Source organism: Thermobia domestica, chromosome 6 (assembly GCF_964235325.1).
Source record: "Thermobia domestica chromosome 6, izTheDome1.hap1.1, whole genome shotgun sequence".
In the NCBI taxonomy this organism is placed as follows: domain Eukaryota; kingdom Metazoa; phylum Arthropoda; class Insecta; order Zygentoma; family Lepismatidae; genus Thermobia; species Thermobia domestica.
The window spans coordinates 37,032,258-37,104,346 of NC_137459.1; the positions used below are offsets into that span (position 1 = coordinate 37,032,258).

General features: G+C 35.4%; 1 protein-coding gene across 3 annotated transcripts; it reads right to left on the reverse strand.

Moving 5' to 3' along the window:
- Window positions 1-9,096: 9,096 nt before the first annotated feature.
- On the reverse strand, window positions 9,097-44,142 carry LOC145687941 (mitochondrial tRNA-specific 2-thiouridylase 1). 3 transcript variants are annotated; one of them, XM_081761518.1, is made up of 8 exons: window positions 44,010-44,142; window positions 37,550-37,688; window positions 36,919-37,084; window positions 33,027-33,211; window positions 25,774-26,000; window positions 23,413-23,580; window positions 20,059-20,283; window positions 9,097-9,330 (listed from the first exon to the last, which is right to left on the reverse strand). In XM_081761518.1, exons 2-8 carry the CDS (start codon window positions 37,626-37,628, stop codon window positions 9,208-9,210), a joined length of 1,173 nt encoding a protein of 390 aa, XP_081617644.1. In that variant the 5' UTR covers window positions 37,629-37,688; window positions 44,010-44,142; the 3' UTR covers window positions 9,097-9,207. The 3 variants fall into 3 exon arrangements, with proteins under 3 accessions (XP_081617644.1, XP_081617642.1, XP_081617643.1); XM_081761516.1 differs by having other exon boundaries at window positions 43,907-44,063; XM_081761517.1 differs by lacking the exon at window positions 44,010-44,142 and adding an exon at window positions 43,721-43,876.
- Between the last annotated feature and the right edge of the window lie 27,947 nt (window positions 44,143-72,089).

Consider the following 72,089-nt stretch of genomic DNA (forward strand, 5'->3'; position numbering starts at 1 on the left):
TCAGGAAAATAAATGTACACCTATTCTTCGAGTCTGGCATTCCTGCGCTCCATCCATGGAGAGTATGAGAATTAAATCAATCAAATGTTTACTCAGGAGCAAGAAGAAAAATCTAATCTGAATAAGACATTGCAGAGGGGCACAAGCTGTGAATACGAATAGTGCATAGTGTAAATACAGGACGACACCGAAAGGGAAAGCCAGAAACAGCTGCTAAACGGAGAAAAAAGAGTAAAAATTGTCGAAGTGGGAACATAAAACACAAATAGAACAAACACACCGACAACTAAGCGTTCACTAAGCCATGATCTTGGTGTAGTGATTAAGGTGCTGGCTTACAAATGCAGACAACAGTTCGAATCCCCTACAAGCACATTTTTTAAATTTTTTAACACATATAGCTCATGAGAGATGGTAAAAGAGGTCGTATTTAGTCTTTCGTAGCAATTATTATTGGTAATGTTTAGGACTGATAGTACTTTTTGTCTTTGCGTATTGCTTTTATTCTTGTCTTCATTTCGAAAGAGAATAATATCCGAACAAATGCCACCAAAATTCCTCATATTTTGAATATAAACGCCATTTTCAATTAGTAAAGAACAAAAATTGAACATTCCGACGTAGCTGCAAAAAGTAAAAAAAAAAAAAAAAAAAAAAAAAAACGGAAGTGGAGGGGTTCGAAAACCATACTCATGGTTATTAAAAATACAATTACGATATGCCTTAAACCTCTCGACCATGTTTCTACGTTAACTACTAAGAGGCTTGTGTTTAGGTTAGGCTGGTCAATACGTTTTGCAAAGAGGCGCGGTTTAGCTCTGACGCAGCACAGGTGCGAGAAGGGTGCAAGACACTTTTTCTCTCTCCCTCTGTGTGTCTATCTATCTATCTGTCTGTATATATATAACGCTACTTGTGAATGCCATAACCACCGTAATTTTCAGCGGATTGAGACGAAACTTGTCACAAACATTAATTGTTGAAATATCTTGACTGAGTTCGTTGACCAGAATAATCAGATGAAAATGTTCAAAATGGCGGCCCTTCAAACTCTTAAAAAGTTCCAAGGGAACCAAATTTCGTCCATAAATGGGTGTTCACAAACTTTGAGTAACTTTTCCTCTTTTACTGAAATATTTGTGTGCAGGGACCTATCCTCTTTTATTGAAATATTGGACCCTATTAATCGCCTGAAAAAGGTTCACGCCCTTTCGATACGGTCAGGCATTTTCTTTTGCAGGGGGGGATATTTTCCTATCGGAACAAGATGATTGTTAGTTAGGTTATGAAGTTACACATTGAAAGTGAAGTAATTTGTGAAACGTGTTATTTGAAAGAATAATATAATAAATGCGCTTTCCCCTAACACAGAGAACTGTAAATCATGTATTTCGAGTTCGGGAGCGTGAATGGCGAGGAGTGTTATTTGATTTGCTTTTTAGTAACACATTACATGAAAATGAAATGAAATTTTGAGTTTTACGTCCCACGCTTATGCCGGTTAGGCTAAAGGAGACGGTGATAATGAGTAATGAATGAAATTGTGGAATGAAGAAAGTGGGAGGAAACGGGAGAACCCCGAGAAAACCCACGCACACGGTGTTTGTCCACCACAAAGTTCACTTGGCGGGAGCAGGGTTTGAACCCGAGACCCCTAGCACCAGAGGTGAACGCTCTACCACTGAGCCACCGCGGCCCCTAACACATTGCATTGCAAATAGTGGTAGGCAACATTAGTGCTAAGTAAAACAATAATAATAATAATAATAATAATAATAATAATAGGTGTTGTTTGTGGCAAGGCAATATCTTCCTCAATTCTTCTTCAAACGTAATGATTGTAACGCCATATCTTCCTTACAAACAAAATATTAGCAATTTGTATCGAGAGAACGGTAAATGGTAGAGTGATGGGAGCAACGTTGGACAGTATGCACTCATAGTACTCAGAAAAATAAGCGATTTCAATGCAAAAAGAACGAAGAGTCATTGTCATGGGGCCACGGCAGAGCCCTCTTTAGGCAAAATGTTGATAACTTTTATCGAGAGAACAGGAGGTGATAGTGGGATGGGACCAACGTTGGACACTGTGGACCCATAAGGCGCATCAAAAAAATTTTGGGGGCGCCAGCCAGCCTTACTTATTTCCACATGATAATATAAAATTATATTGTGCGAAATACACACACGAGTTAGCTAGTAATATTTCATATTATTATTATCATTATTATCAACAGCGTCTTTTCATTACGTGTGCATGTTTGACATGAAACCAAAGAGAAGATCCATCATTCGTAGAAAGAATAAGGATAGCCAGTTACTTTAACTGTGAAGGATGGCGAAAAATACGAAAAGAGTGACTACCTGTAGCGAAAAGAAACAATATTTTCTCTCAAATGGATAAAAAAAATCAAGCCAAGATAGATTCGAATTCGCATGAACGGCGCGAAAAGCCAGTGCTTTGTCCACTTTTTGTTTTTCAACTAACTCATCAATCGTGTTTCAGTAACTTATTTATTACTAATTTTACTTGCTACACTCGTTTAACTTGCTTTTTCTAATAACTTATAAGGACAGGGACACGAACGCAGAAACATCGAGGACAGTTAAAAATCATAAAGGCTCTCCCGCCAGGAATCGAACCCGGGACACCGTACACCAAAGGCGCACGTGCTAGTCACTAGACCAGCGGGGAGGGCACCATTCAGCCTCTTTGTCGTTAGGGATTACGATCACTATTTTCTACGGTTTTCATTCCACGGTCAGTCTACGGTTTTCATTCTACCACTTGTGACGTGGAATTAACATATGATAGGTTATAATGGTGTTGTGAATGTTTGTCATGTGTCTGATTGTTTGAAACCAGTGTATACTTAGATAATCGATATTATGTGGGGTTAATTGCATTCATCTATTACTACTTAACTGTCTATGTATGGTATATCTATAAGTGTAGTGTTCTAAGTTTCCCTTCGTAGAACAAAGTTGTTTGAAAGCTCTGGATTAAATGTAATGGAACTGTATAATAGTCTAGGCATGTAACTTTGATGTAGAAATGGAAGCTAGAACTACTGCATGAAGCGTGGAAAGAGGGATCTTTCTTTTTTTCTCTTGAAATGTCTGTAATGCATTGCTTGTTCCGTTCACTGTATCGCTATATGTCCTCGCTGCTTCCTTCAGGCGTTATTCAGCGTGCATCAGTGGAGCCTCTGCATAGCAAAACTCACGAGTGTAATATGCATGATTCACTGTGTAACGCAGTGTTGCAATAACTTCACTTTGTCGTTAACAAATATAGTGCTTTTGCTGTCTTGAATATCAATAAAACTGGTTGTGGAAGAAAATAACAATACGGATCTGCTAAAAGTCTACTTATATAGTTTAATATTGTAGTCTCAATATGGTCCCTCATCCCAAAACTTGTGATTGTTTTCACAGTACACATTTGGGGAGAGAGGGAGTTGTGTAAGTCACAATATTTTGGCATTCGGGATATTAGTGATATGTTTTTCGGATCTTAGAACCTTAGGTGATAACGCTTGCAATTATTACTTTGCTGTTTTATGACTGTTTGTATTCGGCATTCTTATTATGTAAGCGTCTAATTGTCATCTCGTTGATTTGAATGGAAGCACCACACTCTCAGTTCCGGGAGCATCTCTCTCTTCCTCTTCCTTTCTTTCTCTCTCTCTCTGCAATACGCACATTTCTGAAGAAATTTGCCTATCGTAGAGACTCACATGGGCGAAATTCGGGAAAATTTCCAGTTTTTCCGGTCACCACCCTCTGATACAACCAACCCCTGATTAAATATACTTGCTTCCTCATTTTCATTGTCTCACTTTAATAAATTTCACCGAAATTTTTAACTCGTTTTCACTTAACATATTAAACAGGTAATACGTTCTCTTTTACTACCTTTCATGTGCTGTATGCATTATTTAAAAAATAAAAAATATACTACTTGGAGCAGATTTGGACCGCCGTTCTTTGGATTTGTAATCTAGCGCCTTAACTACTACACCAAGATCGTTGCTTGCTAATCCCTTAGTTGGCATATTTGCTGTATTTGTATTTTATTTTCCCACTTCGACAATTTTTTCTCCGTTTAGCAGATGTTTCTGTCTTTCTCTTTCGGTATCACCATTTATTTACACTATACACTATTCATATTCAGAGCTTGTGCCCCTCTGCAATGTCTTATACAGATTAGACTTTTCTTCTTGTCCCTCAGTAAACGTTTGATTGATTTAATTCTCATATTCTCCATGGATGGAGCGCAGGAATGCCAGACTCAAAAAACAGGTGTACATTTATTTTCCTGACAGATAATACAAGGCGTCATTTGGATAGAGAAGAATGGCGGCAATTGAGAAACACACGCTTTTTAATAAATTGTATACTAATACACTACTGAAAAACATGAAACTCATGTCGGTGGACAATCTTGCCCTCTGGCAAATCTTAAATTCATTATTCGATAGTCACATATTGCTGTCATACTATAACCTATTTTTGTTGGTTGTCATACAAGAAGAAATAAACATAAAATTATCATTCTCAATTGTCTTTCCGTTACAAATATGGAACAAATCTTAACCGTACAGTATAAAAATGAATGCATTGAAAAAGTGGAGTACGAGGGGAAAATAAGAAAAACCCATTCTTAACGATTTTTATTTTATGGTGTCAATAGGTAGATGGCAGCATGTTTTCCTGGATATTTATTCATTTGTCTCAGTCCCATGCAAAAACATGTTTTTAGAAGACACGAGAGATGGAAGAACGATGTATGTCCTAACGTTTGCTGAATAAGAACGGTAACAATTTGAATTTGGTAGTTGTGTTTTGATTCCAGTACTGATATGAAAATGTCTTATCAATATCTGCTTTTAAGTGGAAAGATCTGCAGGAAATCTGTACACTTCTAGCCTGGTAGCACTCCGTGATACCAAAACACCGCATCGGAAATGAACTAGGGATGACAGAAACTGGATCCTGAAATATCCGGGTATCCGATTTTCACTGGATGCAGAGCCGAGTAACCTGAATCCGAAATTTTCTGGTCATCTCTAGAATGAATGTAGATGTTTGAAACTTTAAAAGGCTGGTATCTCAGAAGGATGAAAATGTGACTTCCATCGTTATTTCGCCGCATTATTCGCGTGTAATTTTTTATAATGACAATACTACCAAGCTGTTATTTTGCTCCTTTCTCATCTGTGTCCAATACCCCGCCAAATTGTGATGTGATATGCTCGGCAACTTTTCTGTTAGTCGCTAGTGTGTCTGGGTACGGTGTTAAAACTTTTGTTTCCGTAAAGTTGCTGACTGTAAGAGACAAGAGAAGAAATAGTTGCACAACTGTTTTGTCGTCAGTGTGCAGATAAGAGAAAAAGCCTTAGGCTGCCTTTACACTAGGATCTTGTGAGCCGCTCATGTGAACCTGTAGTGTGAAGGCACTGAATACTTCCAAGCCGCTCAAACTATCTCGTGATACCAAAATGGTAGCCATGCTAGAGCCAGAAGAAGCTGCAGCCTCGAACATTTCTTTTCTATTTGTCCTAGTAGATGTTCGTGATTCAAACTACTGTTTTACAGCAGTGGACATTGTTGGATTTGGAAAAAGCTCGAATTAATCTATTTTCTGGGATTCCACTTCTTGGAAAAGATTGAACTGAGGCCAGGTAGACATTCCTGATAAAAACCCTTTACCTGGAAGCGTAGGCCCATCTTTGCCCCACCTGTTTGTAACAGACGAGGCATTTGGTCTTTCAAAATACCTAATGCGATATTATGCCAGTAAGAGCCTGACAATGCAATAAAAGTTTTCAATTACCGTCTTTCTACGACCCGACGATATGTTCAATGCACTTTCGGAATCCTTGGCAATAAGAATAATTCTAGGATCAGGCCACTAAATGTATCATTAGACTTTTGTGTAGATATTATGAAAGCATGTGTGATACTGCATAACTTTATCCGTGTTAGGGACGGTTTTACCTTCGAAGACACTCTCGGCTATGAAGGATTGTATGATGAAGACTTGAGTGTAACAAACACAGAAAATGCAGCCATCTCTGTAGCTAACATTTTTGCCGATTATCTTTCAGCTGTAAGTGAACTGGAATGGCAGTATTCAAGAATACAGACACCTGATAGACCATTTGAATCGATCTCAATCTCTCGAGACGAAACTTTTTCGCAACAGTTTTGATATTTTGTAGCATTAAATTATCACATTTTTCGCATTTATGTTGCATTTGTTTTTTTCAATGTAGCATAAGGTTTTTTTTTCTTTTAATATGGTACTTGTAAACAGGATATTTTCGGTAGTAAGGTGTATCTAATACAAAAATGAGGATATACCTTGATTAGGTGCGCATTCTATCTAATGTATTCACTGGAATAGAGAAATTAATGCAAAAATTGAAACGCTTCCTCTAACCTTACCCTTAATTGAATGATAACGTGCAGCAAGACATTAAATTCTTCTTTTAAGTTTGTTCTTCCGTCAGTAACAATCATCATATATTTGGAAAAATCTCTCGGCATCAACACTCGAGACTGACAACCATATTGAACGTAACAAGCTCACAACAAAAGACCTGTGGTTAACTCTTAAACTGTTTAACAATGATGTAATGTCAACTTCCTTATGCTCACTGTTGTGAACTTCAATAACCTTACTTTTAAATTCACGGTAGGCAACCAACAGCTCATGAACATTTTCACCACAAAACACAGTCAGCGACTTAACAGTTCAGTTTTGTTGATGTCTACATCTTTATGAAGTGAAACAGTTTCTGGATCAAATAACTCGCAGACCTTTTCGTAAACTCTCCACACACAATTGTCGTCACTTGCTTGCGTGTAATTTTGCAGCGTCATCAATACTTTTGATACGCAGATTTTCAACTTTACTTCAACTCCAATCTGGTGAGAAGCACTACGCTTTTTAACTAATTCTGCAGTAGCACACCCAAATTTTCCTGTTTGAGCTAACTCTAATTTATTTCGAAAGTTTTTTTCGTTTTCCCGACAATAAAGTGAGCATAATAGTCCTGGCTGGTCTTAGTAACGCAGAAAGAGACGTTGAAAATCCCAGACAGTGACATCACGTCATGCAATTTTACAGATTTTGTGGAGAACTTAATTTAGCGTCGTGCACGTTTCCGATAAAATACAAAGATTTTTAAGTTAAAATGCCCTTTTTAGTTATTATTAGCAATAATTCTACTTTTTCGCTTTCATTTGCATTTATCGCAAGTAATACCGAATTTCGCAAAAATTCGCGATAATGTAAACGTGATTTCTGGCTCCCAAATGAAAAGTTTGAGGTTTCCTGAAACATATACACTTTTTTTTTTTTTTTTTTTTTAACGTTTCGCACATATCGCATTAGCGAAAAAGTTTCGTCTCTACACATCTGGCCAGCAACTCAAACCATTAGTCACAAAGAACCACTTATGTTCGTATAAAGTATTTGTTGGTTGGTTTGAAGTTTAGTGTCCCGTTCAGCAGAGAGGCTATATGAAACGTGGATATACAGTTTAAGGTCAAATCCGAACCACATTAACTCCTACCTGGAATCGAACCCGGGTCTCACACATCAAAGGCACGTACGCTACCTACGAGTCGCATCCAGAAAGTAACTTTCCCACGCGTCCCATAGCTAGGAAACCGTACGTTGCGCGAAGCAACTGCATGCAGGTGAGAGAGTAAGATCCTAGCATGGCACACACGCCAGAGGATCTTCCCTGGTGCTCTCAGTATCGTCGTGGCAGTGGTTAAAGATGGACGTTTCTAGTCCAGCTCCCGCTGCATGTGAAGTGCGAGCAGTGATAAAGTTTTTGAATGCACAGGGCATAGTGCCGATTGAAATCCATCGTCAGCTGTGCTAGGTCTATGAGCTTAACGTCATGAGCAAGGAGATGGTGTATTGCTGGTGTAGACAATTTGTAGAAGAACGTCAAAATGTGGGTGATGAGGAGCGCAGTGTGGAGGCCAACCGTCATCACAGACGACCTTGTGGACCTTGTTCGGGAACGCATCATGCAGAATCGTCGCTTCACAATAACGGAACTCAGCGGTCAGTTTCCGCAGATTTCCCGCTTCTTATTGCACACCATTGTCACGGAGGTAGGTGCCGAAGCAACTGACTCCAGAACACAAAGCATGGTGCATGCAGTCAGCATTAACATTTTTGCAACGATACCACGGTGAAGTAGAACACTTCTGGACCGGATCTTCACAGAGGATGGAACGTGGATTGCTTCAGGACTCATCGTGCACATTTTGGCGTCCTGCTGCAAACTGTCTATACCAGCAACGCACCATCTGCTTGCTCATGACTTTAGGCCCGTAGACCTGGCACAGCTGACGATGGATTTCAATCGGCGATATGCCCTGTCCATTCAAAAACTACTGTTCGCACTTCACACGCGGCGGTAGCTGGAATAGGAACGTGCATCTTCAACCACTGCCACGACGCTACTGAGAGCACTAGAGAAGTTCCGCTGGCGCATGCGCCATTCTAGAACCTTACTCTCTCACCTGCATGCAGTTGCTTAGTCGCTTCGCGCAACATACGGTTTCCTAGCTATGGGACGCGTGGGAAAGTTACTTTCTGGATGCGCCTCGTATACAATCACAAGGGAGTTCTATAGTATGTTTATATGTTACAGGATTATAAACTTACCGTGTATTATAATCAATTACAACATTGAAGATAAAGTTACATGAAAAAATAAAGTTTTAGGGTGAAAGGAGGTAATTACATACCATGATTCAATTAAGAAAGTCGGGTGCAAAGATTCGTCAGCTTGATCGTAGCCTATAAGAGTCTAAGTAGTAACATATCCGTGAATTTCTCGGGACTATTTTTTTTTTTTTTCATTCTGTCTTCCATCATTCTTTACTTGCATTTATCCTTCCTTTTTTTAAGGGTAAAAATCATAAGAGTGAGACATTAAGTTTAAGATTTCATTTCAAAACTAACTTTATGCAAGTAAAGAAATAATACCATCTTTAAATATCTTTTACGCTCACATTTCAGCATTTCTCTTAGTATTAATGACAAGAAAACATGGAAAGTAATAAGTTAAAATTTTTATTAACAATTTATTTACAATTGATAGACAAAATATCACTGCGATTAAACTAGTTGATCAAGTTACCGGTGTAATTTTACAAATAATATGTTGTTCACAAATTTCTTGCAGTATTTTCTACATATGGATTAGTCTGTCCAAGTGCATATAATGACGGGCCTTGTCGAATTATACGAGCACTTCCGAGGCATTCTTCATTATTGTAAAAGACAGCAAACTGAAAAATTGAAGAAAAAAGTATTAATTTCTACAGTTTAGCAGAAAGAGCCAGTAAACTGACTATAATTTCCACATAGTTACAATATTTTCTCTCTTTGATTTTTAGTTTAGCGTCTCTTTCAGCAGCGAGGCTATATGAGACGTGAACCTACAGCTTAACGTGGGATGCAAACCACATGAGCTTCTTCCGGGAATCGAACCCGGGTCTGCCACGCCAAAGACGCGTACGCTAACCGCGTAGCCACAAGAGAGCTCAATGTCCTCTCTTGGATAATGAATGTTGCTTGGTTGGGCGATTTAAAGATAAATGACTAATATGATGACTTCTGTTTGTAACTGCAAATAACAATAGAACGACGAATATTCAACTAATTATAATTTCTACATTCAAATCTGTTTACTTTTATGTTAAGCTGCTTCTCTTATGAATACATGTTTCCTTATTTTATATTATTTTTTTTCTATTTCATCATATACTATGTAGTATTGTTCAAAAGTGGATTCTTCACAACAGTTTCCTTTAGCAGTAGTTTTTGGTTAAGAAGTCTTTTTAGATATAAAAGTAAGTGGTATACCATTAACAAAAAATACGGTGGTTTTGTCGAAAAAAAAAAACTACTTATGCATAACAAACAAAATTGAAGCTGTGAAGATACTTTCATCTCAGAATGTGAATTGCCAAAGATGTTCTAAAGTATGGACAATAAACTTTGAGGCACTCAAAAATTAATGAATATATAAACGTATTAGTTGGCAGAAGGAAATGCCGAAGCGGACGTGGGAAAAAGTACCGGATATAAAATGAACTACACAAATGATAAGAAAACCGCAAAATTTTTTTCAGCAGACAGAACAAAGAAGAAATGTTACAGAAAAGACCAGGTAACTGAAATGTTTGAGCAGCTGCTGATTTCTTCTTTTAATTATCTGATACCTGGACTACAGTTATACCATATCGAACGCTTAAAATTGCAAATTTTGTTCCAATCAAGTGTTTTGTCCATAATTATTAAGTAATTATCTCTTTATTTTATTTTCAATATACAATTCTGAGAAATTTCTCACTTTATATACACAGTGTATTCAGAAAGTAACTACGCACCTCACACTAATTGTTGGAAATGTTCACTGCAAGCCTCCACGCGTCTCTTCATGTTCTCAAAAACTCTGGCACGTTGTGCCTGTGGAATGTTCTTAGTGAAGTCACGAACAGGAGTTTGGAATGTTGGAAAAATATCTCACCGTATAATCGTGTTCATTTTGTAATTGTGCAGATACATAGCTATCTTCCGAACGAACTATATATAAAGTGAGAAATTTATACATTTATAATTATGTAAAATAAGGGAATAAAGAAAAAAATCCAGGAAGCTTAAACTAAAAGCAAAAGTTATGAAGAATAGTAAGAATTAAGGACAATAATGAGAGAGATTACGATATGGAAAGTAGGTACGAAAAATAAAAGGGAAAAAGAAAAAAAAGGAAAACAAAAGAGAGGAACAACAACGTGTATGGGAAACGGAGTGGCTGAAGTCTGGTGGAATCTTGATTGGTTAATGACATCAGCGTCAAGGCTATTTGTCCCAGACACAAAAAGACCAATGCTCTATGCACCTACTCACAAAAGAACTTACAAAATAAAAATAAGAATTCTAGAACGGGTAAATCGAATATAAGCTTTATGAAATCAGAATTTACTACATACATATATATAAATTAAAATGCAGGCCGTGAAAAAGCTAAAAGAATAAATAACAATAAAATATATCGGCCACCGCACTAAACGTTCTCACTCCAATTCCTTAAATTAAATTATGTTGTCTTGCACTTAATAATGAAACATTTTCTTGTGAAATACGAACAGAATTACAAGGCGTTTTGGAAAACTTCGCGTAAAGCAAACTCATTCCCCAAAGTAAACTACCACTTACAGATTTTTCCACAAGAAATGACTTAGGGATATTAATGAAGTCTTTGTTTTATAAAATAATAAAAAAAAAATCGCATGAGGGTCAATCCATACGAAGTGGTCCAGAGATGGTTGCTCGACCATCTCCAAAATTTATAAAACTTTGAGTGTAACGAACCTTTTGTATGAGAAGATCAATAACACTATTCACATTGTCGTATGTACAAGTGTTCCTGAATGGTGGCCATCTTTGTTGTCGGTGGAGTGCTATTTTTTGCACTTCCAAGCGTTTACGAAAACTACAGTTGCTCAGGACGTACGTATCACACAAACTCCAAACAAAAACGAATGTTTAGAGGAGAGACTGAGGTACACGGAGAATATATACTCTTGCTTTTAAATAAATATGCAGGGTTGCAAACCAATATACGAAATCATTAGAAAAAGTACAGAAAACTACATTTTTAAAGGTGCTGTATTTTGGAATGGCATAAAGTCGGGGGTTCCTAAATTTTGTACTGATTACTATTGCTTGTGAAGAGTCTGTAGAAATATCCACACAAATGATACTACTGGCATCGTAGATTTATGGGGGTCCGAAAGTTGAACTTTGATTTTTATGCCATGTTTGGGGCATAATATCTCAGGAGGGCAAAGGGTTAAAAATTGCTGCTTAGGCCACAAAGAAATTCTGTACGTGAATAAACTATTGCAAAAAAAAAAAAAAAAAAAAAAAAAAAAAAAAAAAAAAATCATGACTGATATTACATGGAGAAAAATATGAGGACATGGTAAAAGCGCGAAGAAAGTAGGTGCGTGACAATGGTCGTAGTCCGGAAAAATTTAAATGTTTTGATATGTCTCATGCTAAATCTCAAAACCTGTAGTGTAGTTTTTACCATGTCCTCACTCTTTTCTGCATGTATCATCAGTCATGATTTTTTTTTTGTTTTGTTTTGTTTTGTTTTGTTTATACAATAGTTTATTCACATACGTAATTTCTTTGTGGCCTAAGCAGCAATTTTTAACACTTTGCCCTCCTGAGATATTATGCACCAAACATGGCATAAAAATCATAAAGTTCAACTTTCGGACCCCCATAAATCTACGATGCCAGTAGTATCATTTGTGTGGATATTTCTACAGACTCTTCACAAGCAATAGTAATCAGTACAAAATTTATGAACCCCCGACTTTATGCCATTCCAAAATACAGCCCCTTTAAAAGTGTAGTTTTCTGTACTTTTTCTAATGATTTCATATATTGATTTGCAACCCTGCATATTTATTTAGAAGCAAGAGTATATATTCTCCGTGTACCTCAGTCTCTCCAATAAACATTCGTTTTTGTTTGGAGTTCGTCTGATACGTACGTCCTGAGCAACTGTAGTTTTCGTAAACGCTTGGAAGTGCAAAAAATAGCACTCCACCGACAACAAAGATGGCCGCCATTCAGGAACACTTGTATATACGACAATGTGAATAGTGTTATTGATCTTCTACCCCTCGTAGATTTTTTCAAGACAAATTACTTATACGACATGATGGGGCTGTTTTTGAGAAAATTGCAATTTTTTATTTTTATCCTTAAGTAAACTATCCTTATTTTTAAAGGTAGGAAGAAAATTCGAAAAGTTTTCTGGCGAATCAGATAAAAACCTTTAAGTTTAAAAGAAAATACATAACAAGACAAATATAACTAAAAGCATACTATTAATAATAATAACAGAATATAACAGATAAGTACTACAAAGAAATTCTTCAGAGTACGTTGACTATTGTAACCACACGAATACAAGTGAGAATACAGTCCCTATAAACAGCGTTATCCCCCCCAAATCTGACTAATGGTGTTAGACAGTCCAAATTGTTCTCTGGCTTTATAATCTTTCCGATATTTTTCGCAATATGGACGGATGATGTCACGCAGTAACTAGGAATGTGTGTGTGAAGTAAGGGTGTCTGAGATGTCAGCGCGTCAGGATTAATTTATCTACGCGACTAGTACTTTAGACGTCTACCACTTGCTCAAAGTTATACCGAATGGGGATTACTTTTGTTGCCCTGGTTCCGATCTACTTGCCATTGACAGCATTCGCTGAAGAAAACAGCTAAAGATATCTCAGCACCGGGCATAATACGCCAATGCAACGGCTGTGAATTCGGCGTTCTTGGCTGGTGTGTCAACATGCTCAATTTCTCCGGATGCCATGTCCCGGCACCCAAAAGATAATGCAGTCTTTTTTTGTTGTAGCTGATGGCATATTACAAGAATGGTTTGCGCGAGGGTGTGTTTACTAAAGATATTCTAGTCTTCCAAGGGCGCTTGCAAGTCAGTACAGATAACACACAGCATAGCAAAAGCTCAAACGCATGGTCGAGATCCTTTACTGTTAGTTCAGCAGACAATACTGACCCCAAAAAATTATGTAGAGTGAACTATGAGCTCTCCTGGCCCATAACAAAGGCACAGCCAACAGAATTGTCACTTTTCGAACTGTTCGTATACAACACATTAAAACTGGGATACTGATCTGGCAACAGTCCAAATTCTTGCTGTTATTTCTGGATAATTCTGTGCTGACTGGCGTGTGACAACCAAAGTCGAGCTTTCATAGAGCCAACAGCCGTGGTAGAACAGCACAATCGTGTAACAAAGACACGGCCATACAAATTCGTCTGCGACGAAATTCTCATAAGCACAAGTGTACCATGGGCATGTTGCGCGAGGACATGCTGCACACCGATCGTAAATCTTGCCCGACAGTGGGAAGTTTCTAGGGATTGTCAGAAATACAACGCCTATGGGCTGTATAAATTCTGAAAAATCTCTCACAACAACACTCTAATTACTCGTTTGTTTCAGTATCAAGGCTAGCAACACCACTGGTAAGAAAAGTATCAATACCTAGCCAAATTCCTAGGTGATGAAGAGAATCAGGTTGTTTCAGCAGAGAGGAATAAGCAGACGAGACGACCGTAGTCTGGTATTAGTTTTCCCCTCCAGTAGTCTTAAGCAGTGGTTCTCAACCGTGATGTGGAGCAGTACCGTAAGATGTGTCGCGAAATTTGAGAATTTAATGTACCAATTATAGTTAGAATCAATTTTCAGACAGACTGTGCCAGTCAGCGGCAGCGACAATGCCCAGTACTACACAAACTCACTACTCCATAGAAGCTTATCGTCTTACAATATTATTAGTGGCATACACCATGGGATTTCGGAGTTTTAGCATCCTTGGGCAATATATTATGGAAAATAAACATTGTTACACAAATATATAGGGTGTTTCAAAACAACACAAACAACGTTCGGGAGGTGATCCCTGACACCAAGATAAGATGAAAAGTATGGACCAACCTGGGTGCACAAATGCTTCCTTTCGGAGTTACAGGCTGCCAAAAACATGAAAAATTGGATTTTAAAAGACCATAGCTCCAATACTTTGGGATCTACCATAGTCGGGTCAAGACTTCATTTAGGAACTAGTATGTGTCCTATCAAAATATCTATATTTCAGAATACTGTGATACTTCCGCAATAATTTTTATAGAGTTAGTTGGTGAGTACTTCAAATTATATGTCCGTAGCCAAACTGCCTCTACAAAAATTGTTGTGTGAGTACCTTAGGGTTCTGAAACATGTATTTCTGGATAGCACACATATTAGTTCCTAAGTAAAGTCTTGACCCGACTACAGCAGGTCCCATGGTTTCGGAGCTATCAACCTTCAAAGTTCATATTTTCATGTTTTCCGCAGCCTATAACTCCGAAAGGAGGCATTTCTGCGCCCAATTTGGTCTATACTTTTCGTCTTATCTTGGTGTCAGGAATCACCTACCAAACGTTTTCGGTGTTGTTTGAAACATCCTGTATATATAAAACATGCGTGTCCTAAAATATGACATTGAGTGCGTGAATCCCTCCTTGAAAGTGCGCACGACACTGAATTTTATAATTTATATTATTTTAGTAGAAAATCAAACAAGTGTGTTGCGATGTCGTAGGCATACTGTAAAATGTGTCGTCAATCAAGAAAGGTTGGGAACCACTCACTGGTCTTAACGACCAGCCACTTCCATTGGCTTTCTCCCTTTCCACAAAATCTTGTCCACCTTTCATCTTGTAACAGTATCACGTGATTGAATTTGAATATGTCGTCCAACTGAATCGTCACAGCTACTTTTCTGTTACTCTATGAAAAATCAAGGAGTCAACCGTTTTTTCTTTACACCATATTCTCTATAGCCGTGGTTTCTAATCTGGGGAGGTGTGAAGAGTGAGCACGGGAGCGCAAGCTACTGACAGAAATAAACTTCATTCGTAAGTACAAATATTATGAATACTAAAACAAAGAGTCATTAAACTAAATACCATAAAAACACTAAATAACTATTGAGTAGGAACTGTGGTTCCATTAAGAATAAAGTAACACACAAAAAAAAAAAAAAAAAAAAAAAAAAAAAAAACTGCTGCATCACAATAACATGCAGAACTTTTGCTAGAAATAAAGTTAAATTGGTGAGAATTATTATTATTATTGATGATGATTTGAGAATTCAATGCTGCGTCGGAAATAGCAAACGAGATCCGATCAACAACTAACGGGGTTGTGTGTGTGGAGAGGGGGGACGTGAAGTATACAGGGTTCAAGAAGGGGGCGCCAGGTAAATAAGGTTGGGTATAATTGTTCTATAGGTTCGTGTTCAATTCAACTTTTACATATTTCTGTTCATTTCTAATCTATTTTTTTCCACTTCCTTGTCTGATGAAGCATTCAACGAAAAAAATGAAAATGAAATCTTTGAGTTTTACGTCCCACGGTTATGCCTGCTAGGCTAAAGGAGACGGTGAAGATGAAAAATGAATGAAATGGTGGAATGAAGAAAGTGGGAGGAAACGGGAGAACCCCGAGAAAACCCACGCACACGGTGTTTGTCCATCACAAAGTTCACTTGGCGGGGGCTGGGATCGAACCCGGAACCCCAAGAAGCGTTCAACGAAAGTGCGTATAATTTACTTGTTTAGTACGATGTTTTCACTATTTTGTGTTACGTGTTTTATGTATTATGAACTTGCTATAGTTAAGTGAATTTATAACTTCTTGGCCTGTATAAAATCTGTTGGGTCTGGGTGAATCAGTTTTTCTACGTCTTCCTTTTTTCTCCCTCTAAAAAGTGAGGGTTTTTTTAGTGTTACTTCGTATTTTTGCGTAACATTCCATCTAGTGCTGCTAATGGATTCTTCGAATATTCGTTACTCGAAAAATTCTTCGAATTATTTATTCGAATAATTATTCGGATAACAAACAATTATTCGAACAAAAAATAATTATTCCAAGATCGAACGAATACTCGAATACGAACAAAAATTATACGAATAACCAATATTTGAAGAATTATTCGACTAATTATAACAGAATTAATTTGAATAAAAGAGATTTAAATATACGGTTGTTTTGTTGAGAAGTATTCGTAGTTTTCTGATACATAATTCTAGTGATTTCTTAGTTGACAACACCTATACAGTTTGCGGCAAAACAGTACCGAAATTTGCGTACAGATGGCGCGCAGGGGCAATGTGGTATGATCTGCGAGGGCCACACGTGTGCTTAGTTTTGTGTGGACTAGCATAGTGTGCAGTTGGCGCAAAGATAATGTTACTCACAACAGAGGAAAAGATGTTTATTTTCGAGCACTATTTCCGCTCATACGTGTTGGACAGCGTCTCACTGCACGAGATGAGCGCGCACGTCTACTGTATTGCTATGGAGTCTTAGCTATGGCATATGGAGATGAAACTTTCATCAGCAGCATGTGAGTTAGTGATTAAAGTCATGTGTGCATTGATCGCTACATCATTCGGCAGTTGATTATTGACCCTTTTTGCGTGATTTGCACGGTTTTTACCGCACCAAAAATCTGTCGTTACAACAAAAGATGCAGCTATTTCCCGCACTATAAGTGAGTCACTTGCCGTTCTTCCCATAAATAGTTTGGACTTCACTTGATTTCCCTTGGAACGGATTTTCCACATCCTTCTCACTCCCCTGACCTCACGGCTCCAGATGTCCATATGGGGTATGCTGAATGAAGCAATTTTCGGAACAGATAACCCCTTACAAATATGCCGGAGTTCAGAGAGATTTTCTTTTTGTTGTTTCAGCACCTCGTGTCCACTAACAAGTTCATCGATGTATAGGACCGCTATGAAGAATGTGTGCGACGTAATGCTCAACAGTTTGAACACATTATGTACAGGCACGACTCCTCTTAATGTTGAGTAACATTTTGTTGACATCCTTTTAACAACATTTCTTATGTTTCATTATGTTGTAGAACAAATAAATAAATGTCAATGATGTTCTTTTAGTACTGTTTGTTTTGTTGCATACTATATAAAGTACAGCAAATATTTTTAGGAATATCCTTCAATTTGTTGCCGACACTGCACTACTATGATACAAACAATGCTAGCCTGTTGGTGCCAGGGCCTGTAATTTATCTCCCTTCACGGCGTAATAGTGTGATGAAGAACTTAATTTGTGCATCTGACAGCTGCACTGTTTTCAAGCATCTGGTGAGATTCGGAGTCCACGTAGAAAGAAAGCCCCGTCCTTATGACCTCAGTGTTGTAGCAGGCTGTCAACCAAGCATGTGAAACTGAAAGAACAGCATGTGAGTTTTCTATTTGATGGTTTCAGGTTGTGTGGTTGTATAGTCAGGGATAAAAGTTCTTTTCGTTTCGTAAAATTTGTTTTTGGAATAACAGTGGTAGGGCTGGAAAGTACAATGGTAGTATGGCTGGAACGTACAGAAAATTTGATTCTTTTTAATTTACTGAAAACTGTACTCAAATTGTTCTTCTACTCTGAAGTTATTTACGGAACTAACATCAAATGGAAAGAACTTTTGTCGCTGACTGTACACTGAGTGGAGTTTCTCGGTTCTCACCTTAAACTGGAGGTTTCGGCTCCATGGCTAAAACGCTAAGAGAGACATAAACGTAGTTAAACAAATTACCAATTACTTATACAAACCATCGAGTAAAGTTTACAACATTTGTAAAATCGCACTTAAAAGTACTTTAGTTTATACAATATCCCTTCTGTCAATAGCTTGTGAATGAACTGACTAATACAAGTATATTGTTCATTCGGAACTTCTTGGGGAAAAGTCAGACTATTTGACGGAATCCACTTTTGAACGTCATTGCACAATTATGCTCAAAATAACGAATAATTAGTTGAATTCGAGTTAAGTGTCCGTTGAGCCGCGGTGACTCAGTAGCAAAACGTTCACCTCTCGTGCATGGAGTCCTTGGTTTGATCCCAGCTTGGGCTAAGTGAGCTTTGTGGTAGAAAAACATCGTGTGCGTGGTTCTCTCGGGGTTCTCCCGTTTCTTCCCACTTTCTTCATTCCACCATTTTCATTCATTTCTCATAATCGCTGTGTCCCTTAGCTTAGCCGGCATAAGCGTTGGACGTAAAACAAAGATTTCATTTTATTTTTAAGCATCCGTTTCAGCACTGAGGCTACATGAAACAATGGATCCGAACAACATGACCCTCACCGAAATCCAACCCGCGTCTCGCGCACCGAAAATATGTATGCTAAAAGAGAGCTTCCAATAATGAAGTATTTTGTAAGTCTGAACATGTAAAATTACAAAATTTACGTTTATTAAATGTGTACTACAGCTTTATAAACGACTTAGTTTTCCTAGTTTGCGGTGCGATAACTTAAAAATAAGGAGACAAAGCACTATTGCTATCACTATTATTTATACTTTGTTTTTTAGATGATTATACAGAAGGTACAGGGTTTGTCCGGAAAGTAGTAGAACTCAATTTAAAAATATATTCACAATTTTGACAAATCGACTTAATAATTTTCAAAGTATGCCCCTCCTGCATCAACACAGCTTTTCCAGCGACTCTGTCAATCACTGAAGGCTCCCTGGAACGCAGAAACTGGAATTCTCTTCAGCTCCTCGTTACGGTCTCTTCTGAATAGCCTGGACCGAGCCGTGGTGCCATCCTTTCATGACCCTTTTCAGTCGGGGGAAGAGGAAGAAGTCTACAGGAGCGACATCTGGGCTGTAGGGTGGCTGGAAAAGCTGTGTGATGCCATGTTTGGTCGGGAAGTTCATGACAGCAAAGGGGTGTGGCTCGGCGCATTGTTGTGATGAAGTGTCCATGATCCAGCGATTGGTGGACGGACGCGGGCGACTCGCTTTCTGAGTCTTTCAAGTATTTCCACGTAGAATGCAGCATTCACGGTGTGACCAGGTGGTACAAACTTTCTGTGAACCACTCCTTTGTAGTAAAAAAAAAAAAAAAATATGATCAACATCAATTTCATTTTTGACTTGCCCATGCGGGCTTTTTTTTCGGACGAGGTGAGGCAGGTGTGTGCCATCAGAGCTTCGGCGTTTTGTTGCGGGGTCGTAACCCAGTTTGAAGCAACACTTCACCGCGTAACGCTGCTCTAACAAACGATTCATTGTGGAGACGACAAGGCACCTTGAAAGGGGTTCGCCTTAAACTCGATCTACACTCCGTGAAGGCTTGGAGACGATTGGCAACTGTTACACTGGTAGCTAAGACCCACCACCACCCAACCAGCGCAGTAACATCCCCCTCCTTCACCACGTTTTGGCAGAAAAATCAGTCGTACTACTTCCCGGACAAACTCTGTATAGGAAGATTTTCCCTCTCAGCTACACACTTACGCCTTGAAAAATATTTTGGTACTAAATGTATTTATGTACGTATTTCAATGGCATTTCATGTAGTTCAATTGCATTAATAAGTACCTGACCCGGGGTGATGGCTCGCAAAGGTTTTACTGTCTTCACTTCTAAATGATTGTGAGGAAGGAAGGTAACAATACACCTCACTAGTGGATCCGCATGCTGGAATCGAAACTCACACTCCAAAACACCTTTGTTTTGCAGCACTTCAGGACAAGAATGTATCCAATGAGGTTCTGATGTAACACAAAATTGAGTAAATAATGCCGGATGATCAGTTCCTGGTGCCTGAAAGTAAGAACACAAACAGTTCAGTAAATGAGCGAAGACAGAACACAAATTAATCAAAATATCTAGTCTATTTTATACTGTGGCCAAAATTCTGGATCGGGCTAAATATTTGTGAAACTATAAACGCAGTCGATCCGAAGCCAATTGGGATCACTGTTGGTGGGAAGGGGAAACATTATGACGTGGTTGAGGTTATCAACTTGTTTATTTTAAATGACAACATGGTCATGCGACATTTTAAACAACATCCTCGTTCAAAGAGAAAGCCAATGGTAAAGTTATTTTTTCCAAAATCTGCAACAGTTTTGAAGTTGTGAATGGATTTAGGATATAAGTGAATTTTTAAATTGTGTTTTTAATTTTTCAACAGATAGCTAGAGAAATTATCTCGATAGAGTTCCGTTAATGGAGGCAATATGTTAACGTATTAACAAATAACAGGGACTTGAACAGTGGCTATTTATATTTCATATCCCATACATATAAGCGAAGTTTTGCACAAACTACTCGAAAGATTCTCTCGGCCAAGTTCGTTAATGGATTTAATCCATTAACATCCTAATGGGTAACGGTGACTAACGGTGTCTATCAATATTCCATTCATGGAAATATTTCGCGTGTTCCTCTCTACAGTCTTTACCAGAGTTTGTGTATTCGATTAAATTTATGTTCATTCTAGCGTATTTCTTATCTTTCCTCCTAGCGCTTTAGAGATACCGTTACGGGGAGAACGCTGTTTAATCATCATTATTACCATAATTTCTTTTAGATTCGATTTTTAACTTTTCGGGATAGTTTACGCTCAGACTTGGAGATCTGAAGTTCGAACCCCGTGGAATCGTCTTTAGCTTTGGTTTTAAGTACAGTGTTTAGTAAACTCAATCTTTAGGTTTACGGTACGTCACCTCTCGTGGAAAGATTAGGCCTACTATGAAAGAATTACTTTGGTGACGACACATACAAAATACTGACAGCTCTAGAATTAATTAAGATTTTTTATTTACAGAAACTTCTTTCGGTCTATTAAAAATAAAAAGTTTATGCCACGGAATCGAAATCAAATTTAAATTCAATCATTTAGATTTTGCTGTATCCGTTTTGTAAAGTTTTCCACCAAACAACTATTCATTACAAAATTTGGATTTAGCCAAATGGGGATGCGTATTCGAACTTAATTATTTAAATTTGACTAAACCATGTATTATGGAATTTAGCACCTGTGCTAAGAACTTAAGGGCAAGATTATTTCATCATAAATTTTACACTAATCAACTATTTCATTATTTTGCGCCCGAATCAGAAACAAGGTTAAATTTACAAATTACTTAAAATTTCAAATTTTTAATTTCGTTTAACTCATTCATAATGCATCATATCATGATTACATTATTTCACACTACAGTATGTTAGTTATGCATTGTCCCTTCCGCGTCATTTGCGTTATTGCCTCTATAATTTGGATCTTGGAAATGAAATGAAATCTTTAAGTTTTACGTCTCATAATAGTGCCGGCTATGCTAAAGAAGACGGTAATGATGAGAAATGAATGAAACGGTAGTATGAAGAAAGTTGGTAGAAGTGGAAGAACACCGAGAAAACGCACGCACACGGTGTTTGTCCACCACAAAGTTGACGTAGCGCGAGCTGGGATCGGACCAAGAACCCCAGGCACCAGCGGTGAACGCACTACCACTGAGCCACCGCGGCCCAATTTGGATCTTGGTGCATGTTTCTGATACTGTAGCGTCCTTAGTTTGCAAGGCTGAATAATAAATGTATTGTTGTAAGTTTTCATTTAATATGTAGATTTGAAATATGTATAATCTTACGTAGTCCTATTAAAAATAAACAAAAAACTTTATTTTAAGTTGTGTAATGAGTTAGATCAAAAAAAGTTAGCGTATTGAATTGTATAGATGTCGGAGAGATAGGCCGACTATAGCGCTGTTGTGGCAATCTACAGAACTATATCTATTCGAAATTACGTCACGAGTTATAAGCTTCAATTGTGAAGCTGAAATCAAACTGGTCGGAACAAAAATCAGTAATAACGAGTTTAGTGAAAAGTGAATATGTAATTTTGGATATAATGATTATCTTAAAGCAATTGTTCGAGAAACTAGAAAAGGCAAAATTAATATTGTGGTATGATACCAGTTAAGAATGTATTTGGTGAGTTTTTTTTTTTTTTTTAATTAAATTTTATGTATTATTCTTGAAATTAGTGGTTAAATAGGTTTTCAATAGATTGTGTACGTATTATATTCTGGTTTTCATGATTGAACATGCTTCTAATGGAGCTTGCTTGTAAAGATCAATTAATTAAATGCTTGAAATATCAATCGTATTAGGAGATTGCTTTTATGTCTCTGGAATTTAAATGGGATAATTTGTTCAATTACTCAATTTTTTGGAAACAGTTATACTGTTGTTGATCGTTATAAATTTGAGAAAAATTGTAATTAAAATCGCATTATTTAGAACATTGCTTAATCATTTCACCTTTTAATCGTTGAATAATATTAGAGTAATCCATAGGTTGTGATTTTCGATTTAGTTCTTTATACATATATAACTATTTTGAAAGGATCAATTGTTCTATGCAATTCTAACATAATTTCTGCCAGAAAATTATTTGTGGAGGGGGCTATTCATTCCTCCTCGGCCAGTGACGTTGCGATATTGGATCGCCATTACTTAACGCACGTTACAGTTGACAACACTGTTACTCTGGTGGGATTGGCAAACAATGTCCCGTGTCAATATTTGGAACATATCAAATTTCAGTCATCTTTTTAATCAATTAGTTTAAAAACTACAAGGACGTACCAAGATCTGTATAAATATACATTTTTTTTTTTTTACTTGATTTGTACATGTAAATTGATTTGTAAGATTTATTCATATTACTTTACATTTTTCTGGTCCCTATCTGAGAAATTGTACTTTCATGTCTAATACTTTTGTTTTTTTACGCTCTATTAATTGTTTCTCTTAGTTTTGCTAGTAAGAATGTTATAAGAATGAACTGAAAGAAACATAATCCAATAAGACTACAGTTCAAATTACAATGGCACCGACCTCGTCTACGTCAGATACTTGTTGGAAGATAAAAAGAAGTATTACCACAGTGATGTCCTGTGTCTCTGGATCCTTATGAACTACGAAATACGGTTTTCGTTGACCACTAATGTTACATCTTTGTCCCAAGGTCCACTGATGAATACCATTATGCTGCCCAACACATAATCCAGTTTCAACATCTATAAAGCGACCAGGTTTGGCGTCAATATACTGAAAGAGAAAACTAGGTTTATTATTAAGTTCCCGTCTTTCAATGCCAAATAAATCCTGCAAATTTTAGAAATATTCCAGCTACATCTTCTTCTATATAAATAAAATTGAAAGTGACTATGTCTGTGACTTAGTAACTCTTGAACCACCCGAACGATCTCGATCAAATTTTCACCATAGGTGAGGTTCGGGCCTGGGATGTCACTATGACGCTGCAACTTAGGAGGAGGAGGAGATATTTAAAAATGATTGGAAATGGGCCGATATTAGTGTCGAGTCCATAGTTTTCGGGGCAGCTAAGATGAACAGTGGCACTTGCAATGCCGTTTAAATCCAAATTCGGGGCCGTAATTTGGGGAAGGGTGAGGGGAGAGGTATATAAAAATAATCGAAAATAACCGATATAAGAGAGCGCTCCAGTAATAGTAAAAAGTGACTAACGGAACATATTACTAACCTTTCTTACTTTAATCTAGCGAAACGGACAATCGACACTAGAATTTTATAAGATTGAAAATGTGAAGGAGCTACGTTTAAACTAGAAATTAGGAAACATCTTATGATCATTTAAGTTTTAAACAAGCAACAGTGTCACACGTATACCACGTGAAGGAGTTTGGTTCGTGTGGCGTGATATTTTCACTACCACTTCTGGTTTCAGTAGACAGATTAGAGCGGAGATGCAATATATTCTTGGAACGCGTAAGTGATTCAGGAAACAGTTTCTCTATCTATTGCCATTTTTACTCTAGTGATCAACGTTAAAACCGGAAGTGGATGATTTCTGCCACTTCATGTTTGAATAGGAGGTTAAGAGAGAAGATGGACCATACTCTTAGAACGCTAAAGCGATTATAAAACTCGCTATCTCTATCGTTTTTCCTCTATGTAGATCAATATGGAAACCGGAAGTTATAATGGATTTCTACCACTCCCAATATCAGTAGAGATAAGCAGAGCCGTTTCTACCGTATGTGCAACACGTGCACATGCACAATGCGGCAAGTTTCAAAGTCTGTCGTAACTATATTATTTAAAATAAATACTTGTTTGTTGGAAACAGCTCTCCTGTTGATGGTAGTTAAATTTACTAAGCTTACCTTCTATTTCAATACAACATTCATAAATTATGTTTAGGTCGCATTAGCTTAAGGTCACATGGAACAGTGCTAAAGCAAATGGTCAAACAAATCTCGGCGTGAATTGCTTGATTGTTGTCAAATACAAGAACTCAATTCTCGAACAGTAGCAAACACCTCTTCAATTTAGTTAGTTATCACAGTTTTGGTATGAAAACTAGTCGTATCTTTTCCACGAAACAAGTTTCTTATCACTGAAAGTGGAAACAAGTTTTTCTTTATTTTATTAACAGATATAGAAAAGAAACAAGAAATAAAGATAAAATAGCCAGTTGCACTGGAATTGCAAACTGATATATTGAGATTGAAGCTCGATATTGAATTCTATAAAAAAGCATTGCCATCTTTCCTCTGCAGGTGTGTTTACTTTATCTTTCACTAACATAATAGTTCATTATTTAAAGAAAAAAACAGATACAACAGAGATTGCATTTGTAGTGTTATGGCTTTTCTGAGTGCGAGTATTCTTTCCCCCCCTTCCTTGTTCATGATGGGGTAACACTTAAAATCTTTGTTTACGATTTGTTTTTTCTGGAGAAAAGGGAGGGGGATGGTGCCATTACAGGGGACAGAAAATTGCCTAGGGTTGGCCCTGGAGATAAGAGTGGAGATGACATGTATACTTGGGACATTTCATCGATTGAGAAAACCACTCCTCGCTACACGTTACCGTTATTGTTCTACTGTGATCAACGTGCAGATCGGAAATGATTGATTTCTACTACTTCCGGTTTGAATATTACCTCCATCAATGAAGTCGGTTCCTAATTTTTGACCCTTTAGAAATTTGGTAATGATCCATGCTCTTGAGGTCCTTTGTCCTCCGGACAGACGGACAGGGTAAACATGATAAGTCATATAAAGGAGTTTGGTAAATCAAATTCCTTAAAAATGCCCTCATCTGATATAAGAGAAGAAAGTTATAACAGGAATTTTCTTTCAACATTATAGCACATTTCAGTTTTAACGGAAATGACAAAGGACTCGATTTCACACCGGGTATTAAAACACAGTAACTCATCAAAACAACACTATATATACACACCAAACTTACCTGTGTAATGAAATTTTGAAAATTTCTTGAACCTATGAAGCAAATCCCCATACTCTCTTTCTTTTTGACAATACGGTCAAATCCAGAGTCACGTGCAATATTCTTCACTGTTGTTTTAAGCATATTTCCTACAGGGAATATCACCTTCTGCAGGGCTTTCTGAGGAATTTGACTTAAAAAGAATGTCTGGTCCTTTGATTCATCCTTGGCTCTCAGAAGACGTGCACCTTGACAAAGAAAGCAGATATTTTGTTGAAACTAGTTTCAAGTAGAGTAGATTAACAACTACATTTAATTAATATCTTCCACATCCTCATATTAAGAGCTTCTACTTACATATTATAGCAGCAGAAGTATTCATTCTTTCCCAGCAAATAAGGTTAATGGAAATCATTTTAAATATAACTAGCTGAACCTGTGCTCTCTACATAGCGCATCATTCATATATTAGCATGAATCTCCTTCTCATTCCTCACAGCATCTCTACATATTCCTTTACAAACACAAGTGAAAGACGTCTTGATAAAAAAAAAATCGGCGAGGGGAGATTTTTTTATTCATTTTTTGAATATCTCACACCGTTTGCAAGATTGAGCCTACTTCCGGTTGGAGTTTCTAATTCATGTATGATCAGTGTTTTCTTTCTTCTTGCATGTAGTATGTAATAAGCAAATATATTACACACACAATTAACTATAATGTCAATGCTATATGGTGTTCATTGGTCAAAACACTCCAAACAATAAAGATTCATCCTACACTGGTGAAATGATTATCCTTCGTTTTTCATTATCATTTGGCCATGAAACAAACGCCGGAGAGATATATGAACCCTGTATACAAATGTGTTGTGGTGGAATGTATAACTCGTAGAATATGACGGTTTACTTATTTAAAATTTCAACACTTCCAGTGTACCCTTAAAAAATGTACTAAAGAAATAACGGCCATTTTAAAAATAATATTCAATTAGAATTGAACAATATACATAAAATTTGCAATTGATCAGTGAAAACGGCATCTTTCTAGAGCTTGTGGTTTCCGAGATATCATTGTGAAAAGAATTGTCCACAAACATATAAACCTAGCAGTTTAATATATAGACTAGCTGAACATACGCTAATTACATACCGAACAATTCTAATATGTGTGAGAATCTCCTTCCCACTTCGTACTATATCTGTGCAAGTCCCTTTACGGACACAAGTCCAAAAGACTCTCTAAGGGAGTGAACTGCTATAGACAAACTTATAAATGTAGTATTTTAATATACAGAATGTTGGGAGAAGTTTGTGACAACTTGGATAAGTAATAGATGATACTAAACGCGAATATTTTTTTTTCTTATACTTCCATATCCGAGTACGGCCCATTGTGGTTCCATAAATCTTCGAAGTTGCCACCTTACAATATGTTTTGTCATTCAGATTAAAGAAAAACGCCTGAAATGTCCATCAACCCGCTTTACGTATCTCATCTACTGGTTGCCTTTCACAAGGGTGACAATCTGAACGTCCTAGTGGCAATATTAAGCTAATAGGATCAAAACGACGCCTAAAGTGTGGAATAGAAAAATAAAGACAAGCTTTTTGAAAATTTGAATAAGAACCCTCAAAACTACACAAAATTAGAAATCAACCAGCGAAAACGGCACTTGTAGTTTTGGAGATCTTACTGTCGAAAGAATTGGCCACAAATATATTTTAATGTATATCTATATTTTTTGGTGTATATCACCGTATCCTTTATACTCAATTGATTGTATTTTTTTTTTTTTTTTTTTTTTTGTATAACTCAATGTACTTCCTTGACAAGGGTTAGGTGGTAGAGCAGCAATATGCTGAACCTCGTCCACTTGAATAAAGCCTTTTTCAATTCAATTCAATTCAAATTTTAATTTCTAAATAACGCCGAGTCAACACTGCACATTTTGTCCTTCACTGGAAATCGAACTAGGGTGTAATCGTTTACTACTTCCCAGTCCTTGGTAAAAGAGTGCTGAACAAGCATCGAACTCAGTGCTTATGTTGGTAGCCTTAAAATTTCGATCTGGGAGCCTAATATGTTAAAAGGGAAGAAAAAAAATCAAAGAATATCCTGAGTGGTCGGAAAATTGAACATTTTTAACACTCATAATTACAGAGGAAAAAACTGTTGATGTGAATCTTAAATATGGAAATGCTAAGATTTTTTTTTTCAAAGCGGTAAATGTCATATAAGCAACAATGTAGGAAGTGCATGAAATGTTAACAATCATATAAAAGAAATTCAGGTACATTACCTGAATACTGAATATTTATTGTATATTTCCAGAAAAACGATATATGAAAATATAACACATGAACACTTGCACGCATTAAGTGCGAGATTATGATTATGGACTATTGCAACACTTCAAATTTTTATCACTATTATGATGCCTTTTTACTAGTATTTTCACACTTCGAATCACTTAAATACACTGATAAAATTTATTTACTTCACAAGTGGTAGAAAGTATAATTTATGGGGTCACTGGTGTAGGGGGATTGGTGATTATCTAAGACTGCGATGAATTTTACTCTTTGCCATGGTGATTCTACTTGCCCTCCAAGCAGCTTGAAGATAAGTGGCTGGACTACCACAATTGTCTTAACGGCTCGACAGCGATCTCACAGCCGGTGAACAACGCAGGAACTTCTTCAATAGAAAACCATTAACTGCCGTTTTGGCCCGTTTTTACTACATCATTTATAATATACATGATGCTACATAAAATATAAACGCTGAACATTACTGCGCTATATTCAATAGGCCTACATGAAGAATGACCTAACGAGGTTGCTGTATTGACGCAGTACACGGACACACTGTTCCTGAGAAATACAAAGTTTATCAGCATTGGATTTAGGCGTTATCAGTAAAACTGGAAAATCGTGGTGTTGGTAGTAACCTCCTTAAGCTGTTAGTACTTGACACATGAAACTCCATATATGAATGCATGGTAATTGCCCTCAGGTAATCTGCTCAGTTCGAGTAACATTGGATGTCGCTACGCACTTTTACCTCCTTCACAAAAAATCCAACAAGGATTTCTCACGGTTCATACTCTCCTATACATATTTCCAACTAACTTCAATAGAAAATGTAAGGAGTTGATTAAATGTTTTAGGTTAACGGTACACAAAAAGCAGTTCGAATGATAATAATAATAATAATAAATTGGCAATTCTGAATGTATTATCGTTCGTTTGGCTTTCTGCCCAGTTACGCTTTGAGATTCACACACAGTCTTGTTCTCGCGCGCTTTTATGTCTTATCAAAAGGTGTTTGGCGAAGAACAGTTTTGAAAAGCACCTAGCTGGTCTCTTGAATAAAAAGGTACATTGTTCGTTGCGAAAAAGAAAGAAAAAGAAAAAAGAAAATTAATGATTTCAGGATGTTTTAGTTTCTACTTTTCTCACAGAAAATGAGAAATGTTACGAACAAATAAATGTTAGTTAAAATGCATTGTACACTCGGATAAAAATAAATGGATTCGTGAATTGGTTACAAGGGGTTACACTATCAAAGGCACGGTGATGTAGATTTCAGGATGCTATGCGCATAGATTTTCTGATGGTATCCGTGTTTGTTCACTCTTTATAATTTCAATATTTCCACATTATCTCATTTTCATTCATATAATCAAGGAGATTATATCTAAAAAAGGTTTCGCTCAAGCGGTACATCTAAGGTTTGACACCACAGTCTGGTAGAATGGGTTATATATAAACACCCTAGGTAGTATGTCACGTCAAATTGTGATATCACTAATATTTTGTAAGCCATTTTGTGTTTTGATCACGTGACTTCGGTCCATTCGGGAGTCGTTGGTTTAAAATATGCATAACCCCGGTTACAATGGAGCGATTTAAATAATTTTGGCATCAAATGAAAGATAATGAAATGCTCTACTACATTTGTAGCCAACAAGTCCCGAACGTGACCGAAGTCACATGAGCACGACCCATAATGGCGCTCATAACGTTAATAATACCACAATTTGACGTCACATCCACTGGCGTCTCTGGCATGTAAAATTTGGAGGGAACATCAAAGAAAGTGATTTAAATGGTACTACCTATCCCAATCTGTTTATTATCTTCGATTCCATTTGTTACTTTTCTGGTTACCTTCACGGACCCTCTAAGGTATATCATGAACTCTGTTATAATCGTGTCACAGCCTATATATTACATTCCAAATAAATATAAATATTAGACTATTATTTATGTTATTCTGTCGTTAGTAAATAAATTAAATTAGAATAAAATATTGAATATTTTTTACTTCAAAATATTGAGGGGGACGCGTCCCCCCGCCAGAGACGCCCATGGTTACATATAAGGTTTAAACTACAGTTTGATAGAATGGGTTGTATGCGAACACCCTAGGTAGTATGTCACGTCAAATTGTGGTATCAATAATTGTATGGATGCCATTTTGTATTGCGATCACGTGATTTCGGTCACATTCGGGAGTCTTGAGTTAAAATATTTGTAAGCCCAGTTAGAAAAAATGAAATCTTTAAGTTTTACGTCCCACGGTTATGCCGATTAGGCTAAAGGAGACGGTGATGATAAGGGATGAATGAAATGGCGGAATGAAGAAAGTGGGAGGAAACGGGAGAACCCCGAGAAAACCCACGAGCACGGTGTTTGTCCACCACAAAGTCCACACGGCGCGAGTTGGGATCGAACCAGGGACCCCAAGCACCGGATCACTGAAGATACTATTTCAGCATGTGAATCATTAGTGTGCAAGTTGTACACAAAAAGTGAGAAAGCTAGCCTCAAAACTGACGCTGTACGATACCTGTTATTCTGCCAGAAAGGACAGTAAAATGAGCTACTGCCTCCAACAACAGACAGTCTGCTACAACACCTGAAGCGTGCAAATTATCAATCTCACATCTGGAAGAATGCATTAGTTTCCAGGCAAGATCTCCATCACCTGAAGAACACGGCTGGCGCAACTACGATGGCGTTTTTTATACAGGTAACCAAGAAAGTTCTGTCGCTTTCACTGGCCCTCAAACCATGAATTGAATGAGAATGGAGATAAGCCAAAGGTCAGTTGTTGGTGTGGGTATATCCAACATACTACCTGGTTGTGGCAGTTCAGTTATACCTTGAACTTGCGTAAGGACAATGAACATGGGAGCGTCATAAGAGCGTGTAAGCTGTACAAGTTCAAACTTGGATCAAATGCCGCTGCAGTGGGACAGAAGATATGCCGGGCCTTTGGTGAGGGTGTCGTAACTACGCGGACAGTGCAGCGGTGGTTTAAAAAGCTTAAGAACGGTGACGAAACACGCGAAGACTCACCACGTGCCGGAACACCAAACAAAATGAAGATCTTCAGGCAGTAAATGAGACGAACAGTGGCCAGGCATGTGAGGAACTGGAACTACAATTCAGTGTGAGTGGAGAAACAACTCGGTAGCACCTCCATCAACTTGGGAATCACTACAAGTTTGGTAGATAGGTCCCACATGATTTGACTCCGGGCCAGAAAGCAACACGACCAGACACCTGTGTTTCTTTGCTGTCTCTTCTGAGGAAGAAGCCATTGTGAGGACAGAGTGTTGACATGTGGTGAGAAGTGGGTCCTGTACAAAACTCTAGGGCGCAATCATCATTGGTTAGCATCCCATGAACCGGTTCCAAAACAGCCGAAACCAACACTCCACCTAAAGAAGATCCTCCTGTGTGTTTGGTGGACTGCTCACGGCATCGTGCGTCGGGAACATCTACCAGCTGGTCAGAGTATCAATGCAACTGTGTACTGTCAGCGGTTGAGCCGTGTTCAAGAAAAGCTCAAAACTCTGGAGCCAGCACTTCTGAATCGCAAAGGGGTCTTCCTGTTACAGGACAACGCTAAGCCCTACGTGGCTAGGATGACCCGGGACACCATTCTATGCATTGGATGGGACACACTATTGCATCCGCCACAGTCTCCGAACATTGCACCGCCCGATTATCACCTGCTCCATTCCTTGGACAATCACCTTAAAGGACGCTCGTTCAAAGACTTAGTAAAGGTGCAAAATGCACTTGATACCTTTTTCGCTTCATGGCCCACCTAGTTCTACCGCGATGGAATCCATGACCTTCCAGAACTTGGCAGAAGGTCGTCGATGCTGATGGGACTATTTTTGATCTTTCAGGTACGTCTTAGATGTTCGAAAGTGGTGGGTGAAAAAGCGACAGACCTTCTTTGGTTACCTTTATAAATCTGTGTGGATAACAAAAGAGTAAGTACCAAATTTAGTAACTGAACTTCCAGTGTGCCACTTTTTCAAATCACGTTGTGTAAGGAGAAACTGTCCATGCATGATGCAAAATCTTCCCTGTACGAGAGCATGTTCTTGTATGGCAAATGAAGAATGCCAAAAACATATACACTTATATGAATGTCTAAATGAATCAGGTAGAGATGAGGATGACATTTAAGAAGTTACAGTAGTACCGGTACAGTAGGAATGTAGATCTAGCGCAAGTGGAGAAAATTTAACGTGCAAAAGTGAATAAAATCATAAGAATTATAAAATCGCTTCTGTAGAGCATTTCATTGCCTCTCCTTTGATGTCAACATTATTTAAATCGCTCAATTCTAACCAGTTATGCACATTTTAAGCCAAAACTCCCGAACGAGAACGAAGTCACGTGATCAAAACAAAATGGCGTCCATAAAATAAATGATACCACAATTTGACGTGACATACTACCTGGGGTGTTCATATACACCATATTCTAGCAAACTGTGGTTACACCTTAGACGTAACGTCAAATTGTGGTATCATTAACATTATGAGCGCCATTTTGTTTTGATCACGTGACTTCGGTCACGTTCGGGACTTGTTGGCTTCAAATGTAGTAGAGTATTTCATTGCCTTTCATTTGGTGCCAAAATTATTTAAATCACTCCATTCTAGTCCGAGTTATGCACATTTTAAACCAACGACTCCCAAATGTGACCAAAGTCATGTGATCACAAAACAAAATAGCGTACAAAAAGTTAGTGATACCACAATTTGAGGTGTACTACTTAGGGTGTTTATATATAACCCATTCTACCAAACTGTGGTATCAAACCTTGGATGTAGTTTGGGTTGAGCCAATTTCGTTTTTAGAGGCCTTTCAGATATTAACTCCTTGACTAATAAGTGAAAATGATTGATCCATACCAAATATCATGTGCTCCCTATTAAATTAGGAAAAAGTTCTCACCTATTATGGGATCATAGTTCTGCAGATTTTCTCCATATGAACTTCTTGCATAGTGCCCTGTGGCTAAGGCATCTCCTTCCAAATTTTCCAAAGCATACTTCATGAACACATCGAATTTTATATTTTTGTTACATAAAATGTCCGGATTTGGCGTGAATCCACTTTGGTAATCACTAAGCATATTACTGTAAGAAAAAAATAATTACGTCATCTGTTTTGTGAGCATCGAAGACTATTTTATACACCGGACATCAATTGTCTCATACCTACAGACTTTTTTACTTTGGTTCTAATAACTAAAGAGTAAGCCTCTAAAAAGAAGAAAGAAAAAACAAACACCGAGATTAAATCAGGATTATTGTTCTATTATGTAAAAAACAAACAATAGTTACTTCGAAATTTAAAGCTTGAACTAGAAGAATCATTTCAAGAAGAACTTGGCAAATGTTAAATAAATATTTGTTACTTCTAAATGCCAAGTTTGATTTTATTTTCAAAAGTTATAATATCTACTTGGAGGGACGTAGCTAGAGTTCTGAGTTGGGGGGAGGCATATTTGCAAATGGAAGGGGGGAAAGGCATCTTTCTAGCCTCTGAGTCAAATCGACCTTTCAGTTTTGTCTTAGTCGATTACAAAAAGTGCATTCGCATAGATTTTTAGCCCTTATTGCCTCAAGGCGAATATAAGGCTGGAAGAATCTCGCAATATTAACGAATATGACGTCCGACCCTCAGAGTTAGTGATCTTATACTCTTATTACTGTTCTCTTAAGGAATAGCCTGAAATGGATTTAAAAAGTAACCTTTTATTAAGTATGAATAATTTCATTTTACTGTGGATAACTTTTTCATTTATTGTCGGATAAAAACAATTTGTAACATATAATCTTAAATAAATATTTGAGGGACCACGCCAAAATTTGGGGACGCCGGTGACCACCCTTAGCTACGTCCCTGTCTACTTGACTTAATATAATATATATTCAATATTCATAAAAAAAAAAAATCTTACTCCGAAAGCATCCAGAATTATTCAGTTTCGGCAAATAATTTATTGCTTTCCTCAGCACAAATTACCCGGCCAGTGAGCTTACCACCTGCTAACTCAACTAACACTGGAGTAGTCGCGTGGAGGACGATTTTTTTTTAACCTTTTCAGTAATTTTTTTTTTGTTACCACAATTTATTATTTTTTATTACCTTAATAGGTCCTATTTCATTTAAAGTAGTTAAATGAAACCCAAATCCGTTGACATGGAATTCATACACAATAAAAGTTAACTGTATAAAAATTGCAGTAAAATCTATTAAATTTTAAACGGAGTACTATTGTCCTCCACGCGACTAATGAAGTTCCAGTGGGCTACGTGACCCTGCAGTGTTAACCCACAGATTCAGGACTGATTTCGCTCTTTAAAAAAAATGTTTTGTATTTTGGAGAAGAGGCTTTAAAGATAGTTTTGATACTATTTTCTGACAAATAAAAGAAAACACGCACGTTACAACACAGCATGGTAGGTGTTCAGCAATCAAATATTTGGCTAAATTTCATCCATAACATCGTTACTTAGTACCAGTATAGCAATTCCATAGGTATGGTCAACACAAATAATACAAGGTGGCCCAAAAGTAGGTATACAGTCCTGTATCGATCAACTCATTGCTTTTTATACAATTTCTTTTTATTATCCATCAGGTAGACTTAGTTTCTTTAAGGGGTCACGGTGGCTTAGTGGTAGAGCGTTCACCTCCGGTTCTTGGGGTCCCTGGTTCGATCCCAGCTCGTGTGGACTTTGTAGTGGACAAACATCGTGCTCGTGGGTTTTCTCGGGGTTCTCCCGTTTCCTCCCACTTTCTTCATTCCACCATTTCACTCATCTCTCATGATCACCGTCTCCTTTAGCCTAACCGGCATAACCGTGGGACGTGAAACTTAAAAGATTTCATTTCATTTCATTAGTTTCTTTAACATTTGTTCTTAATGTATTTTTACTTATATCGTTAAGCTCGGAACAGCCGAAGCAAATAAACTTAAGCTAGAATGTTATACTTTACCAATGCAGGGGTGTATACCTACTTTTGGGCCACCCTGTAGAATATGGAAATGTAAAGAAATACAAAATTCTCAACCTTCAACTCTTTTACTTACAACTAATTACGTTCTCAGCATAATTAAACATAATAATTAACCAGTTGAGAATGCTCCAAGAGCATTGTCAGAATGAACTTAAAAAGAATGGAGAGATTGAGTGGGAAGGATAACTGTGATTCTTTCTACATGTAAAAGTAAATCTTTTTATGAGGAACCTTCTGCTTCTCGCAGAGCTCCTCCGTGGCTAAGCGGTTAGCGTACGCGCCTTTGGCGTGGGACACCCGGGTTCGATTCCCGGCGGGAGCTCATGTGGTTTGGATTCCACGTTAATCAGTAGGTCCACGTCTCATATAGCCTCGCTGCTGAAAGGGACGCTAAACTAAAATCAACTCAACTCAACTTCTGCTTCTCGTAAAAGTTTGCAAAATATACTCTCTCTATGACTTACGATTCCCGAGATAGCTCCTTAAACCTCCCGAAATTTGAACTTTTTTGGCCAATATCTAGGGAACGGGGGCCAGTTGGTCAGTGGCCACTGGTTACTATTTGGTACCAAAATGTTCACCATCTTCTTAGGAATTGATCAACACCAATAGCGTCTCTTTATAACTTATCGTTCCCGAGATATAGTTCCTTAAATATCCCGAAATTGGACAGTTTTTGGCCAATATCTCGGGAACAATACGAGTGACGCGGAAGCTTCCATCACTTTCTCAGATAGTTTTCGATGCTCTATTGAATGGAGGACTCAAAATTGAAAAAAACTCACAAATAACAGACAGATAGACATGGTTGTTAAGTTCGTTGTAAAGGAAACATACCTCAAATTTCGGAGTTTGTGGAATGTAATGAAATTGAAAATTCTGTAGTGTTAACACCGAAGTAAGTAGGACACGTGATTTTTACTTGTAGTGATTAATGTTGTCACTTTCCTTAGATCAATTACTCTTTTCATTAGACTGGAAAAAGAACATAAATCAAGTAAGTGGGACTAAGAAGCAATGCTTCTTTATAAGTGAGCTACATAGAATATCAGTTAGATCTCATTTTATGAAAGAATACTAGAGAAAAAAACAATTATATTCAGGAGAATAAATCAACAGGATATAACTTTACAGTAAACATAAGTTTTCTAAAAGAGACAATAAATTCTTTGCCGAAACGTAGATTGGATAATTCTGCATGCTTTGGGGTAACATTTTTCACAAATACGTAGGCTGATCAATAAAAACTGATCAGTGTTTATGAAATGAATACAACAGCAAGGCACAGAAAACGAAACACGTCTGTATAGTGGGAGAAGTGACGAATAGATCGAGCAAGTTTGAAGGCCATGAGGTCAGGAATGTAACCTTGACAGCCGTTCAAGAACACGTAGTTCAGTTTCGCATAATGCAACATGGAAGTGACACGCAAAGAATAGTACCGAAATTCCGTTGACTACCTTGCAAAGATTAACGTCCGATGTGTACCCCATCCTCCATATAATCCTGATTTAGCCCCTTGTGATTCTTTTTTTCTTTTTGCAACTTTGAAAAAACACCTCCGGGGACGGCGTTTTGAATCGTCAGGGGCAGTAATTGAAGCTGAGGAGAAAATTTTGAAGGACTTTTCCAAAAATGTCTTCCAGCATACGTCTTTGATGACTGGCAAAAGCGTTGGGACAAGTGCATTACATGTAATGAGGAATATTTTGAAAAAGAGCATCAACATTTGGAGGATTAGTACAGGTAATTATGTTTTATTAATTTATGATCATTCTTCATTGATCAACGCTTGTAGTTTATAATTTCTTGTTACCTGAAGACATTAATCCAATACTCTTTCACAAAGTTGACGATTTTAAAATTTATATCGAGTTTCCTGCAGACCCATTCAGCATCTTCAGCATCGTGCTCTGAAGTACATACACCAGTTTCATCAGTGACATCCCAATTTTTCATAAAAGCTCCTTGAACCTCATACCCTGTTACGGAAAACAAAACGATATATTTACTTTTAAGTTAAGTTTGTTTAAATTTCTCACGTTGTAATAAACAAAGCAAAATATCAAACCGAATGTAATAATAAGAATACAAAACGAAGCCTAGCTGTCTCTACTGTTAATTTTCAGTGAATATCCAGGGTGTTCTAGCGAAAAGGTAAGCGCTGTCGGGAGGTATAACTTCTACATGAAAAAAAGAAAGAAAACAATACAAAGCATATGGCGGAAAACACTTGGGTTTTGCAAGAAAATGAAGAAAAATATGTTAGTAAATGAAACCAGACACTTTAGACAGTACTGAAACAGAGAAATGAATGGTGTAATTATACATGTACCTGATAAAAATGTTACTGAATTTATTTAATAACTAAATCACCTAAGAAAATTATATTCAATACGTATCCTATACCATTCATAGGAAAATAATCAAGTAAGTACTTAAATTACCTTGTTTCTTTAATAACAATGCAGTGACTGTGCTATCCACACCACCTGAGATTGCACATATAACTCTCTTTATAAGCATTCCTTGACTTCATACATTCAGACTCCTCCATAACCAACGAAGAAAGTTTTTACCACAAAGCTATCGAAGAAGAGGCGAAACATTAGTACTAAAATATTACATTTGACAAACGGAAATCACATGAACACTAATTTTTTAAACTGATCTTGTATGGCAAAGTGACAAACAGCTTGAACGATTTAGAGTATTTAATGTGTTCTCCATGTCATAAACTTTATTAATGAGACCGCTGAGAACTAGGAATAATATTTCAGGGCTCTGGGCATCTACGGCTATTTTGGCCCGTCACGTACGAGGGATGACGTTCCCCGGCGATCACACTATCCGGGGAAAGGGAAGGAAGGAAGTGGCGTGGCACCTATATATTAGGTACCACCCCGACATTTGCCTGGTGTGAATGAGGAAAACCTCATTCAGAGTGGCTGACCTGGAAAAGCTTTTTAACACTTTTTCGACCGAGTACCCCCACCGAGAATCGAACCCGGGACCGCCCGCACCGAAGACCAGAGCGTCAGCGACTATGCTACGGAGGGCCACCTACTTTCGTCATTTCTCACTATCACCGTCTCTTTTAGCCTATATAGCATAAGCGAGGGACGTAATACTCAAAGATTTATTTTTTTCTTATTTTCCTACTGCCTGCCTACACAATAAGCAATAATAAAGTAAACGTGTATGTATTAAACAAAATACCTGCAAAGGATCTCTCGGGACGAGTGGATTGATAATAGAGCAATCAGTTCTGACGTGCAGGGTCTCCAATTCAATCCCAGTCCCTGTCAAGTGGAATATGTGGAGGACAAGCACTGTGCTCCTTGATTTTTTTGAGGTTCTTTTGTTTTCTTCTTTATTATAATTCCACCTTTTCCTTTATCGTCACCGCCACCCTCTTCCTTAGCTTCAGAGCATAGACCTAATCGTACGATATTACACTCAGGCAAATGAACTCACTCATGAGAAAAAGCTTACCAACCTATCCTAGATAGTTACTACAAGCAAGATTTCTATTCCGATTCAGGGCAAGGTTTGTTTATTGAAGTTTAACATCATTTTTCACTACCGAAGCAATACAAGACGAGGACCTGCAGTTTAAGATTAAATCTGAACTACTGAAATGTGTTCAAAATTTTCAATGTTCTCCCCCAGGAATCAAACCAGAGGACTCATGTACCAAAAGGGGAAACTGGTGCGCCCGTAAGGATTAGGTGTGAAACGACGGTGGGTGTGCGCGTAAACCAAAACAATTGTAAAACACACACACTAACATGTGCTAGGTGATGAATATAAGCTACGTTTGCATTAGAACTGCAAAGTGGCGAACCACAGTTTTCAACGCTGCTCCCATATTCACATATAGTTTTTACGTTCTCCGATAAAACAAATAAATTCCTTGAACATTTATCTACCTTTGTAAATAACAGGTTACACTTCTAAAATTTTTAGAATATTCCTATATTCTTAATTTGCACTCAAACCTTCCCCTGAAGGTCTAGTGGATAGCGCTTGCTCCGAAGGATTTCCGGTGGGAGGTATTCAAATTTGGGCGCATTACGGTGGTTCCAATTTCATCTTAAATCGTAAGTCTATGTGTCATATAGTCTCGATGCTCAAAACGGATGTTCAACTTCAAGAAGCAGAATAACCTGGACCTAAAGGATTTTTAATCTTGGCAACCCTATCCTTAATCGTTACCACATTTCCACTTTCACGCTTGCATATTTTCAATCCTTATCACGAATCTAAGTCTGTAATTGGGGTAATACGAGACAATTTCTGAGTGCACATTTACAATACATCGTCATAAAAATGACAACTTTACTGATAAATGAAAGAGGAATACATTAGATATTAATTTCTATCGGCGTTGTACTATTTTTGCACAACATAGGAAAGTTGTATTTTATGTTTACAAGTGTAGAAAATAAAACAGAATTTTTAGTTTTACGTCTCAAAGTTATGCTTTTTAAGCTAAAGGAGACGAATGACCATGAAAGAAACGTTGGAATGAGAAAGTGGGAGGAAACGGGTGAACCCTAAAAAAATACATGGACACGATGTTGTCCACCACAAACTCACTTGCCGTAGGATTGAGCCAGGGGCCCTAGCAACAAAAGTGAGAGGTCTTCCACCGTGCTCCCCTGTACACTTAACTAATGTCAAACCAACACAACTTCTACAGGAACTTATATGTCTGCTAATCAGGGTTGGCAAAAACCATGGTTTTTATTAAAAAAAACGTTTTTTTTTTGTTTAAACCAGGTTTTTATGGTTTAAATGATTTGCTCTATGTATTCATATCATATATGGACAGAAATAAGTTTGTTTCGCCTTGATGTTATTATGCAACAACCGGGTTATGCCGAAAGGGGTCACATAAGCTTAAAGCGGAACAAAAACCGCTTCTCGAGTTACATCCGAGAGAAATTGTCCTCCATTTGAACTCAGAACCAGGACTAATTGGCTACAAATGCGATACGTCTGCCCACTCACTCACGAAGGAATCCTGATAAAAAAAAAAAAAATACGTTGTACTGATCTTTACATGCTTCTTGATATAATTGTCAAGAGTAATTTCAGAAGAGCAAAAAGATAAACAGCTGCACAAGTGAAACTATTATACAGAATTACATATGGACAATTTCAAAGTACTGCAGAGTACAGAAGAACTAATTTAGTTCAAGTTAGTTAACAATGACTTTTATTGGTCCAAATTAAAGAAATACACCGACTTAATCTGCATATCAATAAGAAAAGTGAATAAAGATACGAATTATTTGAGTAAACTTTGGCTCAAACTCATATATACATAAATAGATACCAAAAATACTTATTTCACTAAATGCCTCTCGTGGGGTCTGTATGACCCCCACACACACAAAAAAAAAAAAAAAAAAAAAATCGGCATTTTCGATGTATTTTATCAATAGTAAACATTGAAACGAAACAATATTTAGAATTTTTCTTCGATTGCAATTACATAACAATAATAACAACTACAAAAAAATCACAAAATAAACATAAAAAGAAGTTGCTTTTGTAGTATAATCTTTTTGAGTAATGAATGGGGAATTTGGGTCTGAATATAATACGAATAATATACGGGAGTGAAACGTGATAACCCACAAATGTGTGTTCATCAAAATTTTACAAACACTTACACTTTTACGAACATTTTTTGTTTTTTGGTTTAAACCACTTTTTTTTTTTGTTTTTTTTGAAAAAACCAGCTGGTTTAAACCAGCCAACCCTGCTGCTAATAAATCTGAGTACTTACAATAGTGTTTAGAGCAGACAATGTGTTTCTGTCACGGGTGTTATACAACTAGAAACAGTGCGAAATCTACAATAAGGTACTTATAAATACAAATAAAAGTGTGATCGAACCATTTTTTGCAATACTAGCCTAGCACACGTTGGTAGGTGTTTTTCCATGAAAAATCATTTTTGCGCATACGCGCAGTCGGTTTGAGCCTGGTACGTAAGAAGGCATTCCGCGCGAACCCATCAGGTTCGCCTTGCTCTGGATTAAATACAGTTATTGTCGTGACAAGGTAGCACAGGTTGGTGTCTATCGCATTTATTAGTTGTAAATGGTACCTGAACTTGTACATATATTATCAATCTATACGAAATTATTTGAGCATGCTACACAAAAATAAGACTGTAAAATGCCTTCGAAAACAACTTTGATGCGTATTCTTGCCATGAGCAATCTTTTCATGATACCTCAGTGTGCACTCATATTATCATCCCGAACGCAATTATTTGGAAATGCACCAGGAAAATAGTGCATAAAGGTGTTAAGTTCCAATAAGCTCCGCCGCACCAAACCAACGTACTACGGTAAGTGAACAAAACCAAAACGAAGGAAACCTTATCTATTCATAACTCATTATTGTTGTTATGTTGGAAAGCTGGTGCAGCTTAACGCAATAAATGCCGCAGAATCTCTTAAAACAGAAAAAAAAGCAATTTGTGCTATAGTAGTCCAGTATTTTTAGACTGGAAAACGAGCTTTTTTTTATTTTATTTTATTTTTGTCATTTACGAGCAAATTCATTGCCATGTGTGCGAAAGCGTTTCTTAAGAATTCCTCGGTGCACATTCACTTTAAGAGGACTTTATTGTTTTGCTTGCAATACCTCCAGAAATAATAAAAACTACAGTCTAATGAAAACAAAACAACATGTGCTAGGCACCCACTAAAAAGCAAGAATCTATCTGAATGAGGAAAGTAGTGGAACTGTGGGTCCGAGCTAGCGGCAGTGAGGGGTGCGTTTGTAAGGAGAGGTACGTTAGCAATGGTGCGTATGCACGTAGAAGGATGTCGCTAAAACAGTACGTTACGCACATTCCATATCGACAACTTTGTTTCCTCACTGATTGTCATTTCATTCAATGATTTGTACCCTTGGTTCCGTCTTTGTAAAACGTTGCCGAAGGCACTTTACTTTTTAAATATGCATAATTATTTCCAGACATATTTCCTATTGTACTTTGAAGTTACTCATGATAAACTAATCGAGCACGATAACAATTATTTTAAAATTTAATGGAGTGCAGCATGGCTAAATAATAATAATAAACGGTTACTGCTTTACTTTTGGCGAACCACTACAAAAAATTGTTGAAAAGTGATAATTCTCTCCCTAAATTTAATTCTTTCTTCTTGTGTCCTAATGTTGGGCGCCATGAAAATATTTCAAATTGGCATAGATAAAATTCAAAGGTCCCACCACAAGTTAACTGTTGAAAAATTACAATTATTATACGATTAGCGCACAAATACGGCTTTCGGATATGTGCCGTAAAAACTACAGTGCAAAAATCAAAATACACCTTGTTAGGTGAGCAATACGGACCATTAATGTTATTCAAGTCAGGGCAGGGCGCAGCTGGAGCACCACCGTGGTGGGTATGCGTCTATGCGCGGGTAGCGAAAAGAAGTAAATTTTGGGAATCATACGCGTTTCCATAACACCTGTCGCGGTTTCATAGCAGTAACGCTCCACTTATAAAATAAAGGTCCTGTACACTGTGCAGAAATATACCGAAGGTGGAAAATAGCATCTGGAAGAGTCATCTTTCATAAGCACTCACTTATTATATCCGTTGTAAAGCACTTATAATGATTTATCCTACACTTGCAAACCTGAAATACATACAAACGGTTGGTTAACTGCTATATAGCCGGACCAATTTTAGGAAATTTACCAGATGAGCGGTACTATGTGTGGAGGCGGAGTTACACTTGCCATGATTTATGGGAAATAGTGGCAGTGTGGAATAGCGCGTAAAAGAAAAGATTGACACAGTCGTGTTTGAGTTCCTTATCGATTGTACAGAGATAAGGAGTGTTAATTGTTCAAATTGTGTAAAAAGCATGGTCAACTAAACACGCGAACACAGGAACATGAAACCAAACTTAATTTAGTACATTTGGTCAATGTTCCGTTAAGGGGGTCCAGTGTCTTTGACACCACTTCTTTCTATTGATTTTCGTTTGATTACATAATATAACGTTATATTAGGTTAGGTTAGCTTAAGGGGGTCCAGTGTAGTTTTGGACCCCCTTAACGGAACATGGACCGTACATTTTAGTACTTTTTGGATAACATTTAGTACCTCCCCCAAAGCTGTACAACACATTAGCCATGCATTTTATGACAGAAGTGTTTTTTCCATTATCCTTATTTATGCGTACACCTGTCAGCCTGGCTTTCTGCGCTCCTGCTCTGACTCGGTTAGATAGCATTTGTGCTTTTTCATGGCCACCTATCACAATTTGGTTTGTGATTTATGCACTATTTTTTATGCCATACGTCCCACACTGTATTTCGAGCAATTATCATTAACAAGTGTGCCGGATCCAGAACCTAGTATTTTAGGGGAGCAACTTTTGCTTTTTCTATTTTCGAGTGATCCGGCGATACACCAGTAATGCCCACATAATCATGACTTTTCATGCAAAGCATTGAATTTTACTTGTAAACCTTCCAACATGTGCAACGTCGAAACACTACCAGCACCACATAATAATTTCAGAATGATCTCTAACTGTTAAATGTAGATGTATTATATCGCAAACTTACTGGGTAAAACACTTGAATACACATTAAAGATGATAAACTGATTTCACTTTTTCACTTGTATTACGTTGCTCAGCTACGAAAGTGCAAGTAACTATAACAGAAAAAGGGTTGAGGCACGGCCGGCTTTTGTTGAGCCACTAGTCATTAAGGAGTAAAATAATAATAATAATAACAAAAGATACATACTTTTTGCTTAAAATAAAATATCCCTAAAAAAAATTAGTAAGATTGTGCATAATGTGTACGGTCAAGGAGTAGGACCATATACAGTACAAGGAAGACAAATTACCATGGTCTTACTAAATGTATGGTCAGGATTATGCGTCTGGCAACGCTGCATACTAATGTCAACATAACACAATTTGAAATTTCTAAATCCATAAATTTTCGTGTATTGCTTTCAAAAGAGCGAAAAATTTGAGATGGAGCTTGATTCCATAAGAGTCCATGAAAACAGCTCAGCCTAAATGACTCCGACAATTTGAAAATGACGTCGAGGAAGAATTAAGGAGCAATATAAGTAATTTATTAGGCACTAAGATTTTTAAATCATTTTCCTCACATGGCGTTCAGATAACCGAATTACTCCCCCCCCAAAAAAAATTCTCGCAACCTTTTCGAAAATTGTTGTTTATTGATCTTTTTTATAATAGGATATCAACAGAAAACAATGCGGAATATGCCCATGTGTCTCTGTAGCCCTTGGGTAAAATTTAACATGACACGTATCTTTTTAAGTCATACTAATCATGGAAAAAATAAGCTTTTAAATGTTTGAAATATATTTTCTTTGAAATATTAAACGCGTATATTTTTGTATTTTGTCATATAAAGTAAAGATAGATAACAAATCTAAATATCCTGTAGTGGACACACTTGAGCCTTATGCAGAGTCGTTTTGACATATGGAGCGGTATTCAGAGAGAATTCGTTAATCGAGTGTTAGTCACAGATTAATTAGTAGCATACTAAATTTTTACTAAGGAAGGTGCACTTTTGTTATTCAGGGCGGTATTCAGATAGAATTCGTTACTCGAGGGTTAGTCACAGATTAGTTAGGAAGGATACTAAATCTTTACTTGGATGGTGCACTTTTTGGTATTCAGAGTCTACTTTGAGTAGAACTAAAACGATGATTTGAGTATGATTAACTTATAGAACTCCAATGCATAGGGTGAGAAAAATAAATGTGGAAACTCTGGAAAAGTAGATCAGCGCATGCGTAGTCTGTAAAAATGAAAGCACATGAAATACGAAATACGATCCGCCTTATGCAGAGTCGTTTTCACAATAATTTACCGTCTTACTAAATAACGTGACTACTGCAGGAAACATATGTTAATCGAATTCTTTAGTATGGCACTATCACGCGTCAGTACGACTCTGCATAACGCCCGATATGTTGTGTCGCACGCTAAACCGTGGGTAAAAGATTAGCCTCTGCTTAGATTAATTAGTCACATTTGATTAACTTCGTCATAATCAGAGTCTCTTAATACAATTTTGATAACCATTCGTTAGTGATCCTCTTCGTATGACGTAAATCAGACTTCAAAACGACTCGCAAATTAGGCTAATGATTAGCGTCATACTAAAGGATTGACTGCTGCAGAAAACATATTTTAGTCGAACCTTTTAGGATGGTACTAATCACGCGTAAGAATGACTCTGAATAAGTCCCACTTGTGTCTCTAAGGCTTTAGAAGGAAATATCTATATATCAGTTCTGACATCTATTAGCATCTAGTTGACAAATCCATGTGCGTGGGTATTCTTTGGTTTCTCCCGTTGTTTTTACCCAATTCCTCTTTCATTCTCATCATCATAGTGGGCGGTATTCAGAGAAATTCCTTAATCAGTGTTTAGTTACAGACTACTTACAGAGGGCCTACAGAGTCTCTTATTAGGACGTAATAGTAGTAATGGCCTGACCTAGCCTAACTTTGGACTTTGACCCCGACCTTTGTGACGTCATACGTCAAAGGTCAATGACCTTGGCCCAAAGTCAATGACCTAGGGGTACATAGGACGACCCCCTATAAATTTTGGCAGGGGTACCTTGGCCCACTCTCTAAATTTTGGCAGGGGTACATAGGACCTTCCCCCTTAAATTTTCGAAATTGTCAAATCTAAAAATTGGGTGTCGTAGCCTAGGACCAGGGTATGTATTAGGTGTCTATGTCGTTCCCTTCCATGGGTAAAAAAATGCCAAAAATTCAAATTTCGGGGTTTTTGACCTAATTTATCCTCTTTAATGAGGTATTATTACCCTATATAGTTATAAGGGCGTATACAGCGGTTCATTCCCTTTCATAAGACATGGATATATTGGTGCACCCCTTTAAAAATTTGGGAGGGGTACCTTGTCCCACCCCTTAAATTTTGGAAATTGCCAAATTTAAACATTTGTTATTATAGTATAGAACCCTAGTATGTATCACTATAAATTTGGGTGGTCCACCTTGTTCCCTTTCATGGGCACAAAATTGCCAAAAATATAAACGTAAGTAATTCGTTGTAGCACGTGTTTGGTTTTTGGTCCTTTTTATCCCCCCTTGATGAGGTCCTATTACCTTATATAGTTATATGGTCACGTATAGGGGTCCATTACCTATCATAAGACATGGGTACATTGGTGCACCCCTTTAAAATTTTGGGAGGGGTACCTTGGCCCACCCCTTAAATTTTGGAAATTGCCCAATTTAAACATTTGGTATTATAGTATAGAACCCTAGTATATATCACTATAAATGTGGGTGGTCTACCTCGTTCCCTTTTTAGGGGTACAAAATTGCCAAATTTTAGTACAACCACGTGTTTTGGTATTTGGTACATTTTCCCCCCTTTGATGAGGTCCTATTATCTTATATGGTTATATGGTCATGTATAGGAGTCCATTATCTATCACAAGACATGGGTACATTGGTGCACTCCTTTAAATTTTTGGGAGGGGTACCTTGGCCCAACACTTAAATTTTGAAAAAATGTCAAATTTAAACATTTGGTATTATAGTACAGGACCTCAATATGTATCATGATAAATTTGGATGGTGCACCTCGTTCCCTTTTAGGGGTACAAAATTGCCAAAATATAAATGTAACAAATATGTTGTACCACGTGTTTGGTTTTTGGTCCATTTTATCCCCTTGGATGAGATCCTATTACCTTATATGATTACAGGGGTCCATTACCTATCATAAGACATGTGTATATTGTTGCACCCATCTTAAAATTTGGCAAGGGGTACACTGAAATTGTCCAATTTAAGCATAGTACAGGACCTCAATATGTTTCGGTGGTCCTATTGCCAAATTTTTTAGTACAACCACGTGTTTGGTTATTGACTCAATTTATCCTATTTGATAAGGTTATAAGGTATGGACGAGTATCCCCTTTCAATTTGGTAGGACCCTTTGGGTGAAGTACGGTCACGTGATCGATGATTTGGTTTTGATGCGCGATGAGGTCCCTGCTCAATGTTCTCTCCGAATTAGGTGGAAACTTTGAACAAGATTCATGGCATTTAAAACTTTTTTCAACTTTCAAACTAAAAATCAAACCAAAAATTTCAGTGCAATTTCAATAAAACTACAGTTCAAAAATCAGAATCCAATATGTGCTAGGTGGGCAATACGAATCATTAATGTTATTCAAGTCAGGGCAGGGCGAAGCTGGAGCACCACCTTGGTGGGTATGCGTCTATGAGCGGGTAGCGAAAAGAAGTAAATTTTGGGAATCATACGCGTTTCCATAACACCTGTCGCGGTTTCATAGCAGTAACGCTCCACTTATAAAATAAAGGTCCTGTACACTGTGCAGAAATATACCGACGGTGGAAAATAGCATCTGGAAGAGTCATCTTTCATAAGCACTAACTTATTATATCCGTTGTAAAGCACTTATAATGATTTATCCTACACTTGCAAACCTGAAATACATACAAACGGTTGGTTAACTGCTATATAGCCGGACATATTTTAGGAAATTTACCTGATGAGCGGTATTATGTGTGGAGGCGGAGTTACACTTGCCATGATTTATGGGAAATAGTGGCAGTGTGGAATAGTGCGATTACAATAACTGTTACAGCAATGATGTGAGTATAAAACATTACAAAACTACTTAATAAATGAAGTCACTGTCCGCAAAATACAATTTTCTCTAACAACAAGGTAAAGAACACCTTTAATTAAAAATATGCAAAATCAAAATTAAAAGTACAAGTTCAGAAACAAAAATGTAAAACTGAAAATAAAAAAGCAGAAAGAAAATTAAAAATATAAGTTTAAAAATAAAAAATGCACAAACAAAATTTATAAAAGACTACTTTGTAGTCAAAATACAGAAAGTAAAAATGCAATTAGAGTGTGTGAAAGTAAAACATTTTGCTTCTGCATTATTTATTTTGAATTTTTCATTTTTATTTTTAAATTTGCATTTCACAATTAAAGAATTTCATGCAATGAAACGGAGGTATGAAGAATTATATTTTACAATGAAAGAGTTTCATGTAATGAAGAAATAATAAACACTTCGGACCAGAATATATACAGTTGTTTATTAAAAACTAAATTCCAGTGTAACAGTTTCAACAATGTAACGTTGTCTTCATCAGACACTAACTGAAAGAGATATCTTAGAGCGCAGATATTTATACTAAAAGTGAAAGTCCTTGTGTGCATGGGAAGCCACCTGGTTCGTACTTCCCCGGGCGTCATCTTTCGACCACCTGCCCTGACTTAATTACCCTCCCACCTGTGTTTATCTTTTCCAGACACACCTGTTGTTTATACTTGACCAATTGCCTTAAAACATTTTCTCTTAATTTACCTCTGATGCCTATTAGAAATAAATAACAGACTATACTACATACAACTGATTATAAGTACAGCAATACAAATATATATATATATATATATATATATATATATATATATATATATATATATATACATAAAAATAAACTATAAAATATAACAATATATAAAAGTATATAACAATATACAATATTAAACTATAAAAATATAAAACTATATATAATATTAAATATATGAATATAAATTACATATAAATATGTTCAATCTTGTTTTTTCACTTCAATTTGTTCTAATAATTTATCTCATAGTTCATGTATTAACAGTCCACTTGTCCAGTTCATTAATTTGTCCCTTTTCTCTTTCTTTATCCTTCGTGCTTCCTTCCATTTCCTTATCATTGGTCTATTCACCCTTTCTATCCCCTTTACACCTTCCCAATCTATATCATGCCCCGTTTCTTTAACATGTATATATATGGCATTATTTTCTCTCTTAAGTCTCACATCATCCCTATGTTGTTTAATTCTCTCCCTAAGTTTTTTCCCTGTTTCCCCTATGTATATAATATCAAGTGACACTTCTTACAAGTCACTTTATACACTCACTTTTCACTTTCTTAATCTTTTCCAAAATTCTTCTTCCTCCTTTTCTGTACGTCTTCACACCACCTCTTCTAAGCAAGTTCTTTAGTACTTCTGTCTTCTCCCCGATGCTCTCTATGCCGTGCCATTTGTTCTCCTCCTCTTCCTTTCTCTCCTTTCTCCTTCCTTTCCTTCTTTCCTCTACAATTCTGTTCTTCCTTAACTTCTGTCTGTTATACCCGTTCTGCTCTAGTAAATTGTGGAACTTCTCTATGTCCTCCTTCTTTTTCTCCTCTTCAGTATCTATTTCTTCTATTCTTTTCTCCATATTCCTTATGAAGTTTCTTTTGGTGCTGTAATCTTTTGGTGCAGATATGGATTAAACTTAGGGAGAGAATTAAACAACATAGGGATGATGTGAGACTTAAGAGAGAAAATAATGCCATATATAAACATGTTAAAGAAACGGGGCATAATATAGATTGGGAAGGTGTAAAGGGGATAGAAATGGAGAATAGACCGATGATAAGGAAATGGAAGGAAGCACGAAGGATAAAGAAAGAGAAAAGGGACAAATTAATGAACTGGACTAGTGGACTGTAAATACAGGAACTATGAAATTATTAGAACAAATTGAAGTGAAAAAACAAGATTGAACATATTTATGTGTAATTTATATTCATATATTTAATATTATATGTAGTTTTATATTTTTATAGTTTAATATTGTATATTGTTATATAGTTTTATATATTGTTATATTTTATAGTTTATTTTTATGTATATATATATATATATATATATATATATATATATATATATATATATTTGTATTGCTGTATTTATAATCAGTTGTATGTAGTATAGTCTGTTATTTATTTCTAATAGGCATCAGAGGTAGATTAAGAGAAAATGTTTTAAGGCAATTGGTCAAGTATAAACAACAGGTGTGTCTGGAAAAGATAAACACAGGTGGGAGGGTAATTAAGTCAGGGCAGGTGGTCGAAAGATGACGCCCGGGGAAGTACGAACCAGGTGGCTTCCCATGCACACAAGGACTTTCACTTTTAGTATAAATATCTGCGCTCTAAGATATCTCTTTCAGTTAGTGTCTGATGAAGACAACGTTACGTTGTTGAAACTGTTACACTGGAATTTAGTCTTTAATAAACAAGTGTATATACTCTGGTCGGAAGTGTTTATTATTTATTTAGTGAGTTCCAGAGTCGTGATGGATAGAGTTGCACATGTAATGAAACGAAAGTATGAAGATTTGTATTTTACTTTGAAAGAGTATGATGTAATGAAACGAAAGTATGAATGTTTGCATTCTACATTGAAAGAGTTTGATGGAATGAAATGAAAGTATGAAGATTTGCATTTTACAATGAAAGAGTTCAATGTAATTAAACGAGCATATTAAGAATAACATTTAAAGTTTTTCATATTCCAGTTTACACTTTTAATTTTACTTCTTGCATTTTAATTCTTTACTTGGATAATTGATTTGCAATATATTAAAGGAGAATATGAAGCATTGCAATTTGTTTTGTTATTTGAAAGTTATGCTTTTATTTTTATCAAAAGAAATATTTATTACATAGCAATGAAGTTGGGTAATTTGAGTAATTTATTAATTGTTTCACAACATTTAGCAGCATGTATGTTATGTATTTACTGATCAATTCACACTCAACGATTGTTATGTTAAGAGAGATAAGGAGATTTCTTTCAAATGACCGAATTAAATAAATATAATGACAGAATGAAATTATTTACAGGTTCACAGCTTATTTGCTTGTAGGAGTTTGTGTAACAAACGATCCAATAAATAAGATGCAAACCATTAAAGTTAACATCAAGTTTGCTATGCAATTACTTACTAGATTGAAAAGTTTCTCTGTTAAGCGAGTAACAATAATATGATTCGTTGAAAGTGTTGCAGCATATTGTATAAAGTTGTTTAATGTTCTGCAAAGTTCGTGAATTAGTATATGATTACCACAATTTAATATAACTAAACGTTGTAGTAATAAGACGCTCTTCGTAATATTAATATTAGTAATTACTTTAGAAAATATTTTCACGTGATCTTAAAAGTATCTGGATACGAGATTACAAAGAATCAGTGCATTTGCGTACGAGATTACATATTCAAAGCTATAAATTTCATGCAACGAGCCGGCGCAGTCACTATAGAAGAAGTAGTAATATTGTGAAGACGTCATTCGGTGTGCTCTACGTGTTTTTACTGTAATTATCGTGAAGACAACACTTTCGTTCCGGGATGTTGTCATTTACAGTATCGGAAAATACTGGAGAATCTGGCGATAAAACTTAATAGTGCATCTTCGGTAAACTGTTAAAAGCTACGGGACATTGTCATTTTCAAGAGGAATTATCAATAAGTAAATCTTCCGGAAACTTCGGCAGTTTTCGGGATACTTCGGATGGAATTCTTGGAATTCATAATTTATACGCCTGTATAGGATAGAGAAAATATGCCTGAGGCTGAGTATAGAAGAAGAAGTCGTATGACAAAAAAGATCCTGATTGGACTCTGCATTTTGTAATAATTGAAAAGACATTAGTTTTGTTACGGGACATTATCATTTACAGTTATTGGAAAGTATTGTAGGATCTACCGATAGAACTTACTAGTTCGTCTTCGGTAATTGCAGAATGCTACGAGACATTGTAATTTACAGTTATTGGGAAGTAGTGAAGGATTTGCCGATAAATTTTCACATATATTTTCGGTAAACTGCAAAGAGTTACGGAACATTGTGATTTGAGGAGGAACTGCCTATAAACTACATCATTGTTGAATAACACCTAATTGTGTTATAGTGCAAAGTTGTGTAAAATATTTTGTAAGTCCGAACAAACACTAGTTGAAAACTAAAAGTACGTATTTTACTTAAACAGTGATTGAGGATTAAACAATGGAAGGGCGTAATGAGATTAATACTATGGTAACGGCGTAAGAAGCACGGAGCTACGAAAAGCCTGAAGTAGTACTTCTTACGTGGGAAGTGTTGACACAATGTCATTCTTTGGGTGTGCGAATAAGTAAGACGCTTATTCTAAGCTACTGGTCCTTTGTTGGTGCATTTTGATTGCGTTCCCAATGTTTTTTTGAATAGTTGTAAATCCGCCAAGGATATTATCGATTTGTACCATGTAGGTTCTCTTCGCCAAGGAAACATTCGGGAATGGGCGCGTGAGGCGTTTAGAGAATTTGTGTTTGCAGGGAAAATTTTCGGTTTAAGTGCAAATGACTCTACCGTGTTTATGGGAGATTCTATAAACTTTCCAGGTCTTAGCATTATTTCTGCACCTGAACCTAATATGTACGCTGCAGGAACTGAAGAAAATTTCAGCATAATCTATAGTTAAACTAAGCATTATCTCTACTTTGTTTTGCAGGGAACGGAAGTCACAGCAAAACTTATGCAGGCTAGTGGAATCGAAAGACCTAATAAACATTTCCAGAATCTCTTTGAGAATGGAAAACAGCATACGTTGAATGACGTTGATGATCACATATATGTTGGCATACAACTATAATTCTCTTTTCTTGTAATTTTCTTTTCTATTGTAATTTTGGGCAATATTAGATTTCTAAATATGCAGAAGCCAGACAATTTTAGTAGAAGAAGAAGACGCAAATAATATAATCATCTTTAAAATAATATTATATATCTTTAATGTATATAGAATGTACAATTGAATGTTTTTGTGTAACCAAGGACGGCGGGTTGATCGTCGTCATAGCAACAAAAATAAAAAAAACTATGTGTACTGGAAGCCATCTCATAATGATGTAAATTTGAAAGTTCGAAGTGTCTTAACTTTTAAGATTCAAATAGTGGAATAAAATGATATTTGTGTAATCTTATGTGGTTCAATTATACTTATAAGAATCAGTGACTTAGTATATAACGTAAATGGTAACTGAAACATCGGGAACTTTGCGTAAACGTGTGTTTGTTGTTATAGGCGCTACTATCGAGAGTTCTGCCTCGACAATAAACAAGCCAGTGTACATGACGTGGCGTCGGAAAAAGGAATAGAACCCTTGGCCTTCTTTCAAACGGTGGAAAATGTGCGCAATAGTAATAAACACTCCCTTTTCGGGGGTTCGGTGATCTTTAGAGTACATACCATAAATCTTCTCAAGGGAAGAGGTGAAAAACGTAATATTAGTAAGTACCTTCCCATCACCACACATCTTGAGCAAAGTATCATCCCAATGAAAACAATATCTATTGTATTCCTTAGAGTATTTTTCTAGGAATAACAAGGGCCGATAAGAAATACAATGAATTATATGAATAAAAAATCATCCTAAATGTTTACTGAAGCAAACAGAGTATCTATATGTAGATGTAGATTTTGAAATCCAAAATCAAAACGGTTGTACTATTGATGTATAAACATTTCAGAAACATTTCGCAACTGAGTACCAAATTGTAGTATATGAAAGAATCAATATGAACCGTGAGTATACTGTAATTTATCCAGGAGTATATGCACAAGACGAATTATCATTTTGTGTAAAAATAGGCATTACACTTTAATTACAAATATTACATGTCTTTTTTATAAAAGAAAATATTGTAAGCGTTGTTTAAATGTGTATAATCATGCACAATACCACAATTGCGCTGGTAAGTGCAATTTGTATAGTAGAATAGCACGTAGATCTCACCAACTTGTTCCGAATTTCTCACCAAAATGAGCCTAAAATCCGCCATTTTGTACCAAAATTCAGTGAGATACCCAAAATCTCACCAAAATGGGCCAAAATCCGCCATTTTGTACTAAAAATTTACCGAGATACCCAAAATCTCACCAAAATCGCCCTAAAATCCGCCATTTTCTACCAAATTAATTTACAGACCGAAAATCTCACGAAAATGGATGCAAATTTCCTCTCATATGTTTTATCATATATTTTAATACAATTTATGTTGATTTATACAATTTATGCTGATTACTTACCGTTTTTCCCAAACCTTTAAGAAACGTGTTTCTTCCTTCCTTATTCCTCGCTCAAGTGGTGAAAAAATAACTGAAGAAACTTCAGAACATGTCCACAAAAGTCTTTTTTGTTAATCTTGAACGCAGTTGGTCTTGGTATTCAAGAAACTAATTCTATACAAAGAATACACATATAATGAAAGAATGGGATGTCGTAAGGTGAGGTAACCGCAGGGGAAACGGCACAGGAGGAGGGAAAATGGAGTAGGGATATAGCGATATGTCCACATACCAATCGATGGGGGGCCTTTGTTAAATCAATAGGAACCTTTTGTATTCGTAATTGAGAAGCTTTTATGTAGCACTATCATAATTTGAACCTTCTGTCATTAAAAGAAAGAAGAAACTGTCACTTAAAAGTGACATATAGATGTGTGAGAATAGTCTAACAGCAGGAAGTGAGACAGACATGTCAAATAATTTAGTTTCATGTATTTAGAAAACATGGGAAATGTCGATAAAGAACAAATGTTAAATGACATTGAATGTTAGGTAAGGATGGCGGGGGAGGGAGAGAACCCTTTGAGGTGAAGTAAAGAAAGGAAAGAGACGCAGCTGTGTTGTAATTTTGGGTGGTCCAGGTTGTTGGAGGGGGCGAAGTGTGCTGTCCTGGGGAGTAAAAGACCTTGTTTAATTTGGGCTGAGACTTCTACCCTACGGAGAAATAGAACTCATTATTGTAAAGGATAGAGATTTTAAGAAACAGATAGTTAAATGTCACGTTGTAAAAAGTTAATGTATTGCCCCCCATACTGAGGGACCGCACATAAGATTGGAGGGAACTGTGTTTTTATTTTGAGCAAAGGACCACTTTTAAATTAGCGTTCGACTTGTTACGCATTTTGTTAAGGACCTTGGCACATACGTAGAGGAAAAGAAACAGTGACCCTTCCTACCTGAGTTTCAAAGGGGAAAAAGAGTGAATGAATTGTGTACGTAATACAACTTTCCCTTTTTTGCTTTTGGAAGAAGTCTTGAAACAAGATTTCTTTAAGGTATTTCCGCATAAATGATTTTATCCTTTTAAAAACTAGAGTATTGAATTAATTATTTATGAATATTAATGAGATGGTAATGAATATTAATGAGATGCTAAGGAAAGGGTTACAAAGAATGATTTTTTGTGTTTTTCGTATATTTAGAGGTATATTGCGGATATATGTAATATAGAGCACTACATATTGTACATAAATGTATGAGATAATGTGGAAGGAAATGGGCGCAACTCTAAGAAACGTATTTTATGTATTGATATTGTATTTTCAGTAGCTGATATGGAATTTTAGCATAGAATATCATCTTTTGGATACTGTATGGGTCTAATGGTGTACGAAGCTTAGACGAATAAGAAATTACATGTATATATGAATATATGATTAGTTTGTAAGTGGGTACATGTATGTGTAGCTGATATGGGATTTTAACATAGAATATTGTCTTTTGGATACTGTACGGGTCTAATGGTGTACGAAGCTTAGACGAATGACAAATTACAGGTATATATGAATATGTGATTAGTTTGTAAGTGGGTACATGTATGTATGTATGTATATTGGTTTTTGATATCGGGACAGGAATATATGTATCATATTGTAGACATATTATGTTTCGTTTGCATGTAAGTGTTTTAAGCATGTGTTGTCGGGTTGCGTAGCTTTAGGGGCTATACTAGGCTGGATGCAAACACCTGAAGTGTTTGTATTGTATTAATATTGGTTGTATTATATTAATATTGGATTGTAGCCTTATTTTATCGTAATGTAGAGCTGTATATTTTGTTGTGGTGATATGCTAGGTGAATGCAATAGCCTGAACTGATTGTATTATATTAATATTGGATTATATTGTAGGCTTATATTCTGACTTCATATGTATATAACTGTTTTAGATTACCTTGAATACCATGTTAGGATGTATATATTGTGATTTTTATGTACGTAGATGTTTGTTAGACATGTCCTAGTGGTATTTGAAGCATAAAGGATATCACTGTGGTATAAGCCATTTACTTATAGATATCTTTTCACTACAGTATTCTAATGTCATATATTGATACCTTTACTTACTTCTAAGATGCTTGTTCACTTTGTAGAAGCCATTATGACGTCAACATGGTTTTTCAACTTAGAATGATTTATTGTAGGAACATAAAAATATGATAAATACGTATAAATAACCTTATATGAAGCATACGTATTCTTCCTTTACCTTATATAGAATACAGATACTTCGTCATATATCAATATTTGTTTGCATATAGTCATAGGAATAAAACATAATATCGTAAATTGTAACGCTTTATTGTATTTATATAGTCTACAATATTCTATTTGCAATATAGGCATATTTATATACATATATAGATAAGATATTTACTATACTTAGAATATTCTTAATAGCTTATTGACATATTTACATTATATATACGTAAAAGTACCAACTGATAGGTCTTGTGAAAACTTATGGACATACTTGATGATATTATGACTATGTTATGACATCATGGTACCTTTAGACAGTATACTATTTACATATTTACTTACATATATACAGAATACCAATCATTTAACACACTTAATACTTTGATAACCATATGGCAATGTTCTATAGTCAGTAATACTGTTATGATTTAATCGTCGTCTTTTATTTTGAACTTTTTTATGTGTTTTAGTTTCAGACTTGGATACGATGACAAACCCAGGTTTACGAACAATTCTTCCTGGATTGTGTAACTGTTTTTCCTCAGCTTTATCCCGAACTAGTTGATAAAAATGATCAAAGTTAATTTCTTGTCGTGTACGATGATATAAAGTTATTCCTCTAATTTTAAATACATAATCCACTTTTCCTGTTTGAACTTGTTTCATTCTATAGGCATAATTTTTTGGCCCTAAGCCTATAAATGCATCAATTTCCCACCCATCAGGAACTTCATTAGTTAGTTGACCTAAATAGGAACCCAAAGAAAGTAGAGGCTTTTCATTACGTGGTTGTACAAACATAATACTATCAGTGTCGCAGTACAATACACGATCAGGATCTATAGCTGTTACTAACTCGTAAAGTTTTAGACGCGCCCACGAGGTGATGAAGGCTGCAAGGACAACATTGGAAAATTTCCATGGTTTGTTTTTGTTCTCAATGTTTTTATATGATAGAATGAGATGTTGCTCTCCAATAGGCAATACAGTTTGTACCTCATATTGTGGTGCCCATAGATAACTTAAAAATTTTTCTGGAGTATCTACAATTACAGATTGAGATAAATCTGTTCGCTGTCCCCATTGGCCGTATAAGGAATTGAGAAATATTTTGGAAATATATCTTAGACCAGGATTTGATTCAATGTTATTTTCCGTTAACTGAATGCATTCATGAACATAATAGTCTGCAATATATTTCTCTTGATCTTGTTTAGTTTTGCACCAGCTAGGAAATCCTGAAGACTCCTGTTTCATTTTTAAGAAGGAATTGACATAATCTTTAAACAGATTATTTTCTGATCCGGATAATTTGAATTTCCAAATTTCGATAATTTGTAGAATTTTGTATCCGAGATCTAAAGCCACATGAAGTTCAGGAGTACAGTATGTACCAGTAAGGACACGCTCAGTATCATTATGCATGCAATTGTTGACACTTTGTTCCATACACGTACGGTATAACCCAAACAAAAGGCGATCATTACATGTATATGGTAAAATTGGAAAATATAAGTCTTTGGGAGGTAAGATACTACATTTGACTAATCCATGAATACTTTGCACTTGTGGAAAGTCAGGCCCCTTGTATATTATAGGTTTATCTATAGGCAATGGCTTACGTGCCATTACCCAGGGGTAAAGACTGGAAACATCATAATATGCTACAAACTCTTCGCTGGTACATTCGTACAAGGCATTAAAACATTCTGTACGTCCACCATGAAAACTATCTTTAATATCAGATGATCAACAAGATCATGACACTGTGTTTGAATAAACTGTTTTAATTTTTTATCATTTTTTACCATGTGGTCCCATTCACATTCCCACATTTCAATGACATTAAGATTTATTTTTTTAAGAAATGCTATTTTTGTGGTGGTGTTTTCATACCGATCTTGTAGTGATGTACCTTGCTTAAAGGTAGAATCTAGGGACACGTGTCGTAGTGTAGGATAACAGTTTAAACACCCGTGATGCCATATGATAAGTTGCTCTCGATCTTCAGTGTTTCTTGAATCAGGATCAAAATATTTTAGATCAGGAATTTTGCCTATGTAATTTTGGTTCTCTAATGTATTAAACAAGTACGGGAAATCTCCCTTTTGTAAATTTGCAGAAAGACCTAACGTCTTAGGTAATTTAGATAATTTAATTCCCATATACAAATATGTGTCACGGAAGTAAATCTTTTGTCCTAAACGCATTTCAATAATTTTTTGCCCTGACATTATTACTTCAGGTGTAAAGTGATGGTTTATGATCAAAGTTTTAGCACAGAATTGCATATCATAATTACTGCCATTATGGGAAAGCACAATGATTTTTTAACATTGGTCGAGTTATTAATACATGATTAACAAATTCTTCAATGTTGTTGAAATCAAACGAACGGAATCCATTTTTATCGCCGCATACAAAGCATGTATCATCAAGCTTCATGTCCTTACATTTGTAACAAGCATGAATACAATTTACAAAATTTACGTGATGTTCTCCTTGTTCATTTTTAGGAAGCAACATTGTTTCTACATCAAAGATAATGTACAAATAGGTATCTACATGATGCATCATAGCCGTTTGAACAAAACAAATATGGTCATCGCTTACATATGTGTAACATGTTTTACAATAACGTTCACCACATTCATGTTCAGATTTGCGTGAACGCATGTCAATCATAGTACCACAATGGATACAAATTTTCTTTGTTTCGCATAAACTCTTTCCGGAAACATTTATCGTTTTATGATTGTGAAAACATTCATCCTTAGAAAACAGTCTATGACAATCAATGCACTCGAGTTTAATATTATTATCATTATTACAAACATTGTGATACTTTTCGCACATTGGACATTTGAAGTTACACTTAGGATTTTCTGTACGATGATAACCTTCCAAACAATACTGAGAATAATTTTTCTTGTTTAATAGCGTTGTAATACTAGTAATTAATTCATAGTGTCCCTCAGCATACAAAATTAAAATTTTCTTTGATGCATGTATTCCAGGATAAATTATATTGTAGTTTCGAGTTAAACGATTTTTTTCGTAAACAACAATTTGATAATGAGGTGTTAGCTTATTTTGAAACTTTTTTACATCATTAATAGTACATCCATCATGGATTTCAATGTCAACTTTAGCACTGACACATAAATCCTTTGCTTGTTTTATCAATCGTTCAGGATGATTTTTCAATTGATATACAAAGTTATAACGATGATCAGCCCTACCCATTCCAAGAATAATACTTTTAGGAAGACAATACACATCCTTTTGTACAGGAATAATACATTGATGCATGTGTGTTACAATATCAACATATTTTGCTGATCCCATAGTTCGTCCCCTACCTTTACGTGAATCAACAATATGAATTTTGAAATTTACTTTATCACCTAATAAATAATTTTCATTACTATTTAAAACATTTTCAATATTACGAAATAAAATGTCGGAGCTTAAATTCGACTTTTGACGCCACGAAATGTATATCGGTTTATTAATCGTAGAAGCAGAACTTTCTATTGTTATACCAACATACATATCATCATCGGCATAATTTAACACATGATCTTTTACAAATTCAAATAATAACTGAATATATTTTTCAGGATCATCTATTCCACCAGTTTGCATACGTTCAATTGTAACTTCCTTTCCCGTAAGTCCAAAATAAGTATATTGTTTGGTTGTACTATTAACAATACGAAAATATTCATTTGTTTTACCACTCCCATACATGTTAGGATGTGATACAGTATTAGTATTAGGACTTGGAAAGTTTATAAAATTTTCCATGAACACGCTAAAGTCATCTGTAGTTAAACTATCAGCTTTTCCTTCAGACACAAGTTCCATAAACTTCTCACGAGCTAAATTCTTTATATTATCTTGACGAAAGAAGCCTACATGATATAAATCAATAATATCTTTTGCAGACTTACATTTTTTCAAAACAACATGAGGATCACAAGCAAAATGCATAAACAACGCCTGCAATAACTTGGAATAAGCTTCATTGCTTACCCTTGCACCCGTAGCATGACATTGTGTTATCACTTCCCATGTAAATAAAACTTCGTTTGGATTTTCATATCCACGTGCTTCCTGTGCTGACAACATGGTACAGATGACAGACTGTCCTTCCATTGTATTATTGACACATTAAATATGTAATTGCAATGTGAATTATTGTCTTATACAGTAAAAATTTTACACAATGATGTACACAGAACTTTGATATTTGTTTTCACAGTTTTTGAAATGACAAGGTTTCGTAAGTAGACTTTTATGATATGATTCACAATGTGTTGACCAAAGATACACTTTTTAAGAATTTTTACACTTACCAGTAAATATAATAATAAAACTTTCCCGAATTTGTTTCTGTTCACAACAGATTTAGTTGTAAGTTTACCGACACTACACTTGAAAGCTTGTCGGGAATTGCACTAACACTTGCCGTTAACTACAATGATAAAACTTCCCGTAACTTTTTTCAGTTTAGTATCGATGCACTATCACTTGCCACTCACTAACTATATTTTTAGTTCACCGAAGATATACTTTTAAGTTTATCGGTTAATCCTTTAGTACTTTCCGATAATTGTAATTTACAAATTGCCGTAATGAAATTGTTTTAGACTAATTCCAGCACGCAGAGTACAAACAGGAAGTGTGTTTACTTTTTATTGATTGTTTATTATCAACACTAATAAATGGAAATTCCAAGAACTCCACACGAAGATTCCCGAAGATTGCCGAAGTTTCCTGTAGTTTTACGAAAATTGCCGAACTTAACCGAACTTTCCCGAAGTTTTACGAACATTGCCGAACATAAACATAAGAGTTTATCCACTATTTGTGTACATGTTGGTTAATGTACCACACGAATAGTTCCGAACATTGCCGAACTTAACCGAAGATGGACATAAGAATGTATGAACAATTCCCGTACACGTTTAGTAAATGTAACTTGCAAGTCTTGTAACTTTAAAGATCACCAAAGATATATTTCAAAGTTTATTATTAGATGTAAGTTTGTAACAAAATTGGTATTTTAAAATAAATGATTTAACAACAGAAAGTATACCAATGATTGGCTTTACTTTAACAGTAGTAATTCTATAGTGCGCGGCGCGGCTTGCTGCGCTGGATTTATACTTTTAAAATTTAATCTCGTACCCAAAGGCATTTAGTTTTGTAATCTTGTACCCAAACGCACTTAGTTTTGTAATCTCGTACCCAAATGCTTTTAGTTTGTAGTCTCGTACGCAAGAGCTTTAACATATTTTAAGTTAATAATCGTAATATTACATAATGTGATATATTTTGTAAATGTTGTATTAAAGTTTGTAACACTTCAAACAATTATACCTGCTTGTTTTTTGTATGCTCTTCCATTGTGTTATCGGTCTAAAAAATTGCTTTCTTAGTAATGCTAAGAATTTGTTTGTTTACTTTGCTCTAGGTGTTTAAACTGGTTTAAACCGGTTTAAACTAGATTTATTGTTTTTCTTAACAGAACACTCATAGAGTGTGATTGTATTTAAATTGCTGTGCAAACTCCTTATTTATTTAACCCCTCGTAATAAATTACTCGAACACTGCGTGTCAGCATACCAAAGATAATTTGAAAATATTAAAAGTTGTGTCAACATACAAATAATTCCGATAAAAACTAAAAGTAACATAGTTACAATTATTTTATTCGTTCGTTTCATTAGAAGCTCAACTTATTTTTCTTAACATTGTTTAATGTCAACATATTAAAATTGTTGTGAAGTTATAAATAATTTTTAACAGAACACTCATAGAGTGTGATCATATTTAAATTAATGTGCAAAATCGTAAGAGCAGCTACGCTGTGAACTTGTAAATAATTCAATTGTTATATAAACTCATAAAAAATTTACTTGAATCGTTTGCGGTGCAAACTCCTTATTTATTTAACCTCTTGTAATAAATTACTCGAACACTACGTGTGAGCATACCAAAGATAATTTGAAAATATTAAAAATGATGTGAACTTGCAATTAATTCCGATAGAAACACAAAGTAACATAGTTACAAATATTTATTCGTTCGCTTCATTAGAAGTTCAACTTTTGTTAACAAAACATAAACTTCAACATAAGAAAGTTATTTTTAACAGAACACACGTCGGTTAAACTTAATATTTATTACATGAAACTCTTTGGTTGTTAAATGGAGAAGTAGAATTTAAGTCAGCGTTGCAATTGAATACACAAACTAACAGTAAAAGAACAAGTTCTGAAGAAAGTGCAGAAACAAAACTTAAAACACAATGTTGCAATCTAAATTGGAAAGAAAATTAAAAATACAACGTACAAACAAAACGTACAAACCGAAAATAAAATTGCAGAAGCAAAATTAATACTACAAGTTTAAAAAATTGAAACTGACATGAAAATACAGAAACAAAATTAAACAACGCTACAATCCAAATTAAAAGTACAAGTGCCCAAAAGTAAAGTGCAGAAACAAAACTTAAAACACAATGTTGCAATCCAAAATACACAAAGTAAAAAAATAAAAGTAAAAGTTTAAAAATTTGAAACATTCAAACTAAAAAATAAAAAATACAGAAACAAAACTTAAAACACAATGTTGCAATCCAAATTGCAAAAGAAAATTAAAAGTATAACTTTAAAACGCAATGTTACATTACAAATTCCGAAACAAAATAAAAATTACAAGTGAAGAATTAAAAATGCAAACTGAAAACTAGAAACGCAGAAACAAAAAAATTTAAAGTACACAATGTTGCAATCCAAATTGCAAAATGAAAATAACAAAGAGGAAACAAATTTTAAAAAAATGCAAAGCTGAAAACGAAAATACAAAATAAGATTAAAACAATGTTGCAATCCAAAATACACAAAGGAAAATAATACAAACATAAAACATATACGAAACATTATGTAGTAGAATAGGACGTAGATCTCACCAACTTTGTCCGCAAATCTCACCAAAGTTGGTGCAGTCCACATACCAATCGACGCGGGGTGCCTTTGTTAAACCAATAGCAAATGATTGAATGTGTAACAGATGTTCTTTGTAACACTGTCACGTAATTTCATCATTTTGTCACTTAAAGAAAGAAGAAACTGTCACTTAAAAGTGACATATAGATGTGTGAGAATAGTCTACCAGCAGGAAGTGAGACAGACATGTCAAATAACTTAGTTTCAAAATGTAAGCTAAGAATGGTGGGAGGGAGAGAACCCTTTGATGCGTAGTAAAGAAAGGAACATAGACACCTGTTTGTATGTGTGTGTTCCAGGGTGATGGATGGGTGAACTCTAATGTCGTTTTTTGAGTAAGAGACCTTGTTTAAATCGGGCTGTGACTTCTACCTTATGGAAAAATAGCACTGATTATTTTGAAGGACAGAGATTTTAAGAATCAGATAGTTAAATGTCACATGTTACTTTGTAAAAAGTTAATGTATTGCCCCCATACTGAGAGACGGGACATAAGATTGCATGGGAACTGTGTTTTTATTTTGAGCAAAGGACCACTTTTAAATTAGCGTGCGAGTTGTTAGGCAATAGTTAATGACCTTGCCACATACGTAGAGGGAGAGAAACAGTGACCCTTGTTACCTGAGTTTGAAAGGGGGAAAAAGAGTGAATGAAATTTTTACGCAAGGAAATTTTCCCTTTTTTTGCTTTTTGGAAGAAGTCTTCAAACAAGATTTCTTTAAGGTATTTCCGCATAAATGATTTTATCCTTTTAAAAACTAGAGTATTGAATAAATTATTTATGAATATTAATGAGATGATAATGAATATTAATGAGGTGGTAAAGAAATGGTTACAAAGAATGATTTTTTTGTGTTTTTCGTATATTTAGAGGTATATTGCGGATATATGTAATATAGAGCACTACATAATGTACATAAATGTATGAGATAATGTGGAAGGAAATGGGCGCAACTCTAAGAAACGTATTTTATGTATTGATATTGTATTTTCAGTAGCTGATAGTGGATTTTAGCATAGAATATCATCTTTTGGATACTGTATGGGTCTAATGGTGTACGAAGCTTAGACGAATGACAAATTGCATGTATATATGAATAGTTTGTAAGTGGGTACATGTATGTGTAGCTGATATGTGATTTTAGCATAGAATATCATGTTTTGGATACTGTATGGGTCTAATGGTGTACGAAGCTTAGACGAATAACAAATTACATGTATATATGAATATATGATTAGTTTGTAACTGGGTACATGTATGTATGTATGTATATTGGTTTTGATATTGGGACAGGAATATATGTATCATATTGTAGACATATTATCTTTCGTTTGCATGTAAGTGTTTTAAGCATGTGTTGTTGGGTTGCGTAGCTTTAGGGGATATACTAGGCTGGATGCAAACACCTAAAGTGTTTGTATTGTATTAATATTGGTTGTATTGTATTAATATTGGATTGTAGCCTTATTTTATCGTAATGTAGAGCTGTATATTTTGTTCTGCTGATATGCTAGATGAATGCAAACGCAAGAACTGATTGTATTATATTAATATTGGATTATATTGTAGGTTTATATTCTGACTGCATATGTATATAAGTGTTTTAGATTACCTTGAATACCATGTTAGGATGTATATATTGTGATTTTTATGTACGTAGATGTTTGTTAGACGTGTCCTAGTGGTATTTGAAGCATAAAGGATATCACTGTGGTATAAGCCATTTACTTATAGATATCTTTTCACTACAGTATTCTAATGTCATATATTGATACCTTTACTTACTTCTAAGATGCTTGTTCACTTTGTAGAAGCCATTATGACGTCAACATGGTTTTTCAACTTAGAATGATTTATTGTAGGAACATAAAAATATGATAAATACGTATAAATAACCTTATATGAAGCATACGTATTCTTCCTTTACCTTATATAGAATACAGATACTTCGTCATATATCAATATTTGTTTGCATATAGTCATAGGAATAAAACATAATATCGTAAATTGTAACGCTTTATTGTATTTATATAGTCTACAATATTCTATTTTACAATATTAGCATATTTATATACATATATAGATAAGATATTTACTATACTTAGAATATTCTTAATAACTTATTGACATATTTACATTATATATACGTAGAAGTACCAACTGATAGGTCTTGTGAAAACTCATGGACATGTTTGATGATATTATGACTATGTTATGACATTATGGTACCTTTAGACAGTCTACTATTTACATATACACAGAATACCAATCATTTAACACACTTAATACTTTGATAACCATATGGCAATGTTCTATAGTCAGTAATACTGTTATCATTTAATCGTCGTCTTTTATTTTGAACTTTCTGATGTGTTTTAGTTTCAGACTTGGATACGATGACAAACCCAGGTTTACGAATAATTCTTCCGGGATTGTGTAACTGTTTTTTCTCAGCTTTATCTCGAACTAGGATAAAAATGATCAAAGTTAATTTCTTGTCGTGTACGATGATTTAAAGTTATTCCTATAATTTTAAATGCATAATCTACTTTCCCTGTTTGAACTTCTTTCATTCTATAGGCACAATTTTTTGGCCCTAAGCCTATAAATGCATCAATTTCCCACCCATCAGGAACTTCATTAGTTAGTTGACCTAAATAGGAACCCAAAGAAAGTAGAGGCTTTTCATTACGTGGTTGTACAAACATAATACTATCAGTGTCGCAGTACAATACACGATCAGGATCCATAGCTGTTACTAACTCGTAAAGTTTTAGACGCGCCCATGAGGTGATGAAGGCTGCAAGGACAACATTGGAAAATTTCCATGGTTTGTTTTTGTTCTCAATGTTTTTATATGATAGAATGAGATGTTGCTCTCCAATAGGCAATACAGTTTGTACCTCATATTGCGGTGCCCATAGATAACTTAAAAATTTTTCTGGAGTATCTACAATTACAGATTGAGATAAATCTGTTCGCTGTCCCCATTTACCGTATAAGGAATTGAGAAATATTTTGGAAATATATCATAGACCAGGATTTGATTCAATGTTATATTCCGTTAACTGAATGCATTCATGAACATAATAGTCTGCAATATATTTCTCTCGATCTTGTTTAGTTTTGTACCAGCTAGGAAATCCTGAAGACTCCTGTTTCATTTTTAAGAAGGAATTGACATAATCTTTAAACAGATTATTTTCTGATCCGGATAATTTGAATTCCCAAATTTCGATAATTTGTAGAATTTTGTATCCGAGATCTAAAGCCACATGAAGTTCAGGAGTACAGTATGTACCAATAAGGACACGCTCAGTATCATTATGTATGCAATTGTTGACACTTTGTTCCATACACGTACGGCATAAACCAAACAAAAGGCGATCATTACATGTATATGGTAAAATTGGAAAATATAAGTCTTTGGGAGGTAAGATACTACATTTGACTAATCCATGAATACTTTGCACTTGTGGAAAGTCAGGCCCCTTGTATATTATAGGTTTACCTATAGGCAATGGCTTACGTGCCATTACCCAGGGGTAAAGACTGGTAACATAATATGCTACAAACTCTTCGCTGGTACATTCGTACAAGGCATTAAAACATTCTCTACGTCCACCATGAAAACTATCTTTAGGTACCAGATGATCAACAAGATCATGACACTGTCTTTGAATAAACTGTTGTAATTTTTTATCATTTTTTACCATGTGGTCCCATTCACATTCCCACATTTCAATGACATTAAGATTTAATTTTTTAAGAAATGCTATTTTTGTGGTGGTGTTTTCATACCGATCTTGTAGTGATGTACCTTGCTTAGAGGTAGAATCTAGGGACACGTGTCGTAGTGTAGGATAACAGTTTAAACACCCGTGATAGTAACATCCATGAAATTCGTAAACTGTATTTGTTTTACTTTGAAATCCATCAACCTTATACCTCCCAAATTGTTTTTCCAAGCCATTCCCAGAATGGAGAATTTCACTACCAGTAATACGTTCGAAGTATCGTAGTCAATACATTGCCTTTAGACTTTGACGATCACGATGGTCAAACTTATAAGGTGGAATAATTGGAATAATTTCTTTGGGTAAATATAAGGTACGATATGTTAGTATTGCCAAACTAGCAATAGTTGACGCGACGATAAAACATTGAATACCATTTGTTTTGTCTTCAATTAAGTTTGAAAATTTAATGACAGCCTCTGCAAAAATTTTAATATCATTCCGACAATATTCAATCATTTCCTTTTGGAGATTATACTCCTCATTACTTGTAACACGTTCTTTATGCCATATGATAAGTTGCTATCGATCTTCAGTGCTCCTTGAATCAGGATCAAAATATTTTAGATCAGTAATTTTGCCTATATAATTTTGGTTTTCTAATGTATTAAACAAGTATGGGAAATCTCCCTTTTGTAAATTTGCAGAAAGACCTAACGTCTTAGGTAATTTAGTTAATTTAACTACCATATACAAATATGTGTCACGAAAGTAAATCTTTTGTCCTAAGCGCATTTGAAAAATTTTTTGCTCTGACATTATTACTTCAGGTGTAAAATGATGGTTTATTATCAAAGTTTTAGCACAGAATTGCATATCATAATTACTGCCATTATGGGAAAGCACAATGATTTTTTTAAACATTGGTCGAGTTATTAATACATGATTAACAAATTCGTCAATGTTGTTGAAATCAAACGAACGGAATCCATTTTTATCACCGCATATAAAGCATGTATCATCAAGCTTCATGTCCTTACATTTGTAACAAGCATGAATACAATTTACAAAATTAACGTGATGTTCTCCTTGTTCATTTTTAGGAAGGAACATTGTTTCTACATCAAAGATAATGCACAAAAAGGTACCTACATGCTGCATCATAGCCGTTTGAACAAAACAAATATATTCATCGCTTACATATGTGTAACATGTTTTACAATAACGTTCACCACATTCATGTTCAGATTTGCGTGAACGCATGTCAATCATAGTACCACATTGGACACAAATTTTCTTTGTTTCGCATAAACTCTTTCCGGAAACATTTATCGTTTTATGATTGTGAAAACATTCATCCTTAGAAAATAGTCTATGACAATCAATGCACTCGAGTTTAATATTATTATCATTAATACAAACATTGTGATACTTTTCGCACATTGGACATTTGAAGTTACACTTAGGATTTTCTGTACGATGATAACCTTCCAAACAATACTGAGAATAATTTTTCTTGTTTAATAGCGTTGTAATACTAGTAATTCATTTATAGTGTCCCTCAGCATACAAAATTAAAATTTTCTTTGATGCATGTATTCCAGGATAAATTATATTGTAGTTTCGAGTTAAACGATTTTTTTCGTAAACAACAATTTGATAATGAGGTGCTAGTTTATTTTGAAACTTTTTTACATCATTAATAGTACATCCATCATGGATTTCAATGTCAACTTTAGCACTGACACATAAATCCTTTGTTTGTTTTATGAATCGTTCAGGATGATTTTTCAATTGATATACAAAGTTATAACGATGATCAGCCCTACCCATTCCAAGAATAATACTTTTAAGATGACAATACACATCCTTTTTACAGGAATAGTACATTGATGCATGTGTGTTACAAGATCAACATATTTTGCTGATCCCATAGTTCGTCCCCTACCTTTACGTGAATCAACAATATGAATTTTGAAATTTACTTTATTACCTAATAAATAATTTTCATTACTATTTAAAACATTTTCAATATTACGAAATAAAATGTCGGAGCTTAAATTCGACTTTTGACGCCACGAAATGTATATTGGTTTATTAATCGTAGAAGCAGAACTTTCTATTGTTATACCAACATACATATCATCATCGGCATAATTTAACACATGATCTTTTACAAATTCAAATAATAACTGAATATATTTTTCAGGATCATCTATTCCACCAGTTTGCATACGTTCAATTGTAACTTCCTTTCCCGTAAGTCCAAAATAAGTATATTGTTTGGTTGTACTATTAACAATACGAAAATATTCATTTTTTTTACCACTCCCATACATGGTAGGTTGTGATACAGTATTAGTATTAGGACTTGGAAAGTTTATAAAATTTTGCATGAACACGGTAAAGTCATCTGTAGTTAAACTATTAGCTTTTCCTTCAGACACAAGTTCCATAAACTTCTCACGAGCTAAATTCTTTATATTATCTTGACGAAAGAAGCCTACATAATATAAATCAATAATATCTCTTGCAGACTTACATTTTTTCAAAACAACATGAGGATCACAACCAAAATGCATAAACAACGCTTGCAATAGCTTGGAATAAGCTTCATTGCTTACCCTTGCACCCGTAGTATGACATTATGTTATCACTTCCCATGTAAATAAAACTTGGTTTGGATTTTCATATCCGCGTGCTTCTTGTGCTGACAACATGGTACAGATGACAGACTGTCCTTCCATTGTATTATTAATACACTAAATATGTAAATGCAATTTGAATTATTGTTTATTATACAGTAAATATTTTACACAATGATGTACACAGAACTTTGATATTTGTTTTCACAGTTTTTAAATGACAAGGTTTCGTAAGTAGACTTTTATGATATGATTCACAATGTGTTGACCAAAGATACACTTTTTAAGAATTTTTACACTTACCAGTAAATATAAATTACAATGTTCCGTATCTTTTTAAGTTTACCGACACTACACTTGAAAGTTTGTCGGGAATTGCACTAACACTTGCCGTTAACTACAATCATAAAACTTCCCGTAACTTTTTCAGTTTAGTATCGATGCACTATCACTTGCCACTCACTAACTATATTTTTTAGTTCACCGAAGATATACTTCTAAGTTTATCGGTTAATTCTTTAGTACTTTCCGATAATTGCAATTTACAAAGTGCCGTAATGAAATTGTTTTAGACTAATTACAGCACGCAGAGTACAAACAGGAAGTGTGTTTACTTATTCATTGATTGTTTATTATTAACACTAATAAATGGAAATTCCAAGAACTCCACACGAAGATTTCCGAAGATTGTCGAAGTTTCCCGAAGTTTTCCGAACAATGCCGAACATAAACATGAGAGTTTATCCACAATTCCTGTACATGTTGGTTAATGTACCACACGAATAGTTCCGAGAATTGCCGAACTTAACCAAAGATGGACATAAGAATGTATCAACAATTCCTGTAGACGTTTAGTAAATGTAACTTGCAAAAGTCTTGTAACTTTAAAGATCAGCAATAATATACTTCAAAGTTTATTATTAGATGTAACTTTGTAACAAATTTGGTATTTTAAAATAAATGATTTAACAACAGAGAGTATACCAATGATTGGCTTTACTTTAACAGTAGTAATTCTATAGTGCGCGGCGCGGCTTGCTGCGCTGGATTTATACTTTTAAATTTAATCTCGTACCCAAAGGCACTTAGTTTTGTAACCTCGTACCCAAACGCACTTAGTTTGTAATCTCAAACCCAAATGCTTTTAGTTTGTAATCTCGTACGCAGGTGCTTTAACATATTTTAAATTAGAAACAGTAATATTACATAATGTGATGCAATTTGTAATTGTAGTATTAAAGTTTGTAACACTTCAAACAATTATAGATGCTTGTTTTTGTATGCTCTTTCATTGTGTTATCGGTCTAAAAAAATTGCTTTCTTAGTAATGCTAAGAATTTGTTTGTTTTAGTAGAATTTAAGTCAGTGTTGCAACTGAATACACAAACTAACAGTAAAAGAACAAGTTCTGAAAAAAATGCAGAAACAAAACTTAAAACACAATGTTGCAATCTAAATTGGAAAGAAAATTAAAAATACAACGTACAAACAAAAACGTACAAACCGAAAATAAAATTGCAGAAGCAAAATTAATACTACAAGTTTAAAAAAATTGAAACTGACATGAAAATACAGAAACAAAATTAAACAACGCTACAATCCAAATTAAAAGTACAAGTGTCCAAACGTAAAGAGCAGAAACAAAACTTAAAACACAATGTTGCAATCCAAAATACACAAAGTAAAAAAAATAAAAGTACAAGTTTAAAAAATTGAAACATGCAAACTAAAAAATAAAAAATACATAAACAATATTTAAAACACAAGATTAAAAGTTCAACTTTAAAACACAATGTTACATTACAAATTCCGAAACAAAATAAAAATTACAAGTGAAGAAATAAAAATGCAAACTGAAAACTAGAAACGCAGAAACAAAAAATTTTAAAGTACACAATGTTGCAATCCAAATTGCGAAATGAAAATACCAAGGAGGAAACAAATTTTAAAAAATGCAAAACTGAAAACAAAAATACAAAATAAGATTAAAACAATGTTGCAATCCAAAATACACAAAGGAAAATAAAAATACAAACATAAAACATATACGAAACATTATGTAGTAGAATAGCACGTAGATCTCACCAACTTTGTCCGCAAATCTGACCAAAGTTGGTGCAAAGTCATGTTATTAAAATAATGACGTTGATTTCAACAACATTGAAGAATTTCTTAAACATGTATTAATAACTCGACCAATGTTTAAAAAAATCATTGTGCTTTCCCATAATGGCAGTAATTATGATATGCAATTCTGTGCTAAAACTTTGATCATAAACCATCATTTTACACCTGAAGTAATAATGTCAGGGCAAAAAATT

Coding starts and splice junctions, on each gene's coding strand:
- LOC145687941 (XM_081761518.1), bottom strand. CDS start 37,628: ATGCTTATAAAGAGAGTTATATGTGCAATCTCAGGTGGTGTGGATAGC. Junction 33,212..36,918: donor TATTGGATTAATGTCTTCAG/GTAACAAGAAAT, acceptor TTTTTCTTACAG/TAATATGCTTAGTGATTACC. Junction 20,284..23,412: donor AGACACAGGACATCACTGTG/GTAATACTTCTT, acceptor TCTTACTTTCAG/GCACCAGGAACTGATCATCC.